Here is a 65,017-nt window from a genome sequence, read left to right as displayed (position 1 = left end):
GTGTAGGCTACATGTAAGGCACACAATGCCCTGGTTTGGATCAGTATGAATTAGAAAGGGAAAGCAATATCTTCATTGGTTACTACAGGAAATTGCAACTCAATTGGCGTGTTAGCAAATTCGCACCAGTGGAAGCAGGGAAAGAGTAAAGTTGTATTACTTTAGCCATCATGTGTATTGTTTCATTGGATAGTTACTAATATAAAGTAGAGGGTGCAATAGTCATCAGGAAAAGTACTTTTTATATAGTCTTTAAACCCAGCAAACTAGCAAGCCTGTGAGTCCCGAGAAATGATGAATGAGAGCAATGCCGGCGCCTGTACACTCAGGAAATTCCTGGCTAAACTACGTTTCCCAGAATGCCGCGCTTTCCAGCGCTTCCGCCTGGGTTGTGTAGCGTTTAGGCCTTAGCAGTAGACGCAGCAACAGTAGTAGGAAGATGGATGCGGATAGTGACTGGCGAAGCGCGCCCTTCAGGCAGAAGCTGGTCAGCCAGATGTAAGTAAGGGGTGCGGGGTGGCTGCGACATACCGGGGTGCCAAGCCGTGTAGTGATCTCTACAGGCGTCCCTGCTTTGTTAGTAACTCAGCTCTCAAGGCTATTCCCAAGTTGCGCATCATTTTCCCGGAAGGAGGTCTCACATGTGATGGGCTTTTCTTTGGTTTCGGGGATCGCTGTAGCTTGGGCACCATCGCAGCAACTTAAAGTGAAAGTACAGCTCCCCAGCTTATGTTGTGTTACAATGAGAGCTTTTTTGTGGTTGCCGCTGTATTATATTTATGAGTTTGCTAGATGAGCGGACACACACATTGTCTGTCATGGTATTTTCCTAAACTGATGTTGCTGAGTGCAGGTGACTGAATCTTATCAGCTCTCATATCCGCATTCTGCCATCCCTTGGGGGTTGGAGTTCTATTCTGCCATTATCCATCCCTTGTGGGTAGGAGTTCTATTCTGCCATTATCCATCCCTTGTGGGTAGGAGTTCATGCTGGGCTGGAGGCCGGTACTTGCTTTGAGCAGGTAAAATACCTCAGCCTCCCAGTGTCACATGGCCCTATTTTCATTAAGTGTGTTATGAATGACTAAAGATAAAGTAAAATAAAACGAATGCTGAGTGACATTTTCTGCATTCCTTAGAACCCCAGCTTAGATCGTCATCTGTCTGAATTTAGTGTCTTCACTACACAAACAATTATTTTATTATTTATTTATAAAGCACCAATATATTCCGCAGCGCTGTACAATAAGTGGGTTTCATACATTGGACATACAGAGTAACATATAAAGCAACCAATAACCAATACAAGAGTTGAAGAGAGCTTAATAAAGGGAACTATAATACCAGACAATTGTTTACAGGAGATTATTTTGTAACTAGAATCCTTTGATGTGTGTGCGAGTGCTATATCTTTTCCAGTCACTGATATATTTTCTTGTGTCATGCACTGTAAAACACTGTCTTTGTAAGTTCCTAATGTAAACCTTTGAGGACTTGCAATCATTCTCATGCTGGAAACATCAGAATTTTTATGTAAAAGAAGCTTGGCCATTAAATATTGTAGCCCTGATGCACTTTCATTTTCATTTGGTGTTAGATTAATTTAAAGAGATACAATCATAATCTAAGCATTTTTACCTTGTAAAATTGTACATAGTTTAGCTTCATCTTCTAAAAACCCTATGGGCTAAACTCCACAGGAGATTTTGATCAGATTTTGTGGGTCACATTTTATCTGGTCTTGACATGTAACAACACAACAGCACAAGATTTTGTAGCATCCTACCAAATCTGATCTCCACAGCTGTAATGTAAAGTCAGATGGTGTGTTATGTTCCGGCATCTACATCCAACAGTCTATGTATTTCAATGAGAATAAAAAGTCTGTCAGACACCATCAGTTTTTATCTTGTGTGATGAAGATGCAGCATTCCCTTCCAACAGGCGTGTCAGATATCAGTCCTTTCATGTAGTTACACATCAGATTTTTTTATCAGTCTCATTACATCTGACTTGCGTTCTGTTGACCATCCTACAAAATCTCCTGTTGAATTTACCCCTAAACACTGTCGACTCTGGGAATTAAGCTGGCCATACACGTGGCGATCTGACGATGTTTCGTGCAACCATTGGTCGCACGAAACATCGTCAGATCCGCCACACACAGTCAGGGCTGAAACAGCAGATAAGGAGGTAGAAACAATAGGATTTCTACCTCCTTCTGCCAATTCAGCCCTGACGGCAGATTTTGGTCAGGCGCCCGATCAAAATTTTCTAACCTGGCCGATCGGCGAGTCGTCCGATATCAGCAGCTTCCTGCGATATCGGTCGACTCGCCGACATGCCATACACGCACCGAATATCGTATGAAACGAGGTTTCGGACGATAGTATCGGTGCGTGTATGGCCAGCTTTAGGTTATTCAAGCAATTTCCATCTTATTCAGTGACAGAATGCTTGCAAGTGCTTCCCATTAATTTCTGTGGCAATTGCCTGGACTTGCAGATGACAGTCTGAGCTACTATTACTTTATCCGCAATTCCAGATTAATGGGGTGTAGTTTCGAGCACTTTGCCACATGTCTTCCTAGCTGGACATCATTGTGGGAAAAAAATGTTTGTTCCATGTGCTATTATGGTTTTATGGTCCCTTATTTCATTGTATCTGTAACACTTTGTACATGCATAGTGGGGGAGATTTTAAAAAAAAAAAAATAAAAAAATTATATGTATGTATATTTTTATTTATAAAGCGCTACTTATGTACGCAGCGCTGTACAGTAGAATACATTAATACAAACAGGGGGTATGTTTTGTATATATACAAAATGGAAGGTACCGCACTCACAGGACTTAAAAGGAAAAGATTTATTTTACTTACAAAATAACATCTAACGTTTCGGCTGCCACTGCAGCCTTTCTCGCCCGCGAACAGGGAGTTTAGTCGCGGGCGACTAATCTCCCCCGTGTGCCAGAGCCCTAAAACCCAAGTCCCCTTAGTGATGATGTCTTAAAATCCCAGTTCAGCTGCCAGTATTTAAGATTGGTCACATCTGCACACATGTTGCCTTTCTTAAGCAGGTCAAATGTATTTTTTTTGACAGTTGACAGATTCTAGATGGACATGTTTAGGGAAGATCATTCAGCTTCAGCAGAAAACTTGAAAATACTCCGGTCTTCAGCCTTTATAAATTGGTTTCAATATAAATATCTATCCACTGTGTTAAAGGCCAGAAACACTGGGGGTGCCAATTTATAAAAGATTGTAAGAAAAACGAAAGTGAATGTTCATTTTAGCCTCAATGGTTGTGCATTCCTTTACTCATTGTTACATGTCACGCTAGGCTCTTTTAAGTTTATTGATACATCTGGGGTTTGTCCTAATCACACCTCAAGATGTGCAAATACCTTTCAATTGTATAGCATTGTATCCCTGCCAGTGCTCTGTTGATATTGCTTGCAAATGCTCACTGTTGCTGGAATACAGTAAGTACAATGCTGTGCAATGAAAAGGTATTGAATGTGATTTCACACTGTGAAATGCACTGCCATGTGCATCATTGCCTTTAAAAAGGCTAATGCTGCATTTTCAGGAAGGAACCAGGAAGGAAGGACAGACCCAGGTGATATCTATAGAGGACAATGTAGAATGTTTTGGCTGCTAAGAAGTGCACAAATTAACCCCATGTGACAATGACGTAAGATCTTTGACTTTTTTTTTTATTTTCTCCTCCTATAATTCTCCTCCCAAATTGCCTTTTTGTTTGCTGGTTCCCTTACTAAAATTGAACAAGGAGCATACTCTTGACAGTCAGTGGGCTGGCATGTAGGGTGGGGGTAGCCTAAAACAACCTGTAGTGGAACAGTATAGAACAGCGATCCCCAACCATTGGATCGTGAGCAATATGTTGCTCACCAACACTTTTGGATGTTGCTCCCATTGGCCTCAAAGCGGGTGCTCATTTTTGAATTTCTGGTTAGGAAGCTTCGATTGCATAAAAACCCAGTGTAATTGCCAAACGGAGCCTTCTGTAGCTTCCATTCAACATAGGGGCTATCAATAGTCAATTATATTATAAAAAATCTGCTTTTATTACATTGAGCAAGATCAAATTTATAATGTGTTAGTGTGAACAGAGGTCAGCTCTAATTGCAAAAAAACTGATTGGCTTCAGGTTGTATAACTTTCAGTGCTGATCTCTGTTCGAGGGTTACATGTTAGACCTATTGAGGAACAGAAGTTAGTTAGTTTCCCTGAATCACATTTTTATCATATTGAAATGAACTGAAAACTCATGTGTTTGTGTTTTCCAGAGATGAAGCTATGAGGAAAGCTGGTGTTGCCCACACCAAGTCAAGCAAGGAGATGGAGAGCCACGTGTTCTTGAAAGCAAAGACCCGTGTAAGTCAAAATGTGCTGCATCTCTGTCCTGTCGCTCAGCTTTATCCTGGTTGATTTGGAGTGGTAATTTGATTTCTGTGTTTTTTGTGTAAGCTAATCTGTGTTGCTGTGTAGCTACAGGGGCAGCAATTCAAGCTGAATAGGGCAAAAAGGCACAGATAACTGTGTAGAATACATTGGTTTTAGTTATTACACAGAAAGATAAATGGGGCAGGTAGCATTGATAGCTCTCTACAGGTCTGTAGTTATTTGTAGGTGCTGAATCAACAGATACAAACTTTTAGGAGAAATGAGAGACTGCAATCAAAGTTAATCGTGCAAAAATTAAAGCTATTGGCGTGTGACACAATCCTTTTATAAAAAAGTAAATTGGCCATGTTTTTAAACTTTTAACCTTATATTATATTGTACTATTAGTTGACATTCCTTTTTTTCTGATTTCAGGAGGAATACCTTTCTTTGGTTGCTCGTCTCATCATTCATTTTCGAGACATCCGTGAGTCTTCTCTATATGCATAGCTTTTTTTTATTACAACTCAGAGAATGTATATAAATATTTGAATGCACTTGTATAGATCGTTACAGGGCTGTTATTAGTGCTTAATCCGGCAACTGTACAATAAAAAATGCATATATTACAATGTATCATTTAAGTTTTCTGTTTTCCTCTTTTCTTTTTTTCTGCAGATAACAAGAAAACCCAGCCAGCTGTTAATGGTAGGTATATTAAAGTTACGCAAATAGATTTCTTTGTGGCTCCTTTTCTCAAAGTAAAGGCTTTAGATTCTCACAGTTGTTTGTTTCCACAGATCCAATGAATGCTCTACAGAATTTAACAGGCACTGCTGTAGTTGGTGGGCAAGGATTGGGCTTGGGGGTCCGTCCTCAAGGAGCTCAGATGGGAGGCATGGGTGGCATGGCACAGATGGCACAGCAAATGAACCTGCCTGGCCAGCCACAACCTGGAGCATCAGGGATGGCACCACATGGAATAACTGGTGTAGCTGCAGGGAACCAAGCCAGTAAGTTAGCATTGTAATATTGCTTGTTTGTATACATGCATGTTACATGCATGTGTGTGTTACACAGAATATTATAGAAGGAGCTTTACACACAATTTTATATAGTTTTACACCAAATGATATTTATACATGTATTTGTGTTGGTCTAGTATGTCACACAAGGGACCAAAACAATATAAAATGAAAATGTTTTGGAAGCGAATAATTGCCCAATGAGTACTTGCTTTTTATGTTTTTATTAATAATATGCATTTGCATCCAGGCTATGAGCCTTAATAATGCACCTTCCCTAAAAAATGTCTAAACATATTTATATAAAAGTGCCTGGCGATCCTGTCTTTTTATGACCCTAACAATCAGTAGACCATAGAAAAGCTTTTAACAAGAAGGAAGTCCTTACTTTAATAAATCCCAGTCAGAACAGGGAAAGTGAACTTTCAAATGAAAGCAATTATAAAACAATCAAATTTAAGACAACTGAATATCGTAAAACTGGTAGAGATAAGTGAGCTGTGGCACCTATATACAGTGGCTTGCAAAAGTATTCGGCCCCCTTGAACTTTTCCACATTTTGTCACATTACAGCCACAAACATGAATCAGTTTTATTGGAATTCCAGTGGTGTACACGTGAGTGCAGTCAGTTGCCCATAGACATTGCCTGATGAGTGCTAATGACTAAATAGAGTGCACCTGTGTGTAATCTAATGTCAGTACAAATACAGCTGCTCTGTGACGGCCTCAGAGCTTGTCTAAGAGAATATTGGGAGCAACAACACCATGAAGTCCAAAGAACACACCAGACAGGTCAGGGATAAAGTTATTGAGAAATTTAAAGCAGGCTTAGGCTACAAAAAGATTTCCAAAGCCTTGAACATCCCACGGAGCACTTTTCAAGCGATCATTCAGAAATGGAAGGAGTATGGCACAACTGTAAACCTACCAAGACAAGGCCGTCCACCTAAACTCACAGGCCGAACAAGGAGAGCGCTGATCAGAAATGCAGCCAAGAGGCCCATGGTGACTCTGGACGAGCTGCATAGATCTACAGCTCAGGTGGGGGAATCTGTCCATAGGACAACTATTAGTCGTGCACTGCACAAAGTTGGCCTTTATGGAAGAGTGGCAAGAAGAAAGCCATTGTTAACAGAAAACCATAAGAAGTCCCGTTTGCAGTTTGCCACAAGCCATGTGGGGGACACAGCAAACATGTGGAAGAAGGTGCTCTGGTCAGATGAGACCAAAATGGAACTTTTTGGCCAAAATGCAAAACGCTATGTGTGGCGGAAAACTAACACTGCACATCACTCTGAACACACCATCCCCGCTGTCAAATATGGTGGTGGCAGCATCATGCTCTGGGGGTGCTTCTCTTCAGCAGGGACAGGGAAGCTGGTCAGAGTTGATGGGAAGATGGATGGAGCCAAATACAGGGCAATCTTGGAAGAAAACCTCTTGGAGTCTGCAAAAGACTTGAGACTGGGGCGGAGGTTCACCTTCCAGCAGGACAACGACCCTAAACATAATGCCAGGGCAACAATGGAATGGTTTAAAACAAAACATATCCATGTGTTAGAATGGCCCAGTCAAAAACCAGATCTAAATCCAATCGAGAATCTGTGGCTGCTGTTCACAAACGCTGTCCATCTAATCTGACTGAGCTGGAGCTGTTTTGCAAAGAAGAATGGGCAAGGATTTCAGTCTGTAGATGTGCAAAGCTGGTAGAGACATACCCTAAAAGACTGGCAGCTGGAATTGCAGCAAAAGGTGGTTCTACAAAGTTTTGACTCAGGGGGCTGAATAATTACACACTTTGCAGTTATTTATTTGTAAAAAATGTTTGGAATCATGTGATTTTCGTTCGACTTCTCACGTGTACACCACTTTGTATTGGTCTTTCACGTGGAATTCCAATAAAATTGATTCATGTTTGTGGCTGTAATGTGACAAAATGTGGAAAAGTTCAAGGGGGCCGAATACTTTTGCAAGCCACTGTAATTGTCCTCTAACATCTATAATGCCTTCATTTCTCTTGAGAAGGGGGTCTCTTGAAATTGCCAGCTTTCTCTAATTTGGTTGATCCTTATATATTTTGCCAAAATCTTTGGGCATAGAAACTTGTTACCAAACCATAGTGCAGTGTCACTATTGTTGGTCCCCAGTTGGTATGTTTAATATGGATATTTCATATATAATTTAACTTGTATTTTATTTAGAGCTAAATTGTAATAGTGTATGTATGTTTTAATGTCACTTGCATTACTTTTTTTTTAGCCCAGTTACAGCTGCAGCAAATTGCACAACACCAGCAGCAGCAGTTTCAGCAACAGCAGCAGCAGCAGCAGCAGGCAGCTCTACAGCATCAACAACAACAGTTCCAAGTGGCACAGCAGCAGCAGCAGCAGTTTCAGGTGGCGGCTGTTGCTGCAGCCCAGCAGCAGCAGCAGCAGCAACAACAACAACAACAACAACAGGTGCAACAGCAACAACAACTCCAGGCAGCAGCGCAGCAGCAACACATACTAAAACTTCAACTACAGCAGCAGCAAAATCAGCAGCAGGTGGGTTACCTCAAGTTTTTTTTCTAAATTGCTAGCTTTAAAGGTTTCAAGGTTCCAGGAGGCCACGGGTATTTCTTGTGTATGAGTTCCAGGGTGGCACATTATGTGTTGCTTATTTTTTTCCAGCAATTACAACAGCAGCAGCAGCAACAGCTCCAGAGAATAGCACATCTACAACAGATGCAACAAATGCAGCAGCAACAGCAGCAGCAGCAACAGCAACCACCGCCACAGCAAGTGATGCAGCTGCAACAAATGCAACAGCAACAGGTGGCTCAAAGTCAACAGCAGCAGCTGCTTTCCACGCAGCCACAGGCGGCATCTCTCGTAGCCCAAGGACAGATTCCTTCTCAAGTTATGCCTGTAACTCTAACACCTCAGCAGCAGCAACAGTTAAAGATATTGCAGGTATTCTGCAGATATATATTTTTTTGCAACATTTCTGGTTGGGTCTGTATGCTATGCACAGCTAGGTGTTTGATCTTTGGGCTTTCTTTGGTTGTGTACCTGCCATTATTTAATAATTCTTTCACCGATATTTAGCAGGTAAGAGCACAGCACCAGGCTCAACAGCAAGCTCAGCAACAGGCACAACAACAGGCGCAGCAGCAGGCACAGCAGCAGGCACAGCAGCAGGCTCAACAAGTGGCTCAGCAGCAAGCTCAGCAAGCGGCTCAGCAGGCACAACAGCAGGCTCAGCAGGCAGCTCAGCAGCAAGCAGCTCAAGCCCACTTAGCAGCAGGGCAGGTAAGAACCTAAGGCAACTGGGAGATGTACTTCCTATGCATGTAGTGATTCTAACCGCATTGAAAACCCAAAACTTTAAAGCAGTAATGCAGGTTTACATCAGTGTTATGAGGCAAATCTACTTGTGGGGCAAACTGTGAAATTTGGGGCTTCCTATGACATATTAGATTTCAGGTACCCAGCAATGATGTTACCACCATTCCTGGTTAAATTTACAATTTTATTAAAGTCTTTTGTATGCAGGGAGATAATAGGTTGTAGTTTATTTATAAGGTTAATTAGGGAGGGGGGAAATGTGAATGTTATTAAATAAAAACAATGAGTATTTTAGTGTTTGTTTTTTGTTTTTTTAGATTTTAGTTTTACCAGTGCTACTTACAGAGAATCTTGCCAACCTTACTCTTACATTGACAAGTAATTTCAAACCTTCTTATTTGGAGTTTTGACTTGCTGAGTCCAGCCAAGTAACTTGCACTACTGCTTTAATGCTTGGTCCTGTGTGGTGGGTAAAATTATATGCCAGCTGGCCTAGCAGAGTCCTTTGTGGTAGTAATTATGGTTAGGAGGCTTTAAATGCCCAGTATCTCTGAATAGGTTCGGGACATGTAAATGCACAACCTTGTGTTTTTTGTTTATGTGAGTTTTACTTTTAATAAATTGAATAATTAGCCTTTTATGTCAGGTTAAAGTGGAAAATGGAAAAGCAGGGCATTAATACACAGTATGATATTACTGTGTGTTGAGATCACACCGAACTTTGATTTTTGGTCAACTAAAAATATGCACAACTTAACTTTAGGCATTATGATTTATGTTATACTGTTTGTCACTGTGTTGTATTTTACATTAAGCTGAATGTATATTTCAGACTGTGCAGAAGCACCCAAACCTCTGTGGGAAAGTGCTCTAGGTGCCATCAGACATTGCTCTTTGCTTTTTTTTTTTTTTTTTTTAGAAAAAAAAAGATCTGAAACTGGGAAGACTAAATTAGACATTACTTGTCTGAACTCTTATAATACTTTTTCTCTTTTCCTTTTTTGTTCTTGGTACTGCTGGTTTGGATGACTTACCAATTGTAGACTTACCATTTATTTAAATCCAAAATGCAGCCAAAAGACCTGTATTTGTTCAAAAGTTTATCTTGCTTATAAACATGCAGAATGAACCTTGTCTGTTGCCATCGCTAATTTTGCTAATTCTTTTTAGTCCTAATGACTGACTTGTTTAAGCGGATTGAGAAGTACAGAAGTGGTGTTTGGAGTACTGGATAAAGATTGTTGTATTATTTATTATGTGTCAGCTGTTTATTCAAATTTGAGAAATTATCAGAAGTTTAGTATAGTAGCTTGTTTCATTTATTTTTAGCATTCATACAGAGCCTTCTTGTTAACTGCTTTTCCTGCTTTGTGTATTTTGCACAGGTTTAAATTACTCCCTGTAGCAGCAAAAAGGGAAACAAAAATCAGTTCATTTCTACTGCTTTTTTTTGTATTTCTAATATAAGCATTGTATGTAGAGGTATGGGATCTGTTATCCAGAATTCTTAGGACCTGAGGTTTTCTGAATAAGGGGTAATTGGATCTCTGTAACTTGGGTCTCCATACTTTGTCTACTAAAATAACATTTAATATTAAATAAACCCAGTAGAATTGTTTTGCCTTCAATAAGAATTAATTTTATCTTGGTTGGGATCAAGTACAAGGTATTGTTTTATTAAAGAGAAAAAGGAAATCATTTTTTAAGTTGTAATTATTTGATTGAAATGGAATGTGGCAGATGGTCATTCAGTAATTCAGAGCTTTCTAAATAACAGGTTTTCAGGGTAACTGATCCCATACCTTTTATTACCATTTATTTTCCTGTGTGTACAGTTTTGAATTCCAATTATATGTGCACACATAGGAACTCTCAATTGTATCATGCTCAGGGCTGATCATTATTTACAAAACAAGGAGGAGAATGGAAACTTCTCTTTCCACTGCTGTAGGGAGTTAAATTGTTATGGTTATGGGCAACCATATATTATTAGCTTTAACTGGAAGGCATACTTAGAGTTAATATGATAAGAAGGGAAATAGGCTAGTGTTAGCTCATAGCACAGATTAGAAAAGTTTCTAATTCTAGACGCTCAAGAGTGAAGTTGCTGACTACCTTATGTGGCCTACAGGTGTATTTATTTCTCCTATACTTTATTGAGAATGGAATTTACGGCACAGGTTGCCTAAGTGTAATGTGTACAACTAAGTACTGTATCCCTCTACTCAAAGATAAGGGGTGTGTCTGAAAAACTAAAGTATTTGTTGTAGTTGGTGTAGGGCCACCTTGTAGTCTGGAACTTAATATAAGAACTTTGTGTAAACTAAAGATACTGCTGTTCTTTCTTCCTGTATTATGCCCATTATTATTACAGCTCAATAAAACATTATTATAATAACATAAATCACTTAATGATGTAAAGAAAATTGTCTGTGTTAACAGTAGTCTTGAGTGTAAACTGATTTAATTGGTTAATCATCACTATTAGTCAGCAGTTAGTTATTTACTCTATTAGAGTTAAGTTGGCCTTTAATTCTTCTAGGTATTGCCTGTAAGAGACTTCCACTATATACTGGATGATTTTAGACTTCTGAACTCTTTACACGTGTTCCAATCTGATTATTATTAGTCCCAGTGTGCAAATCACAAGCTTTGGTGTATTATTTTTTTTCTTGTTGTAAGAATGTAAATAGAGGTGACATAGAAAGTATACACTCATTAGGTAATTCTTAGTGAGGCACAGTTGGCCCTGGCTTTCTCAATGATTGTTTGCTGTGGTCCTTTAGCTTGGGGTGCAGTTCATTCCTGTGTCATTTAGTTTGTAGGGTGCCCTTTATCCTTGCTAATTTGGCCTGCATGCATCCTCTCCTTCCTGCCACTCGCACTGCATTGCTTGATTTACATTTATCCCTCTGTACTCTGAAGATGATCTCCGCACCTATGGCTCGCGGTGGGATGCCAGTAAGACCACGCTTCCCGCCATCCACTGTTCCTGCCAATCCTACAAGCACCGTCCCTTTGGGAGAACAGCAGATCCCACAGGTATTGACTAACTTTTAGGTCCCAGTGTTGGTACTGGTCCTGGTGGCTAGCCACCGTTTTCCCGATCCTAAGTGCATACAAAATTCTCTGTGGGGGTAGTCGGTTACTCCCCTGTGACCCTCTAGGAATGTATTGTCTGAATTGTATTAACACCTTCATTTCTGACGGTCTTTTAGTAATTAACAAAAGTGTGTACTGTAGAGTGTCATGCAACAAGTCTGGGTTTAGCTTCTCTGCTTTGTGCTTTGCATTATCTTATTTATCTGAATAACATCTCTGTGCTACTAGATTTTACTTGCTTGAGATCTTTTTTTTTTCTCTGGGCTCTGTTTAAAGTGAGTTTGCTACAATCTAAGCAAGATTAGTACCTCAATCACAGAGGAAACTGTAAGGGAAAATGGACATGATGTTCTCTATGTTACTCTGTCCAGCAATAACAGGGGGTCTGTTGTACAGCTGAGAATCTTCTACATTAAAGGTACAGTAACATCAAAAAATTTAAGTAATTAAAATATAATGTGCTGTTGCTCTGCAAAAACTGGTGTTTTTGCTACAGAAAAGCTACTATATAAATAAGCTGCTGTGTAGCCATGGGGGCAGCCATTTAAGCTGGAAAAAAGGAGAAAAGGCACAGGTTACATAGCAGATAACTAGTAGATAAGCCCCATATAATGGGGATTTATCTGTTATCTGCTAAGTAACCTGTGCCTTTTCTCCTTTGAATGGCTGCCCCCATGGCTACACAGCAGCTAACTTATATAAACTATAGCAGTCTTTCAGAGGCAAACACACCAGTTGTAGCAATGCAGGGCAACAGTACATTATATTGTAATTACTTTTATACACGTTCATTTTTTGGTGTTACTGTTTCTTTTAAGACCCTCTTTGTGGGGCCCCTGTATTTCTCTTCTCACTGCTTATCACACTAGTCTTTTTTGAAGATACTTTTTCATCTACTGCTAGATCTGCTATTCGGGGCCAAACACAGTGGGGTGTTTTCTACTCACAGGTCCTGCATAATATTTTCAGATAACTTATATACAAAGCTAAGGTTTTAATTTGTTTCTAGTACTGACATTTTCATGTTTGACTAACAAAATACTTTTGCTTTTCCTAGAAATCCAAGCTGTAAAAGAGAAATGATTTATTGCACAAATGATGTAACTGTTGTGCTTGTGCAAATGGATTATCACTTTGTTTCTCTTGTGTAGCTGCTTCACAGAAGAGGACACTAACACCCACTAACAATTCTTTAGCAGGTTTCATGTGTTTTTAAGACCAGGTTTCCCAGCTCTGATATTTGATCTTGCGGAGTCTAGTATCTCCTTGTAGAAGTATTTTTTTTCCATACACAGTTGTCTTCCCATACGCACATGTCTTCTCACTTACCAACTTCAGTGTTTATTTTAGGTCTCTCAGAACAGCATCCCTGTAATGTCCTCACCATCCCCTGTGCAGCAGGTGCAAACTCCACAGTCTATGCCTCCTCCTCCACAACCATCCCCTCAACCATCACAACCAATGTCCCAACCCAACTCTAATGTCAGGTCAGTCACTTTGGTCTACTTAACTGCTTCCTTTTAACAAAAATGATTCTTCTTTGAGATGTAAATCCTCATATTTATTTATATTTTGCAGTTCTGGCCCAGCTCCATCACCCAGCAGCTTCATGCCCAGTCCATCTCCTCAGCCTTCCCAGAGTCCAGCATCAGCACGCACTCCTCAGAACTTTAGTGTTCCCTCACCAGGACCCCTTAATACTCCAGGTAGAAAAAAAAAGGCTGCCAGTTACAGGATTCTAGGGGCTGGTGATTTCAGTTTTTAAAGCTACTTTTATGCCTCTCTCCTTAAATAATAACAATAATGTTTTTAGGAAACCCAAATTCTGTTATGAGTCCTGCAAGCACCAACCAATCAGAAGAACAACAGTATCTGGATAAACTGAAGCAGCTTTCAAAGTACATAGAGCCACTGAGACGAATGATCAATAAGATTGACAAAAATGAAGGTGAGTTCCTTAAAACTGCAGATAACTGGGAGTTTCTGTGTTAACGTATTATGGCTTAGCTTTTTTTTTTTTTTTTACTTTTATGTCAGAGAGAAAGAAAGATTTAAGCAAGATGAAGAGTCTCCTGGATATACTGACGGATCCAAACAAGAGGTAAGTGGTATACTGTGCATGACTGAATTCTCCCTGACACATTATTCCTTTCTCCTTTTAGATGGTAAGCTCTATAGAGAAGGCCCCCCCTTTACCACCTCAACTGATTGGTTTTAGAATGTAATGTTTGTATATAACCTTCTGTTGCACAGCACTACAAAATATGTTGGCACTTTATAAATATGTGTTGTCAATAATTCCTCTACTAATGTTTTGATTATCTTGCCTAAGACTTTTCGGTGCTCACTTTTCATAGGTGCCCCCTGAAAACCTTGCAGAAATGCGAGATAGCCCTGGAGAAGCTTAAAAATGACATGGCTGTGGTAAGAATATACATGCCTTTTATATATGTTGATAATACATTAAAGTATTAATTAGTATGGAAAAGCTTGAGAAAATGATTCTCACCATGCACACGTTTCCAAAAGGCATCTGTTGGAATAATCTATATTGCATAAAGTGGGATTATTTCACTGTTTCACTGCAATTTACCAAGCTGTGCTGATCTCCTGAAGGGTATTTATAGGTATATTTATTGTGAACAACCAAGATTTTAGCAGCCAACATATATTATGGTCCATTTGGTATATTAAGCATACCCAGTGTTAACATCGGGCATATGTTTACTTTCATAGATTACTGGATATCAAATCAGATTATTTCTAGACAGACCTGATATATATAATTGTCCAAAGCAGTGTACACTCACACCCTTTAATTACAATAAAGTCACATTGCTGGCTGCAGTTGACTATATGTAGATCCGTAGCTAGATAATAGCTTGGTTAATCTGAAGCTGATTTTAATGATGGTAAATATATGTATGTGGCATAAAGGCTAATTCAGACTTCTAAGGGGTTAACAACAGAGGAACAGGGGTGCAAAGTGCAAATAACACAGGCACAAGCTACTTATTTTCTAGTTTGCAAAGCTTTTTAGAGTTGCTCCTACCCTATTAGTTTGACTTAAAAAAATATTTCTGAATAGTGCTGATTAACTGGAGGCACTGGGACATATGCCACCCTCCAAATATTTTATTTTTAGCCTTATTTGTACTTTATTTCCTTTTAATGTAGGCTTGTATGGAACAAGTTGGCAGCTCTGTATCAAAGAATACAACCTATGTGTTAATTGGAAAATAGATAAATATATTATACCTGAGGGAAAAAAAATAATCACCTTCCTTTCAAGGGGGTTAAATGACATCTACTTACATGAAGTGCTGTTTAATATTTACTCACTATCTTCTCCACAGCCAACACCTCCCCCACCAACAGTCCCATCTACAAAACAACAGTACCTGTGCCAACCACTGCTGGATGCTGTCTTGGCAAACATCCGCTCGCCTGTTTTCAACCACTCTCTGTACCGAACCTTTATGCCAGCTATGACTGCTATTCATGGGCAGCCTATTACGTAAGTTATCAATGCACCATCTGTTAATTGGGCAGTCGTGAACATCTTCGTTGTAAAGAATTAAAGGAAAACTATACTCCTTAACAAATATTGCATAAAAAAATCCCGCTTCATCTCATAACTCAAACTATTTTCATAAAAATATACTTTTTTTTGTAGTATGTGCCATTGGGTAATTTGAAATAGAACATTTTAAGTTCAATGGGCTGCCCCCTGAGATCATATGATTCATGATGCACACATACATGTTATGTCACCTCAGCCAATTACTGGGGAAAGTTCTGTCTTTTACTCCCACATTTCTTCCTGTTACAGTTTGAGCAGTATTATTTCCTGTCAGGTGATCTCTAAAGGAAGCACATGGACCATCACTAAATGGTGGCTCAATGTAAAAGGGCAGTATTTACTGATATAATTTCCAGTTTGGTACGATTCTTTAACAGGTCACTTAATATGATACAAACTATATGCTGATTAAGTATTCATTCTGGGGTATCATTTTCCTTTGACCTATGGTGACAAAATTGTGACTCTCTGAGGCCATTGTCATGAAAAATAGTACAACAGATTTTAATCTAAATGAAATGTGCATTAAAGGGGAATATATGAAAGAAAACCATCCATGGCATTTGTGTGGCTACGCTTTGCTGTATTCCATCAGGTCTCAGTTGGTAGTGCCACGGAAGAGAAAGTTTGAAGAAGATGAGAGGCAGAGTATTCCCAATGTGCTTCAGGGTGAAGTTGCCAAACTGCACTCAAAGTTCCTGGTGAATCTGGACCCATCTCAATGCAGTAATAATGGCACCGTTTACCTTATATGCAAACTAGGTGAGTCGCAATGACCTGAGGTTCTAATAACTGCCCTAATTCTGTAATGTAATTATGTAAGTAATACTCAGCCATGTCCTCCTCATGTAAATGTACTCAGGAGAATTAATATTGTGCATATCTATTGTTCATGTAGCGTTAGCAGTCATTTGAGAAACAAGGAACATTTGTAATAAATGCAAGTTGCTTAACTGTAACAAATACACTTTGGTTAAATACAGTCATAGCAGCCCTTTTAGCTACATTTTCTAGACGTATCCCCAGTTTTTCATGTAATGCAATATTTAACCAATTACATGCCACAAAATCTACATTCTGTGGATAGTGGGACTAAAATGGCCCCTGGGGCTACTATAGCAGTTATATGGAAATCATGCTATGGATTGCTATTTTGTGCCCATAAGATATTGGCCATTGATCTCACTGTGTGATTGTTTATTCATTGCTTTGATTCTTTTTTTCAAAGGTGTTTATGCATTTATAACATAAAACAACATAAAACATTGACATTGGTTCTGCAGACGCGTTCTTTTCATGCCAGGATACAAACATTACATTAGGTTAAATAATCAATAAGTAGTACTCAAATTCCTATTTCAGGAGGGAAGGGTTTGGGATTACCGGTGGGGGTTCAAGTTCCCAAGGGTGACCATGTGACTTTATTCCATGGTTTCAGCCCATGTTCCCCATACCTTGTCATACTTTTGAGGGCATCCTCTTGCTATATAGGTGAGTTGTATCAGCGGTAGGAGGGCTTTAAGTAAATTGAGCCAGCTGGCAATTGTTGGGGGAGAGTGTGCCATCCATTGAGAGAGGATGGTTTTCCTGGCGTAAAACAGTAGTGTTCTGTAGAGGATGCGCGATGCTAAAGTGGGAATAGTGTCATCCACAATGCCAAGTAGGCAAACCTTGGGATTGATTATTTTAGGTAGGGCTGTTGTGTTTTGGATGTGTTCTAGGACCTGGTTCCAAAAGTGATGTACTTGTGGGCATGACCACATTAAGTGAAAGTAGTTGGCCTCAGGGGCACCACATTTGGGGCACTGGGACGAGTCACGGATTCCCATTCGATATAGTCGTAACAGGGTCAGATGGAGTTTATGTATGATTTTGAACTGTCTCTTGTGGAGATCAGATAGTCATAGGCCCTGTCTGTCGCTTCCTCCCAATCTTCACTGTTCAGGTCCGGTATGTCTTGGTGCCAAGCATTTTGGGCTGTAAGGAAGGGAGATTGGAGGGTAGAGAGGAGCAGGGAGTATAGTGTGGTGATCAGCTTTTTGGAAGAGGGGGTTTCGGAGGGTAGTTTCAAGCTTAGTGAGCACGAAGGGGACTATAGTTCTTTGGAATTGGTGTCAGAAGGCTTGTTAGAATTGTAAATATGAGAACCAGGGTAGCAGCTCTCCTGTATCTGCATGTCTGATCTGGTTCCTAGGTAACAGGGCCCCAGCATTGGTCACATCTCCCAGTGTGCGTATGCCCCAGTGGGGCCACACTCGCTATGGGGCAATTTGTTGGAAATTGGGCAAGTAGGAGTTTCCCCATAATGGCAGGCCCGGGGATAGGATTGGAGGCTTCAGGTTCATTGCTTTGATTCTTACTGTTTTTTTGTGTTTTTAATTCTGCATTGTTGTCGATGAATTGTTTTGTCCATAAATGTGTGCAGTATTTTAATTTTGGTATATCCACATAATCCTGTGCACAATGGGCATCAAATTGTTCAGTAGACCAGTGGAACTCACATTTATTAAATTTTCCTGTTCTGCCTAAGGACATCTGGGAGATAAGATGCTGTAAAGTGTGAGTTGATTTTCAGAAATGTCATGATCGCTGTCTTAAAGGACATGTAAAGCCTACATTAACCTACAATGTATCAGTTGGGCAAGTCTCCCCCACCCAAATGGCATCATTTGTACTGCATATATCCCCTCCACTTGCCAGCACCATCACATTTTCCTAAACCAAATAGCAGCTTTCACCCGGTGGCAATTTTTCCTCTGATACATAATCGGATACATTTAAATCTGCAAACAGCATATACACACACAAACCCTTATTCAGCATACATTTCAGCAAGAATACAGGCTTACACAGGCACAACTGTCTCTGATAAAAGTTCTGCTTTGTTTGAGCTGAGCTCAGGAGAGGAGGTGAAAAAAACTGAAGCAGACAGCTAGAGCTGAGTTTCTATGGGAACCAGCAATGCCATCTCTTCACTGGCTGCTAGACTGGGGGCGTGTTTATTAATCTGAGCTTAGAACAACTGAACAGAAGTCAAAGCAAATTCCCGAGGGAGGGGGCCGAGTGGGTTACAGGAGGAGAAGGAAATCTAAGTGATTAAGAGGATGTTGCAGCCTTACTATTAATCTCAGGACAACCAGAGTGGCAGGTATTGAAAGATTTCAAAGAGGCTGTTCACTGATGAAATTTTTGTGTGTGGGGTTTACATGTCCTTTAAGCAGTAATTTGTAGTCTGATATAAAAGGCTGTTTTTCTAATTGTGTGTAAGAATATAAACATTTTATGACAATATAGGGGCTTTTATAACACACAGGCAGTCTGTTGTTTTTGTAGTAGCTGAAGTGTCAGTGTTTGGTGCGCTCTGGAGACACGGCTTCCTAAATCTAAATCACATGTAGAAATCTTTACATTGTCCAGAAAAATAGTTATCTTAGATAAACTAACTATATCTTCCGAAGAGATTCTCCTAAAATAAAAGCACAGTCTTAAGAAAAAAAAATGATGCCCATCCATACGTACCTATGGCTGACTCTTCATGTGCAGGCACAAAGTTCAACATTCATGCTGGATTTGGGGAAAGGTGTAAAGCTCTCATAGGCTGAACTACAGATGTGAATAAATATTATGGCCTGTCAGAGCTTTGCTTTTCCCCCATTCCAGGATGAATGGAGATCTGTCATCACATACACAGGACCGGTTAGAGGTGCATTTGTATATTTGGTAAATGATGAAAAGCCTTAAGTAACAGTGGGGCCCTGTATGCTCACAGGGCGATGCCACTGGTCCACCCCACACCACCCTGTGGATAGAAAGCCCCACTTTTGTAGCAGTCTTTTTCCTCCAGAGAAACATTGCAAACTGTCTTTTTGCCCTTTGATAAAAATGCCCCAGAGATTAGTAGCTTAAGCCAAACTAATTAGGGTTGGGTACTCCTAACCCCGTACTTGCCTCATGGGTAGGGTTGATGTTTGCTGCTTTGGTTGCATCCCTCAAGAAATGACACATTCAGGGCAACTGTAATTCTGACTGGCTTACATGGCTGTTTTTGGAGTAAGGAAATACATTTTACCAACCAAAAGATCATAGCATAAGCAAAGCATAGCTAATAGCATGTTTTGGAACATTATTTTATTGCCAAAATGTATCATTTAACCCTAGAATGGAAGCCATATTGCCTTTTCACAGTGCTGGGAAGAATGACTGTAGAGCTTGCCAGTGCCTATGGATTTTCTCAGATGGCTACATTTGCTTACACACAGGACAATTACAGTATTATAATTAAAAGACCAAATCCCAAAAAAATAATGACTGTTCAAATGTGTAGTGTTTCAAAATGATAACCTGCATTAAATACTGTATTTCCAGATGATAAGAACCTCCCGAGTGTACCCCCTTTGCAACTGAGCGTTCCTGCTGATTATCCAGATCAGAGCCCTCTGTGGATGGACAACCCACGACAATATGGTAACTATTAAGCACATAGTGCGACACTGACATTTCAGCTGCTTGCTATGATCTTTGATATCTTACTTTTTCCTTAGGGCTCTGGCACACGGGGTGATTAGTCGCCCGTGACAAATCTCCCTGTTCGTGGGCGACTAATCTCCCCGAAATGGCATCCCACCGGTGAAAATGTATATCGCCGGTGGGATGGCATACGCGGCGGCGGGATTTCAGTGAAATTGCGGAAATTTCCTCTCAAGGCAACTTCCGCCATTTCACTGAAATCCCACCGCCGCGTATGCCATTCCACCGGCGATTTACATGTTCGCCGGTGGGATGCCATTTCAGGGGGGATTTGTCGCGGGCGACTAATCTCCCCGTGTGCCAGAGCCCTTAAAGACTAGTTTTTATAACTGCCTCGGCTAATGTTAGATAGTATTGTGTATTGCTTATCAGTCGTATGTTCTGCTAAATGTTTATATTTGCTTTTGTCCAGAAGCAAATCCTTTCTTGCAATCTGTATATCGCTACATGACATCCAAACTCCTGCAACTTCCAGACAAGCACTCACTCACAGCACTGCTGAACACTTGGGCCCAGAGCATCAGGCAGGCCTGCCTCTCTGCTGCATAGTCCAGTTAATCTGCTACTCTATGGACACTGCATTTGTTTCCTATTTATCGAGGAACCTGACGCTAAGTTAATGGCTTCTCCAGCAGGAAAATTTGCTGAATATGCATAGTAACTTGCACAGCATTCTATACCATGCTGCCAAGTTGGAACGAATGGTTTAACATTGTATAATGCTCTATATTTCTGTATGCAACAGTATGCCTCTGAGCCATGAGCTTTTCCAGTGGCATGCCATTGGCATGGACTTGCATGTGCCCTGTTAATAAGTTAACTTGTATTGTTATCAAACAGATTTTGTATATGGATTTCCGTTGTTTTTGGTTGTTATAATAAAAGAATGTTTTCCTGGGAAGTCTCTGAATCCTCCTGTTTTGGATGGAAGTTGACATGTTGCAAGGAACTGGCAGAGCAGAATGTTGTATATCCTCTACATGAGGATATACATCTAAGTCACTCCAGCCCTTTAAAGCCACACAGCATTAATGCAGAACTCTGCGAAGACGACGACTCTGAACAGCTTGAACTTTCTTCTGTCTGTTGGCCAAATTGCTCACCAGAGTCTGTCTGAGTGGAGGGAATATAACACTATCTGAATATTGCTTTGCAGGAGGCACCCTGTGAGGAAGATGGAGGTAAATAGAGTTAATTTACATTCAACAAGTGCCAAGTAACTCTCATCATGCTGTGAGCATTAACACTGACAACTATAAAGTTATATTTTCTGTGTAAATAATAGAGAGTTAAGGGGAGAGCAGGAGACATGGGTATAGGTGCAAATCTTTATTTTTCTGCACATGTCAATCTGCACAGACCATCAGTCTGTCTACTCTAGGGCCAAATGATCAAATTTAAATGGCGGGCATAGGCGCCGTAGGACTGAGAACCGATCCCATCCGTCAGGAAAATCAAAACCTGTCTGATCAAGATCTGGCCAATTTTAAGCCACATGTCGGTTGGGTAGGCCTGATCGGGGCAGATAAGTTGTGAATCAGTCTGAAGGACCTGAATTGGCAGCGGAAATCTGCCCATGTATGGCCAACTTAAAGAGATACTGACACCAAAAATGAACCCCTTTTTACATCTATCCAAACTGATGCCTTTGCATGCTATTTATAATTTTCCTTAAAAGTATTTGCCCAATGCTTTAACAGTGTTTAACATCTGATCCCCATTGTTCCTCTATGAGGGGGCGGCCATATTTGTGCAGCAGTAAGCTGTTAGCATTAAAAGCTATAACTGACAGGCTGGGAAGGGGCAGCCAGGTTGGCGAACTTCAGTAACAATTACTTACAAAAGCAGCCCTATCAGCAAAAAATGATCAACATGACCTATAGGGAACTTTTAATGTACTAATATTTTGAAAAGTGTTTTTTTTAGTGTCAGTATCACTTTAAGGAACGTTAAGAAATGGTATCATAGATTCCTCTGGGAGTATTTATGCACCTTTTCTACATTCGCCCAACTGATTTGTCCACAATGGTTTCATTTTAGTTTCTTGGAGGCCATTGCTTTATGATGTATTTAAATAGAATATTAGGTATCTGTAAATACAATTGCAATTAAAAACAGTATTTATTTGTTGCTTGTTTTTCTCTAGTTCTAAGGGCAAGGTCACACTGGGAAGATTGTCAGCCTGCGGATAAGCACAGGCTGACAATCCACCCATACGCTTAAATTCTTTCTTCTTGTACCTGCACCCGGAAGCATTGGAACCCACCCAGATGCAGGCACGTGCAGCAGATATTCATGATTTGTCAAGTCTCTGTGCTTCGGGGTGCAGTGTGACCTAACTCATGAAACAATGTAGCAGAATCTGTTCTCAGTGTCTGTTAATCAGCTGGCTTCTGCTACATTGTTTCAGGAGCCAGGAATGCAAAGAATAGAAACAGCCAGACAAATACTGCTTCCAATAGTAATAATAGTTGCAAATAACTTTACAACCATAAAAAATGCTTTTTATCTGCATTTGTATTTTAGAATTGCATTTTATTTCATGATGCTAAAAATAGTTTGGATTGACATCGTCATTAACATTCATCCTATGTCTAATATTAAAAATCTGGCCCTACATGGGCAGGTTTAAGCTGCTGATTCAGCCCCTTCACACTGAGCCATGTATGTGGCCCGTCGACTGGCCTGCCTGACTGATATCTGTCTGAAAATTCAGATAAAATTGGGTAGTTTCAATATACACTGGCTGAGGGGCACATTGATGCAGTCTTTGTCTTCATAGGCCCCAGTGGATGATTTGACCTAAGCAGCCTGATCTGGCCCAGCATGTTGGTGGTTTTATAGGGCCTATATACACTCATTTGGCGGATCTGGCCAGCCATATATGGCTTTGCTTTCAATTGCTTAAAAAACAGGTTAAGAAGCACTGTTTTACATGGTTTGGGCTCACCTTATGGCGTCTTTGAGGAAAGCTCTGGCCAGGGTTTGGCTTTCTTTGTTCCACTCAGTCCGGATAACATTGCTCAGAAATGCTTTAATCTGCAGCAGCTGCAAGAGAATGGGGCATGTTGGATCATCACCAGTATTACTTGGCCAAATTACAAAGGCAAATGACGTGTCACTTTTTCTCTGCCTCTGTAAAAACAGATTCAGCCCCCTTCCCTCACATATGGGCTCAATCACAGGACTGGAATCAATAAATCACTGCTGACACGGGCCAGATCCCAGCCCTGGCAATAAACACACACTGTGTGAATGGGGGTTGAATCTGTTTTTTCTGTTGGTATTATTACGGTGGCAGAAAAGCACAATATGCCATTAGCCTGTTACCCTCTTCTTTACCTCTTGTGTCACTTGCTGGTTTGTTGTACAAAGCTGTCGAATGATTTTCTCATGTTCCATCATAGTTGGTGACCTCAGAGTATGTGGTAAGTACTTCTGGACAAAAAGAGGCTTTAGAGATACGATGGGCGTAGGGTCAGCCAGCACTGTCTGATGGATGTTTAGGCTGCTGCTACCTGCAGAGTCCCATGAAGCTAGCTTGCTAGGAAGAAATAACATAGGTTATCTGCAGCAGTGCCTGAACAAAATATCACAACCAAAAGTGCCTGAATTGTATCCATGCAAAGCCTTAATGTGCAGAAATTGCTAAGACCTTAAATCTACTTCGCAGAAAAAAGAATTTACAAAAAAAAAAAGATCCCAGTGTGTGTGGTGCTGCCTAAGGCCCCATGGAGCTAGTTAGTTGCCCACAATAGATTGATACCACAGGCTACTAACCGCTCCAAATGCCTTTCCACCAGCAACAATAGGAAATGCCAGTGGACTAGCCTTTCCACTGCAAACTCCTATTGTTGTAACCAGGGCCACCATCAGAAATGACAGGGCCCCTCACAACAAAATTTTCTGGGCCCCCCTTCACCAGGTGCCCTTAAAATGATTGGCCAGGACAGAACCCTAGCATATAATGTCACACACTGAGCCCTGAAGTTGCACAGTACCCCCTCCCCCCAACATGTCAAAACTAATAGTCCCCACTCCCAGCATGAAATGGCATAATGCCCCATCTCCCCCAGCATGCCATGGAGCAGTAACCCCAACAGTGACAAAGTACCTACAACATATCATGTCACACAGTAACCCCACCAGTGGCACAAAACCCCCAGCATATCATGTCAAAGTACAAATCCCCACTACTGATAGTGCCACTAATGACACGGATTAGGGGCATCATGATCTAGCGTCCCACATGCTGCCACCTGCATGTACCCATTAGCCACAGCTGGGCCCGTGTTTGATCAAAGGCGGCTCCAGCTAATCAGAAAACTATTGCATGGCTGGGCCCCCCTTAAAACTGGAAATCCTCCGGGCCCAGGACGTTTGTCCCCCCCCCCCACGTGCCCCCCTCATGGCTGCCCTGGTTGTAACGGGAACTGTAAGGCCTACGCATTGCTTCGGCTTTCCGAAGTTGCGTGATTGTGAAGTTTCCTCCTCCAGGAAGCTTGGCACAACCTCGGAAAGCTAAAGCAATCTATCGTGGGCGACTAACTCGCTCCGTGGACCCTTAGCCTAAAGCCTGTTTGTATCATGTTACAATTACATGAAAGTACTGTTTAAAGTTACTTCTCTGATGCTCCCTGCATAATAAATTATATATAGCCTTGGGATCTATTACCCAGAATGCCTGGGACCTGAAGTATTCCAGATAAGGGATTTTTCTGTAATTTGGATCTCTGTACTTTTTTTGCTCAAAGTCATTTAAACATTAATTATATCTTAGATAGAGCAAGTACAAGGTACTGTTTAATTATTAGAAAGAAAAAAGGAAATATACCTGTGGGATCCCTTATCTGGAAACCCATTATCCAGAAAGTTCAGAATTACAGATTACAGAAGGCCATCTCCCATAGATTCCATTATAAGCAAATAATTCTTATTTTTAAAACTGATTTCCTTTTTCTTTGTAATAATAAAACAGTCCCTTGTACTTGATCCCAACTAAGATATCATTAATCCTTATTGGGGGCAGAACAGTCCTATTGGGTTTATTTAATATTTAAATGATTTTTAGTAGACTTAAGTTATGGAGATCCAAATTACGGAAAGATCCCTTATCCGGAAGACCCCAGGTCCCGATCATTCTGGATAAGAGGTCCCATACCTGTACTTTAAAAACATAAAATGATTAGCTTAAAATGTTTTTGGGGAATGGTTTTCCTGTAAATCAGAGTTTTCTGGATAGCAGATTTCCCCTTTAGAAAAGGACCATGCTTGATGGGGACCCTAGAGGCCTCACATTTTAAGGAATTCGGTGTGTAGAGAGTACATTTGGGAAATATCAATTTGACTAACTGTTTTTTAGGGTTAGAATTCCCTTTTGTCATACAAGTTATATTAATTGCATTGCCTGGTTTGCCTACCGTTCGCTTATGGGTTCCTACACCCACACACCCCAGATACGCCTGCGGTTAAGCAGCTTGGCGGTTGTGCCAGTGTTTCATGTATCTGTACTGATGGGATAAGCCAAGGGAGCGCTACATATGATGCTTATTGCAAGCATTCGCTGCTGAGTAGTTCTCTTTAACCTTTCCGTGGATTGATTTGCATGTGCAAATTTGAATTGTTTGGTTTACAGCTGAATCTTTCACAAAGGATTTGGGGTTCGGCCGGATCCCAAAATAGTGAATTTGGTACATCCCAAGCAAGATCCCTTTGCAACTTTTGTTCAGGGCCTTCTCCAATAGTTCCAAGAATATCTAGGGACAGCAAATATGTTTTCATCCCAAATCTGAAGCTTTTGAGTGTGTCTGAAAGAGCAAATTCTCCCTAAATCTCACCAGAGCGGGCCTTCAGGCTCCCAGCAACTTCTCCAAATCCCTTGGATTCCAGCCAAAATAATTATAATGATTGTATATTTTTTTTTTTTCTTGGAGTAGTAAATATATTTACATTATATTCAGTCCTTACACCTCACACCTACCTAGGCTGCCAATACCTCTTTGTAACCTCCATGTGTGTGCTGGCTGTGTACGCGGGACGGAATTCTTCATCTGTGCACATTTGCCTCATTTTTCGCCTGCCGCTATTTTCTTGGTGTTTCCTTAAAACAGGCACCCGGCCTTCTGCTCCATGCAGGGACTCGCCGGTGTTACTGCCATTTGCTGGAGAGCTGTGCACTGAAACAGATTCAGAAAATACAACCAACTTTTATACATGTCAGCTGATTTGCCAATGATCTTGTGAGCTTAATGCAGGAGCAATTAAAGTAGAATAGAAACTAGAGCTTCTAAAATAAAAAAAAATATTTGTAATGTTAGGGGGGAGGCACATGGGACATACCGTATTTTTCGCCGTATAAGACGCACTTTTTCTTCCCCAAAAGTGGGGGGGAAAAGTTGGTGCGTCTTATACGACGAACTGCGTCTTCCTCTATGTGCCGCGGCTCTCTGCCGCATCCTCGCTTTTATAAGGTTGCGCCCGTGCGTACTGACGTCACACGCACAGGGCGCAACCTTATAAAAGCACAGAAGCAGCTGGGAGCCGCGGCACAGAGAGGAAAACATCACGGGAGCTGGAGGCCGTTGGGGGGAGGTTAGGGGGGAAATGGAAGGTGCTTGGGGGCCCTGGGGGAAGCTGAAGAATGCTGGGGGTGCCGTGGGGGAGCTGGAGGATGCTTGGAGGCCCTGGGGGACGCTTAAGGATACTTGGGGGGGGGCCCTGGGGGAAGCTGAAGGATACTTGGGGGGGCCCTGGGGGAAGCTGAAGGATACTTGGGGGGGGGGGGGGCTGGGGGAAGCTGAAGGATACTTGGGGGGGCCCTGGGGGAAGCTGAAGGATGCTTGGGGGGACCCTGGGGGAAGCCTCATGTGCGAGCCCAGAGACAATTAACTTATACAGTTGATATAAAATATTTTACTACAGTATTTGGTTCAGAATCTTTTTTTTCTAGATTTTCCTCCTTTAAAATTGGGTGCGTCTTATATTCCGGAGCGTCTTATAGGGCGAAAAATACGGTAACTGTTCAGTTAGTTTGTGAGCACACTGGTCAAATTTAATAGCAAACTAACTGGTACTTATCTCTATAACCTGTTCCTTCAAAAAGTATGAATAAATACCATTTTATTTGCTGAAATCCAGCTGCAAAACAGTTCATCTCTTTCTGCACCATTTGAAATCCTGACAGGGGTGGGGGAACTAAAACATTGATGTTACAAATTGGAACAACTTCTCCAGAGCTTACAGACAGCATGCAGGAACTACATAACAAAATGCATTGCCCTAAGAAGTTCCTTTCCTTATTGACATCACATATGCAGGGAATTGTGGAATTTGAATGATGAAGGCTAAAGGCAGGCTGAGGACAGTCAACTACTATTACATTTTATTTGAGACTCAAAGTAGTCAGCCAGATCAGCAAGAAACAAACACCAGCCTGGGAGTGGGGGGGGGGGGGGGGGTGCGTAACATATTTTCGTCCTGACTTACCTGCATTATTGTTCTTTTCTTGCATTGTCAGCTTATATTTTAGATCTGCAAAAGAAAAATGTTTATTTTGTTGCATTCAATTGCTAGGCTCTCAGAGCTGTGCCTGTCCGCAGTTGCCCCTAGGATGCACCATGTTGGCGCAATCCTGCACCACCCACCTGAGTTCTGCATGTTCAGGCAGTGGATCTCCTGGTGGAGGCTGTGCAGGGTGTCGGCGTGCTCCCGTTGCAAAAAGACGATTCTTTTCTCTAGTACAGACACCGTATTTGCCAGACTAGAGGTGGGTTCAACTTCAGGTGGCCTTTCTGCTGGAGAAGGAAGCCTTGGGGGTGTCTGGGATCTGGGATCAGCATGTGACTTAGCGGAGACCGGGAGAAGCGAGTTGATAGACATGGAGGAGTTGCTCATCTTGAGGAAACTGCTATTTGCCAGCCAAGGCAGAGGTGCAGGCAGTGCCTGTCCCACGTAATTATAAGGCTACCCGTGCTGCAGTACTACATACACCAAAGGGAGGACAGGCATTTATTAACTATCAGTGACTTCAGCCAGGAACTGCAGCTTTGTATCAGTAACCATGGTAATGCACGTCATATCCTCCCATGCCGGCTCCCTGTCACTCACTGTGCTCCTCGGGTTACACAGTGCAAATAAGAGTGTGTGTGGGGTGTGGGGGGGGCACGTACAGTTCCAATAAACACACACAGTCTATTCTTTGTGACACATATAATTAAGGCCAGCTTTAGGGTAGAGCAGGGAGCACATTTGCACTAGGAAGGCTCTGCCATTAGTTAAATACAGCCTACCTTAATTTTTCCACAACTTGGAAGGAGTTGGACAATGTGTAAGGGTGAAGACACGCAGAGCTACTTAGTAGTGTAACCCTCTCTTGGCACACTCACTTATTTTTGGGAGAATTTGTTCTCTTTGACTTTAAAGATACTGGGAACTGGGATTCAGTGCAGTGCCTCCACCTAGTGGACAATGAGGAACACACCTCCAGGGACTTTCCACTAAGAATAATCACACAGTTTTGCAGCAATATCAAACTTTATATAACTGTTGAAAATGGAAGTAAAACAACTTTATGGATAACGGATTATCCTGCTCTGAGGAACCTGTGCAGTCTATCCACTGCTGGCACAGTCAGTCTCTATAGGTGCCCTTGTCCCAACTTGGATCTGGATAGACCACAACCCTTTTAGTTAGTTCAGTCCCTTCCCCAAGAGCTCTTAAGTCCCCCCAGGTAGCGCTACCTGCCCCAGAGTACCTTCCCCTATGGAAAGGTGGCTGCTCCCACATAGCAGGCAAACGAACAATACCTGTTCTCACCAGGGGACACACACAGAGATTCCACAGAGGACTTTGTACTCCATGGCAGCCGTGCAGACTCTTATCCTTTCAATCTGAATGCACACTTTGTACTGGTTGCTCACTCTGGATCTCTCTTCCAACACTGGCAAACAACTGCTGGGCCCGCCCCTAGATTTTTGGCTCCAAACCTTAAGCACACCTCTTCCCAGACGTGCACTGGGGTATCCAGCCAATCGGGTTCCTCCCCAGTCTGTAGCTAGGCTGGATGTTGTCACAGACTGAGAAACAGGGGACAGAGGTCTCTGATCCCCTACATACTCCCCTTGGACAAACCGGCAACAGCCTCGCTTGCCGTACCCCCTTACACTCAGAAACAGTACAACACTCAATAGGGTTCTCCACAGTGGTCTTCCTTTGACTCAACCCCTCATCTCCTTCAGGGGAGTCACTTTCAGATATGGAAGTCCATAGTAGGACTTCTGTGCTGTTAAGCCTTTGTAAGTCTTACAGTTCCGGGCCTGATGACCCATCACATGGCACTTGTAACATTTCCCTTGGAATTTCTTACACTGCCGGCGTACTTTACACAGTGCAGACTGGGCCTCACCCTCATCAGGATCAGGACAGTGTTGCTGTATGTGGCCTATTCTACCACACCGGTAACACAAGGTTTCCTCGTCTCAGTTGGGGTTTTGGCTCTCTCAGACATTTGAGCTTTTAACTCTTCCAACTCTTTGCGAAGTTTCTTATTTTCCTCCAGCAGTTTTGCATCAGCAGGGGACTTCTCTGCATGCCCTTGGGTGGAACTCCTCTTCACCCTCACATAGGCATCAGCCTCCTCCCGCCGAACTCTCTCCATCAGAGCAACATAGCCAGGGGTTAGTGTATCCTGGTAGTAAGCTCTAATTGTCACGGCAAAAGGGTCACTATTCAAAGTCCCTATCCTCATTTGGCGAATTCTCAGGGAATCCATTTCAGAGCTTTGGATTACCCCACGACTCGCCAGCAGTCTCAGGCCTTGCTCCAACTGCACCAGATAGGCAGACAGGTCTTCCTTCTCTTTCTGGAAGGTAGAGTGGAAGTTGTGGAGCATCTCTGTTGTACTCGCTACAGGGCCAAACGGCACCTCTAGGACTTCAATCAGGTCGCCTGAAGTAGCATCAGGGTGACTAACTAGGTAGGATTTCACCACATCCACGGCAGGACAGCGAAGGCTCTCAAGGATCTTCCTCCTCATAGTTGCCTCAGGGCCCGGTCCAATCTCTCACGGGCACCACAGTGGAGTCTCTCTAACTCTCAAAGGACTCCTCACCCGAAGGTACAGGATCTGCGCCTGAAAACACTAAGTCTTTTAAAACTACCGTTCCAGGTCAGCTGAGTCATTTGGTCAGTCAGTTGTCCCAGTGCACTCACAATATCAGGGGTGTCCAGCCGGCCTCCTGAGCTATACCAACTCCCCTTGGAGGCCATGCTCTCACAGGATGGACATTGCTTTACTTGACTCTGTTCAGCTGGCAAATCAAACAGTCTCTTATTGGGCAGCACACCTCCCAGTGCTGTAACTGCAAACTGGGGAACAAGGGTGTCATCATGGGTAGTTAAATTATCTGCGTCATCAGACAGATCTGGCAGAACAACCCTCCATGACCCTTGATCTCCCGCCTCAATATCAGGGGGAACCCTCTCACGGTCTCTCTCTGGGGCTCTCTATAAGAACATTCAGCAGAACCCCGGCAGAATCTCGCCGTAACGCAGCCACTCTTGGGCAGTAAAATATTTGTTCCCCATCAAGGATTTCATAAATAAAATCTTCTTTCACTCTTGGAATCATGGGCCCCACAACAGCAACCTTCCGGGGGTTCAGTCCCAAAGCATTACATCACTGGCAAACAGTTTGTGGGGTTTCATGTGCAGCCATGCTTTCATCCAACATTCCCAGCTTCCCAATAGAATCTCAGCAGTGCCTCCAAAATGTAACCCTTTCTTGGCACACTCACTTATTTTTGGGCTGTAACAGGAGGATTTGTTCTCTTTGAGATACTGGGAACTGGGATTTAGCGCAGTGCCTCCACCTAGGGGACACTGAGGAACACACCTCCAGGGACTTTCCACTAGGAATAATCACACAGTTTTGCAGCAATATCAAACTTTATATAACTGTTGAAAATGGAAGTAAAATAACTTTACGGATAACTGATTATCCTGCCTTGAGGAACCTGTGCAGTCTATCCACTGCTGGCACAGTCAGTCTCTATAGGTGCCCTTGTCCCAACTTGGATCCGGATAGACCACAACCCTTTTAGTCAGTTCAGTCCCTTCCACAGGTTGCGCTACCTGCAGGGCCGCCATCAGGGGGGAAAATCGTCCCGGGCCCGGACGTTTTTAGTTTTAAAGGGGGCCCGGCCGTGCTAAAGTTTTCTTAGTTCGGGCCCCCTTTAATCAAGTCCGGGCCCTCACTTCCTCCGGCTCTGGCGGCGTCCTCCGCTATGTGCCGCTACTTCTCCACTTTTATAAGGTTGCGCCGGTGCGTGCTGACGTCACACGCAAGGGGCGCAACCTTATAAAAGCGCAGAAGTAGCTGGGAGCCGCGGCACATACCGGAGGACACCCCGGCAGCAGGCAGGCCCTGGGGGAAGCTAGAGAATGCTTTGTGGGGGGGGGGGCCCTGGGGGAAGCTGGAGAATGCTTTGTGGGGGGGGGGGCCCTGGGGGAAGCTGGAGAATGCTTTGTGGGGGGGGGGGCCCTGGGGGAAGCTGGAGAATGCTTTGTGGGGGGGGGGGCCCTGGGGGAAGTTGGAGAATGCTTTGTGGGGGGGGGGCCCTGGGGGAAGTTGGAGAATGCTTTGTGGGGGGGGGGGCCCTGGGGGAAGCTGGAGAAAGCTTTGTGGGGGGCCCTGGGGGAAGCTGGAGAAAGCTTTGTGGGGGGCCCTGGGGGAAGCTGGAGAAAGCTTTGTGGGGGGCCCTGGGGGAAGCTGGAGGATGCTTTGGGGGGGCCTGTTTAGGGGGGCACTGGCTACCAAAGTTTTAGGGGGCCCTGGGCTGGCTAGCAATGATTTAGGGGGTACCTGCCCTGGCACCAATGCAAAATGTAACTCCTGGACACCAATGTTTTAGGGGGCCCTGGCTACCAAAGTTTTATGTCCTTTGTATTGATGGGAGGGGTCACTGGGGGAGGGGCCATTGGGGGTGTGGGAGGAGGGGGGCCAGAAAACATTATTGTGAGGGGCCCCGTGATTTCTGATGGCGGCCCTGGCTACCTGCCCCAGAGTACCTTCCCCTATGGAAAGGTAGCTGCTCCCACATAGCAGGCAAACAAATAATACCTGTTCTCACCAGGGGACACACACAGAGATTCCACAGAGGACTTTGTACTCCATAGCAGCCAAGCAGACTCTTATCCTTTCAATCTGAATGCACAGCACTTTGTACAGGCTGCTCACTCTGGATCTCTCTTCCAACACTGGCAAGCAACAGCAGGGGCTCCCTTTATCAACTGCTGCACCCGCCCCTAGATTTTTGGCTCCAAACCTTAAGCACACCTCTCCCAGACGTGCACTGGGGTATCCAGCCAATTGGGTCCCTCCCCAGTCTGTAGCTAGGCTGGATGATGTCACAGACTGAGAAATAGGGGACAGAGTTCTCTGATCCCCTACAGTAGCTACTTTTTCACAGCTACTAAACCCCAGAAAATACTCTGCCATAGACAATACTGAGAATTGCCTCTGCTAAAACACGTAATGACAATTATCAGTATATGATCAGGATTGTCTGTTTTAGTAGCCATTACTAGTAGCTCCATGTGTCTTTACCCTTAAAGGAACAGTAGCATCAAAAAATAGAAATGTTTTAAAGTAATTAAATTATACAGTTGCCCTGCACTGGTAACACTGGTGTGTTTGCTACAGAAAAACTACTATAGTGTGTATATATACAGGTCCTTTTCAAAAAATTAGCATATTGTGATAAAGTTCATTATTTTCTGTAATGTACTGATAAACATTAGACTTTCATATATTTTAGATTCATTACACACAACTGAAGTAGTTCAAGCCTTTTCTTGTTTTAATATTGATGATTGTGGCATACAGCTCATGAAAACCCAAAATTCCTATCTCAAAAAATTAGCATATTTCATCCGACCAATAAAAGAAAAGTGTTTTTAATACAAAAAAAAGTCAACCTTCAAATAATTATGTTCAGTTATGCACTCAATACTTGGTCGGGAATCCTTTTGCAGAAATGACTGCTTCAATGTGGCGTGGCATGGAGGCAATCAGCCTGTGGCACTGCTCAGGTGTTATGGAGGCCCAGGATGCTTCAATAGCGGCCTTAAGCTCATCCAGAGTGTTGGGTCTTGTGTCTCTCAACTTTCTCTTCACAATATCCCACAGATTCTCTATGGGGTTCAGGTCAGGAGAGTTGGCAGGCCAATTGAGCACAGTAATACCATGGTCAGTAAACCATTTACCAGTGGTTTTGGCACTGTGAGCAGGTGCCAGGTTGTGCTGAAAAATGAAATCTTCATCTCCATAAAGCTTTTCAGCAGATGGAAGCATGAAGTGCTCCAAAATCTCCTGATAGCTAGCTGCATTGACCCTGCCCTTGATAAAACACAGTGGACCAACACCAGCAGCTGACATGGCACCCCAGACCATCACTGACTGTGGGTACTTGACACTGGACTTCAGGAATTTTGGTATTTCCCTCTCCCCAGTCTTCCTCCAGACTCTGGCACCTTGATTTCCGAATGACATACTTTGGACCACTGAGCAACAGTCCAGTGCTGCTTCTCTGTAGCCCAGGTCAGGCGCTTCTGCCGCTGTTTCTGGTTCAAAAGTGGCTTGACCTGGGGAATGCGGCACCTGTAGCCCATTTCCTGCACACGCCTGTTCATGGTGGCTCTGGATGTTTCTACTCCAGACTCAGTCCACTGCTTCCGCAGGTCCCCCAAGGTCAGGAATCGGTCCTTCTCCACAATCTTCCTCAGGGCCCGGTCACCTCTTCTTGTTGTGCAGCATTTTCTGCCACACTTTTTCCTTCCCACAGACTTCCCACTGAGGTGCCTTGATACAGCACTCTGGGAACAGCCTATTCGTTCAGAAATTTCGTTCTGTGTCTTACCCTCTTGCTTGAGGGTGTCAATGATGGCCTTCTGGACAGCAGTCAGGTTGGCAGTCTTACCCATGATTGCGGTTTTGAGTAATGAACCAGGCTGGGAGTTTCTAAAAGCCTCAGGAATCTTTTTAAGGTTTTTAGAGTTAATTAGTTGATTCAGATGATTAGGTTAATAGCTCATTTAGAGAACCTTTTCATGATATGCTAATTTTTTGAGATAGGAATTTTGGGTTTTCATGAGCTGTATGCCACAATCATCAATATTAAAACAAGAAAAGGCTTGAACTACTTCAGTTGTGTGTAATGAATCTAAAATATATGAAAGTCTAATGTTTATCAGTACATTACAGAAAATAATGAACTTTATCACAATATGCTAATTTTTTGAAAAGGACCTATATATATATATATATCTTTGACGCAGTCGGCCAGCTTGAAGTATATTGCAATATATGGACAAACAATCCCTGTTTTGCTTAAAGGGAAGGGCATTTCTTAGTAGCTTAAAGGAACAGTAACACCAAAAAATTAAAGAGCTTTAAAGTAATAAAAATATAATGCACTGTTGCCCTGCACTGGTAAAACTGGTGTGTTTGCTACAGTAACACTACTATAATTTATATAATAAGCTGCTGTGTAGCCATGGGGGCAGCCATTCAAGCTGGAAAAAAGGAGAAAAGGCACAGGTTACATAGCAGATAACAGATAAGCTCTGTAGAATACAATAGTGTTTTATCTGTTATCTGCTATGTGCCTGTGCCTTTTCTCCTTTGAATGGCTGCCCCCATGGCTACATAGCAGCTTAGTTATATAAATTATAGTAGACTTTCTGAAGTAAACACACAACTTTTACCAGTACAGGGCAGCAGCACATTATATTTTAGTTACTTTTATACACTTTCATTTTTTGGTGTTACTGTTCCTTTAAATGCACCGAATGTCTTAATGTTCTATACATTGATAATGGGTGAGTGCAGAGGATCTCTTGTTGTTGTTTCTATATAAATAAAAATAAGCTGCTGTGTAGCCAGGGGGGGAAGCCATTTAAGCTGGAGAAAAGGCATAGGTTACATAGCAGATAACAGATAAGCTCTGTAGAATATAATGGGGTTTTATCTGCTAAATAACTTGTGCATTTTCTCCTTTGACTGGCTGCCCTATGGCTACACAGCAGCTTTGATTATATAAACTATAGTAATCTTTCTGAGGCAAACACACCAGTTGTACCAGTGCAGGGCAACACTACACTATATTGTAATTACTTTTTATACACTTTCATTTGTTGGTGTTACTGTTCCTTTAAACCTGGGGGGGGGGTGCCCCTTTGTCTGGTGTGCAACATTACATCACAAGTCTCCCTAAGTAGCCACCAGTAAGTTTGATTAACCCCAATCAGGTAATTAACCTTCAGAATGCTGTGGTTCAGCAACATCTTTAATACTAACATCATGAGTCACTTACTGTATATCTCCATTATTGAAGTCAGATTCTTATAGTTCTGCACTATTATATATGGAATGCAATTCAGCTTAGTAAACAGTTCACACTTATTATCAGCAATAACATAATTAGTAAGCACAAACAATCTGCACTCACAGGACTTGTAAGAAGCAAAAAAAAGAGTGTTTAATTCAATGTTTGAGCTTAGACTCAAGCAGTCTTCAGGACACAGTGTCTCCTGGTTTCAAACTATTAACTTGTCTGGATTTGTGCTTGCCTATATGTGCAATCCTGATAAATAAAAGCAAGTCCCTGTTTTTCAGAACAATTTACCTTTTAGGTGCTAGTTTGCTAAATCTATAGACGATATCTTATACATAGAGGTATCTCAGCAACCAGTTTCCAAGTAGACACATTTAGCCCAATTTTTGTGTGGGCAGCTGTGATCTCATGTGTGTTCTTTATGTTGCACTGGGCTCTGCTTGTTTCATTATTGCTTGAATGAGCTGTGTAAGAGCACAGAGCAATGCAGAGGATACAGACAGACAGCAGATGATAGCACAGACAGTGTACATGCTAAACCTCTTTACTCTCATACTCTTTACAGCTCAGACTATATGATTGTTCTGCATAATCTGCTGTATAGTTACACCACTCAAATCTGTCTACGTTCTGCTTTATGGTGTGTCTGCACCCAGAGACACCACACTGGCCTAGGTGCAGACACATGGAGAGGATTTTAGTGAAAAAATGTATACTTACCTGTTTCAGTGCCTACATCACTCTGTGTCTGCACTCGCCAACGCAGAGACTCTGGATGCAGACACACTAAAAAGCAGATCAGAGTGCAGGGAAGGATTCTCAGCCTGTGTTCATTCACCCATAAAACAAAACACCATATTTTTCTTGAAAACATTTAATTCAGAACATTTATGGTTAGGAAACATTCCCCATTAAAATAATTAACAGTATCCAAAGTCTTAAAAAAAACAAAAACAAAACAATTCATTCATCGTCAATCATTGTGTGGCTTCCGCTCTTCAGAAAGCAGCGTTTGGACAGTAGCGTAAAACATGCAGCCAATCAAGAGGAGAAATGTGCAGCTCAAAGGCCCCAGAGACAGCAAGGGACCCAGAATGTAAAACATGAACAATAAGGTCAGCGTGCGATAGCTGGCGAGGAACCTTAGGCGGATGCGTGGAGTTGTTGGCTCAGAAGGACAGATTGAGGTTATAGGACTCTTTTTGCCTTTCCGGGAACAGCTGGTCAGGTGACATCGGCAAACCTTGCCAAGAAAATCCTCCCGAGCACACAAGGTACCCATGCTTTCTGCAAACTGAATAGGGGGGGGAAATTATTTTTTATTATATAAAATTTATTTTCAATAAAATTAGTCTTTTCTGCCCACATCACATCTAACAATTTTATACTAAATGGGGTTATGAGTGACATTTATATAAGAATTCCTCTTACCCTTTCATTAAGTACACTTGAAAGTCGAAAGAGGTACCGTACAAGCATGGCATTCTCGTAGCTTCGGATGGGCTGGAGCTCAGGGTCTCCTCGGTACTCTACTTCAAACTTGCGCAATCCATTTATTATCTGGAGTGAGTAGACATACCAATTAAGAGAGGCAGTGCCAGTCATGGTTCAGGGAACTATACATTTTGATGACATTTTAAGAAGAATTGTGTAAAAAAACAAAAATGTGCCAGTGCATTATTCTCTTTAATATAGAAAGAATGTGCTTAAAGTTGTGTTTTGGACTGATTTATTTAAAATTTCTCTAAAAACCCTACTAGTCCCACTTATTTGTTCCACTTCCTGCTGCCTCCTTTCCTGGGCTGTGCAGGGGGCCAGAAGCATTGAGCATACTGCACTGCAGGATAGAAACCAATTAGCAGCTTGGTGGACCGGATAGGAAACTGATAGACTTCCTTTGCTTCTGTGAATGCTGGGCTGTGATTGGCTATCTCCCTCTTACTGTGCTTCTGGAAGGGACTGTCCAGCATTATATATTATTCATTACTGCCTACAAGATTTAGGGGGCTTTCAGTTATGCTATATTTCTCCTTTAACTGCTGGGTTAAAAATGGAGAAAGGCCACATACAAGAGCCAGTAACCTGACAGCTTGACCTGGCGGGGCCGATGAGCTTTTAATTGTCCATTTTTAGACCCTCAGAGTTTGTAAATGAACCTCTGTGAAGAATGTAATGCTGCAAGATTACTTGTACCTCTACTGTTATAACTGGTTTAGGATTTACAGATATAAAGACATGTTTGTAAAACTATACCCATCAGATATGATTTAGCTTTATATGAAAATTCTGTTTCAACCAAGTGTGCAATTACTCAGTTTTTCCTCGGACAATGGACAGCTGAGATTAACTAGGTTCTGTATGAACATTGCAATAGTTTATCACTATTACTATTACTAACAGGCTGGTGGCTGGTTGAATCAACTTGCTTTCAATTCAACAAAAAAGTATTCTTTATTAACTTTTATCAAAACCATTGTGTTTTTTAACTGTTGGGTTTAATTTTTTTTTTCCAAAGTAATTGTTGTTTTTGGTGCTAATTTACAAAGTTTGTGTGATCTATAGGCTTACAGCAGGTTTGCCAGAAGTTACATTCCTTTGTAATTACCCTCAGGTTTGAGGTGGGTGGGGTTTGATTAGTTGACCTTTACAGACTGCATAAATAGAACCACTGGCACTCCAGTGGAGCTTGCTCTGGTGGTGGGGGCTCTGTAAGTGGGGGCTCTGTAAGTGGGGGCTCTGTAAGTGGAGTTATAAACTCTAAACTCGGGAGTTAGTGGGGGCTCTGTAAGTGGAGTTATAAACTCAGGAGTTAGTGGGGGCTCTGTAAGTGGAGTTATAAACTCAGGAGTTAGTGGGGGCTCTGTAAGTGGAGTTATAAACTCAGGAGTTAGTGGGGGCTCTGTAAGTGGAGTTATAAACTCAGGAGTTAGTGGGGGCTCTGTAAGTGGAGTTATAAACTCAGGAGTTAGTGGGGGCTCTGTAAGTGGAGTTATAAACTCAGGAGTTAAACACTAAGGGAGTTAAAAACAAGGTATTTACTACAAGCCCTTTCACCTATTTTTGTTTAACTGTTCTTGTAACTGGGAGAATGAGTGGTAGCAACATTGAAGGTCTGACACAGTGCACAGCCTGCCACATGTATGCAGTTGTGGAACAACAGTTCCAAAGTGCATACCTCTGTTGTGGATGTGAGCGAATTGCCACTTTAGAGGCTCACGTTAGAGCACTAGAGGAACAAGTTGCAACACTGCGTTCAATCAACAATCTTGAGAGAAGTCTCTTGCTTACTGAACAAGAGCTAGCGGGGCCAGATAATATGGGGGGAGGGGAGCAGCAAAAGGATGATAGGGCAGTAAGCTGGGTGACAGTTAGAAAATCTAGTGTGGGTAAAAGGAAAAGGGAGGCTGCTCCAGGGTTTGCGCATCCCAACAGATTTGCCAGATTGTGTGAAGATGATGGGAGTGTGAACTCTGGACTGGCGGTTCTAGATGAGGCTGATCTCTCTAACAGCCGGGAGACCAGTTTCTCTAGTAGTGGTGGGGAGGAGAGCAGAGCTAGGCCTAAACAGATGGTGGTTATAGGGGATTCAATCATTAGGAAAGTGAACAGGGTAATCTGTCAAGCGGATTGCTTCAACCGGACAGTTTGCTGTCTTCCTGGTGCCAGGGTTCGGCATGTGGTTGATCGGGTTGACACATTATTGGGAGGGGCTGGGCATGACCCGGCTGTCTTGGTACATATCGGTACTAACGACAAAATGAACTGTAGGTGGGGGACCTTAAAGAGTGAGTTCAGGGATCTAGGCTCTAAGATTAAGCAAAGGTCCTCCAATGTCATTTTTTCGGAAATTTTGCCGGTGCCAAGTGCAAGTTTAGGGAGACAATGGGAGCTTAGGGAGCTAAATGCGTGGCTAAAGTCTTGGTGTAGGAAGGAAGGGTTTGGGTTCCTAGAGCACTGGGCTGACTTTTCCTTAGGGTACAATCTATACAGCCGTGACGGATTGCACCTCAATGGAAGGGGGTCTGCTGTGCTAGGGGAGAGAATGGTTAAGAGGTTGGAGGAGTGTTTAAACTAGACAAGGGGGGGGGGGTGAGCTAGAGTTCTATAGGAAAATTAGTGTAGACGGGCAGGGGGACTAGCAAAGGGTTGTGGGGGAGGAGTGAGGGGGGCATATAGTTTATCAGATAAGGAGCTTCCGTTACAAGGAAAACAGTCTAATATTTGCCTTAGCTCTAACTCTCCGTTAGCTAATGTAAATATCAGAGGGAGAAGTAGTAATCTCCGCTGCATGCTGGCTAATGTGCAAAGCTTATCGGGTAAATTAGGGGAGCTGCAAGCTATTGCATGTATTGAAAATTATGATTTAATTGGTATCACTGAGACCTGGTGGGATGATAAATGCGATTGGGCTGTGAATTTAAATGGTTATACACTTTTTAGGAGGGACAGAGGGATTAAAAAAGGGTGGAGGGGTTTGTCTTTATGTAAAGTCAGATTTAAAGCCATGTAATAAAGACATTACCAATGAAAACGTTGAATCTCTTTGGGTAGAAATTTCAGTAGGGCTGAAGGTCACAAAGAAAATGATCATTGGTGTATGCTATAAACCACCCCGTATAGATGAGGGGGATGAGGCCCAGCTATTGTTGCAAATGGAGGAGGCTTCAAAACTGGGTCAAGTTGTTATTATGGGGGACTTTAATTATCCGGACATTGACTGGAGTAATGGGGTGGCTAAGTCAGAAAAAGCAAGTAGGTTTGTAAATATGCTAAATGACAACTTTTTATTTCAGGCGGTTCAAGAACCTACTAGGAATGACTATTTTGGACCTGGTGATATCTAATAATACTGAACTCATCTCTAACATTTGTGTGGGTGAGCATTTGGGGAACGGTGTAGCATTATCTCAAAGGAGACCATGTTGTGATCAGAGACAGCTCTATAAGGGAGTAACTAAAACACTCAATTTTAGACGTGCAGACTTTGCCAGTTTAAGGGCATCTCTGCAATGTGTCAACTGGGAAAGGCTTTCCATTGGGGTTAGACACAGAAGGAAAATGGAACATCTTTAAAACATTGCTTTGCAGGTATACACAACAGTATATCCCCCTTGTAAGCAAGGAGAGGCATTGCAAAGCAAAACCTTTATGGCTGAATAAAAGTGTTAGTGTCGAGGTTGGTAAGAAAAAACGTGCTTTTAAAGCATTCAAGTTAGCTGGGACAGCAGAAACTTTCATTAGGTACAAGTGGCCAAATAAAGCATGCAAAAAAGCTATCAAGCAAGCTAAAATAGAGATGGAAAGGGATATTGCAGCTAGGAGTAAAAAGAATCCAAAATTATTTTTTAATTATGTGAATAGTAAAAAAATGAAGCAAGAAGGGGTGGGAACCTTATTATCACGGGGGGGTAAGTTGGTTGATGAGAACGGGGAAAAAGCAGAAATTTTGAACTCTTATTTTTCATCTGTCTATACATCTGAGGAGCCAGCTAATGAAGGCTTCCCTTTTAATATGCCCAGTTCTAGTAATTTAGCTACTGACGCGTGGGTCACTCGGGAGGGAATTCAAAAGAGACTTGAACATGTAAAGGTAAACAAAGGTCCAGGGCCGGATGGGATTCATCCCAGGGTATTAAATGAGCTGAGTGCTGTGATTGCCAAACCTCTTCACTTAATTTTTCAGAATTCGTTAAGGTCTGGCATGGTGCAGAGAGACTGGCGGATTGCTAATGTGGTGCCGTTATTTAAAAAGGGATCCCATTCTCAGCCTGAAAACTATAGGCCTGTTAGTCTGACATCAGTAGTAGGAAAACTTTTGGAAGGGGTAATAAGGGATAGGGTACTTGAATACATTGCAGTTCACAATACTATTAGTTTGTACCAGCATGGTTTTATGCGTAACAGATCTTGCCAGACTAATTTAGTCGCCTTTTATGAGGAGGTGAGTAGGAACCTCGATGCTGGAATGGCAGTTGATGTCATCTACTTGGACTTTGCTAAAGCGTTTGATACAGTACCTCACAGAAGGTTAATGATCAAATTAAGGAATATTGGCCTAGAACATAATATTTGTAATTGGATAGAGAACTGGCTGAAGGATAGATTACAAAGAGTGGTGGTAAATGGAACATTTTCTAATTGGACCAGTGTGGCTAGTGGAGTACCGCAGGGGTCAGTCCTTGGTCCTTTGCTTTTTAACTTGTTTATTAATGACCTGGAGGTGGGCATAGACAGTACTGTTTCTGTTTTTGCTGATGACACAAAATTGTGCAAAACTATAAGTTCCATGCAGGATGCTTGCGCTTTGCAGAGAGATTTGACAAAATTGGAAAACTGGGTAGCAAACTGGAAAATGAGGTTCAATGTTGATAAGTGCAAAGTTATGCATTTTGGTAGAAATAATATAAACATGAACTATCTACTGAATGGTAGTGTGTTGGGGGTTTCCTTAATGGAGAAGGATCTAGGGGTTTTTGTAGATAACAAGTTGTCTAATTCCAGGCAGTGTCATTCTGTGGCTATTAAAGCAAATACAGTGCTGTCTTGTATAAAAAAGGGCATTGACTCAAGGGATCAAAACATAATTTTGCCCCTTTATAGGTCTCTGGTAAGGCAACACCTTGAGTATGCAGTGCAGTTTTGGGCTCCAGTCCTTAAGAAGGATATTAATGAGCTGGAGAGAGTGCAGAGACGTGCAACTAAACTGGTAAAGGGGATGGAAGATTTAAACTATGAGGTTAGACTATCAAGGTTGAGGTTGTTTTCTCTGGAAAAGAGGCGCTTGCGAGGGGACATGGTTACTCTGTACAAGTACATTAGAGGGGATTATAGGCAGTTGGGGGATGTTCAACGCACCAGAGGCCACCCCTTTAGATTAGAGGAACGGAGCTTTCATTTGAAGCAGCGTAGGTGGTTTTTCACGGTGAGGGCAGTGAGGTTGTGGAATGCCCTTCCTAGAGATGTGGTAATGGCAGATTCTGTTAATGCCTTTAAGAGGGGCCTGGATGAGTTCTTGAACAATCAGAATATCCAAGGCTATTGTGATACTAATATCTACAGTTAGTACTAGTGGTTGTATTTATAGTTTATGTATGTGAGTGTATAGATTGGTAGGTGTGGGTTGTGTGTGCTGGGTTTACTTGGATGGGTTGAACTTGATGGACACTGGTCTTTTTTCAACCCTATGTAACTATGTAACTATGGCTGGAGCATCTCTTACCTGGTACCTGCCTAAGGAGGTGAGGACCAAGCCATCTTCACTTTGTATACAGTCAGGAAGTTTATTCTTTCCATTTTCATCCTGCGAGCTGTCACAATTTGCTGTAAGTTGTCCGAGTTGAGTGGGGTTCAGCTGAGTACAGACATTTATTATCAGTACCCTCACATTTGGATCATACTGAATTATTACAAATAACAGTAAATATGTGATTGCAAATAAGAGTAAAAATGTAATGTGATTGCAGAATAACTAAAGGGAAAAGTGTGCTCACCCTAAATATCTGACAAATGTAGTCCAGTGCTTTTTCCAAATGCTCATCTGTTTTCCTAATAGTATCATAACCAGCTTCATCCAAATCACCCCCATTGTAGGAGCCATTAAAATCTGGGGAACCCAATCCAAACCAAGACAAGAAAGACTGATTTGCAGAGGAATCTGGGGAATGATTAGAGATTGATTTGGCAGTTTGCTTTGCTTGGGAGATCATCTGTGCAAGTCGAAGAACCTTTGAACCAGAAGCATAAACAGTCTTGTGTTTGTAGAAAACAGCCAGGACATAAATGCTTTGATCTTTCTATACTAACCAGGTTCCGTGCCTCGGTGCCAAACATCTGCATGTAATGGCAGTCTTGTCCCTCCAGACTAAATACATGACTCTTCACTTTCAAGGAGGTATCTGTGATTGGAGGCTGCCAGGATGACAAAAAGCTGCCACCAAGGTTTGGTGTCAGAAGGAGACGGTGTTGCCGGTGAGGAATGACATGTTCTGGTTTTAGAAAAAGCTGCTCACCTGGCATTGAAAAGGGGAACAGGTTATCAGCAGCAGTGTTAATAGACACCTAGCTTCCAGTCTGCATAAAACAGTCAGTGAATAAACTGCTGAAAGCTTAGTGTGCTTTTTATTTAGGTGTAATGATTCAATATCACTGTATTTACAGAGCCAAAACACACACACACTTTTTTAAGACTAACCTCCATTAGGTACATCTCTATCCCTAACTGACAATAAAACACCAATGTTAGAATGTAAACCAGTCTGAAAAATGCCTCAAAGTACAGTATGTACAGCCTCTCTGCATGAGAACATTGGAGGCACAATCTTGCATTGACAGTGTTGTTCTTTTACATTTATTTACATTTTTGCTGTTTTTAGCTAGAAATATCCTTTAAAATATCACACTCTTCCTCACTACCTGACACCATTACACTGGAATGCAAGTTTGTCCCTCTGAGCTTCCTGTGCAGAGAAGCTGAATGCCAAAGGAAAGCATTGCTGAGGGTTCTTTTGAGCAGACAGCGGATGAGATAAAAGATGTGTGCTCTGAAAACATTTTTATTTAGATTGGGGCTGTGCACTGCCATTATCAATACAGTACTTACACAATAAAGATTTATTTTATACTGTTTGCTTTACATGGACATTTTGCACTGGTTTCCATTACAACCTGTACTGTTGTGGATTTAACAGCTATTTATAACTAACAAGTCTATCAGATATAGCCAAGAAACAGATTATCATGCTCATCTTCTTTGTTATAGCTGCTTCCCATGTACTTTTTTTATGCTGTTCTTACCATTCTGTATCATCTCGGGTAGATTTTGCTGAGAGAACACTTTTGCCGCCCTGAAGACCATGAGAGCATTCTTAGGGTTGACAAGGTCAGAGCGAAGGGCACGGTTGAGGAAACGAAGAAAGAGCTTTGTATAGAATAGTAGATTTTCTTGCACAAATGTGGACCTGTTTATTAAAAGAATGGTTATAACATGACCCATAATACAATATCATATGACTGCAGACAAAGTTAACTGTATGCTTCAGCTCCTGCCAAGCCTGCTTCAGGTTCAGTAGGCCAGGGAAGCCGTTTTCTATCAATTGTTTAACTGTGTGCATTATATCACCCACACTCTATTTCAACAAAGCAATTAATTGAAATTTAGGGGAATGTTTAGCTTATGAGAGTTCACTTCTATAAAGCAGTTTAGCTATAAGAACTTGCCAGTTAGAATATACTACGTTGCCATGTATTCAATGGATTTTAGAGAATATCAATGTTCCCAGTAAGTTCTATGTATTCCCACTGTATACTACATTGTGTAATAAATCTTCAAGATATCTGTACTGTAACTGCTCACATTATGAAACGCAAGTGTTTACAACAAAGCTGTTGCCAAGCACAGCTTCCCTATGTCACAGTAAGCTGGACCAGCAGTTAAGTTTATGCATCTCTATGATGTATCAACTATATGATAGGTAAACCAGTCAGACAGACCAGGACTGGACTGATAAAATGTGGGTTTGGCAAATGCCAGAGGGGCTCCTGTAAGATGCCATAGACAGTCACTATTTATTGGGCTGGTTGGGGCTGTTTGGGCCTCTGTGTACTTGAAATGCCAGGGCCTATTTTAAATCCCAGTCCAGGCCTGAGCCAGACTAACTACTGGATTACTGTGGTGAGAACAAAGCCTTAGAAAAATCTCTTCTGTACTGTTGGGTACCCAAGCATTCCCTTGGCTCACCATTTTTCTGGTACATTGCGATTCTGCATTTCACCACTAACGGGACTAGACCTTTCCAGGACATATCGCCAAGGCTGCACATAGCTTAGCCACATCTCCAGTACCTTGGATAAGAATAAAGAACATTTACAAGTAGATATTTCAAAAAGACACTAAACCCTTCCTGTATAATTGTGTTAAGAAGTGGAAAATAAACTATGTTGGAATGGCTTCTCTCAAATAAGCAAACTCTGGATTTGGCAACCTCTCCTTTTTTATATTTAGCTAACTACATTTCCAAACACCCCTATGGTCATTACTGGAATACAATGCAAGGCGATTAGGAAGACTTGAAAAAAACAATAGCCTTTTGTAAGGCAGAAGTGAGGATACAAATACCTTAAAAGAAGTCTGGGAAAAGTACAATAAAAAAATACACAAGGAGAATAAAAAATTGTTTAACTGTAAAAATATATTTTTAACATAGCAAGGTATCAGAGAAATGGTCAGTCATACCGCTCTGAAGGAAGCATCAAGAGGCCAATGCCCAAAGCAGTGCTGCAGGAAAATATACAGCTTTTGTTGAATGAATCTTGGGACAACCACCCTATTGGGAGAAGAAGTGACAAGACTTTAATACTAAAGAATAAAATTTTCAGGCTACAATAAAAATGAACATGTTCATACTACTGCACAAAATGTTGTAATGAAGTGTTTAATAAATGTGTTTCACCAATAGGTGTTAATATTTGCTTTTAATTCTTGACATGCTAAATGGTGCATTTTATTTAAAGCAAACATCAGCCTTAAGGTCCCTATACACAGGCCGCTTCTTGCTGCAATATCGGTCCCTTAGACCGATTCAGCATATAATCGGCCCAAGTATGGGCACTACCGACAGGACTGCCCGACCGATATCTGGCCTGAAATCGGCCAGATTTAAAAATCCAGTCGGATCGGGAACCACATCGGCTCGTTGATATGTTGTGGAATCACTTTAAGAAATGCGGAAATTTTTTTATCTACTCATGTTTTAGTGTCAGCACCATAGATTCTACAATCTGTGACATACTAATGGTTAACCAGATGAACACTAGTTTAGCTAGTTACATTTGTAAACAAGGCATTTGAACTGAAGCTTGACCATACACAGAACAATCAGCTTGTTAGTTGAAGTCACCATATGAATGAATTTTTGCCAATTTGGACAATCTGTTTTTTCATGCAAGGACTGGTAATCAGTTCATAATAGCAGAAAAGGATCACATTAAGGGCTCTGTGCAGACCTTGCCAGATAGTATTTTCAGTCTTCTCCATTATATATCTTGCTGACACCTGGCTACATATCAGTCAAGCAGGCCATCATATTGCCACCATATTTGGGCACGTAAGATGCCAGCTTGTTCTGGAGTAGCAGTTCCAGTATGTGTAACTGTCTCACATATAATTACATATTTACATCACCTTTTTAGTTCCTCCAGGGGGCTGGCAGTATGAGAGTGAGTGGAGGGAGACACTTGCTCTGGCCTGAGGCTGTTACTGAATGTATGCAGGTGTTTTACTAGAAGCCGGACCACTAGAACATGCTCTTCTGTGGGCTGGAATAACTCCTACAACAAAAGAGGTACAAATGAGTGGCAATGAAAGAGTTTTTACAAAAATGCATACTAAGATTTCTGGTCCCAAAAAGCACAGATCAAAATTGCTTGTTGCAGTACAAACAAGTGCAGACAGGGGATTTTCAGCAGATGGTCAGATCATGTGGGAGGAAGAAAATAAAAATGATCAGAGGTCTTTAGACTGCATTCACACTCTAAATGCAGAATTAGGATGCAAGCTGGTCAGACTGGAGCAGAAACTCTGTCATTGATTTTTAAGCATTTTTGAATATTCCTTTACAACAAACATGCAGTTCATTTTAAACAAATGCTATAATTTATTTTATAAAATAAATTGTAAGAGAAACAGAATGGTTGACATGGAGGTCTCAATGTTATTAGGGTGAATGCATCTTTTCAACCAAAAGGATTATATACATTAGCACAGTTCAGCCAAAGCAGTTTAACGCAATCATCCAACAACTCAGCCAATAACACAGCCAGCAGAGAGGTATGTGAGCGCTCTAAAACCTAACAAATAGTAGCATGGGCTGCCACTAGAGGAGCTAGAGAATTAGCAATATATGCACACTTCAGTCATAGGAAGCATATTGAAGCGAGGTTGCTTAAGACGCCAAGGCTTTGGAGATTACAAGCGAGGAGCACCAATGTTTAAACAGAATTTTTTCCTCCTCCCTCTACATGACATCCCAACCCTTTAATCATGATTCACAACACACACGTGTGTGTGGCAAAGAGCTGGAAGTACTTGGTATGAATGAAGGGAGCCGGGCAGCGCAGGATAAACGTGCGTAGCGCTCGACACACTGAGCCTGTTGTGCAGAGCTTCCAGCTGAGATACAAACAGGAGTTGATGGGGAAGAACATAAACAGAGAAATAACAAAACACAAAACATGGAGTGAGAGAAATTATACAAATCCAGAGAAAGCGGACAATATGAATATATAATTGTAAGCTCTGAAAAATAAGCATTTTAACCAACAAAATGTTCACTGATCTGCACCAACATTCTCCTGAAATGAAAGGTTTCCAGTGCGGGGGGGGGAAGAGCCCTTGGTATCTGTTGCCATCTCAATATGATCACAGCCTTTTGCATTTATGCAACAATGTAAGCTGCACGAGACAGAGAATTCTTCCTCCTGTGTCTCTTAGCACAATCTTTGTAATTGTCCTTTTATTGCAGCATTTATGCTGCCTGTCTGAACTGTTACTGTACAGCATTGGGTATAGTAGTAGCACTATATATAATAAAAAATAAATGCTCAATATAGTACGTGTGCTTTTTTTTTAATACTATTTGTGCACACACACAATCATGAAAAAATGTGAAGGTTTATTCACCAGGCCACCATTAGGAACTCAATCAAATTGGCTGCTCTATGTGTGTCAGACTTTTTCCTCTGCCGACATCCATATTTACACTACACATGGCTGCCTCCCTGACAGCTATTTTAAATAAAAATTGGGTTCATAATTTTTTCATTTGTGTCAAAAAGCACAGGCAAAATGCTCAAAAATACCCTGCCACAGGTGGCACGCAATGCTAATGATGCCCGGGCATCACTACCCAAACATTTTCAAACCCAGGCAGTCCATCAGTACTGGCACATTACACCTTACTTTCACCCCCCTTTACCCTACAAGTTTTTTGGAGGAACCTGTGTAATAACCATTTTAGTACATCAGATATAAACATTGATATAGTAAAAACAAAAATGTCCACAAAGCAAACACATGGAAATTTACTGGCACATCACAAAACTGCATTAAAAAGGAAAGGCTAATATATAGGTTGTATATTGGATATTAGTGCTATCGAATTCACAAACGATACAAGTGAAGAGAAATGTTAGGTGCAAGTGTATGCAAAAGAAGAGACAAGACAGAGAAACACAGGAGAAGCAACATCAACCAAAATGTGCAAAGCAAAGAACATCTAGACCAGGAGAGGCACATAACTTCAATCTACAGACTTAAGTAGTTCTTGCCAGACAAGCTCTAGCAGCCCCTGAAATGTCCATTTAAGTAAATATAGTACTGTGATGATCTTGCAAAACCTGAAGGAAGCTGAAGTTGTACAACAGCTGCATGGCTGAAGTATGCACAAATACTAAAACAAGTGGTGGCACAGACTAGCACAACTTCTGATGTGTAAGATCTATAAATAAAGATCTCATTCCTATGAAATGGTTATACAGGTTATACATGGGATCTACTATCTGGAATGTTTGGGACCTGGGGCTTTCTGGAAGCCATAACCATCATACTTAAAAAAACTATTAAATATTAAAGAAATCCAATAGGATAGTTTTGCTCTCAGTATAGTCTTATACAGCAAAGTTACCATGAAGTATTCAGATTCACATTACATGACAGATCTAAAACCAGGGCATTTGCATCAGAATTGAATAATTAGCCCTGTAGCATCAGTTTATATGACAGACAACCCTCATTATCTGCTTGATAATTTGCAACGACCCCTAAGCTTAGCTTCTCAACAGCTGCTCAGATCACACTGAGCATGTGCACTGTCCAGGACACTTCCAGGGGCAAGGAACAAAATCCAAGATGGGGAGCTCCTGTGACAACTGTAACGACCTATATTATTACTACTATAGAGATGCTGAAACTCAGTGTAGTCAGTTTATAATATAAAATCTGGTTTTTCTAGCCATATTCACTTTTAGGGTTTAGTTCTCCTTTAATGCGATCCTCACCCTGACAGCCTGCACTCGTCACTGTGAACCAATCGTTTGGCACTCGCATATTTCCCATCCCCAGGGGACCAAACGACTAGATCTTTTAGTGTATGGCAAACGTCAGTCTTCCTCTATAAGAAAGGCAACTTACTGTGTACCACTTGCTGTGGTATAGCAAGATGTGCTTCCCAATAGCTGCAGTTCCCACAACCAACAGTATAGAATGTATCATTAATCATAAGCAAGAAACGGTACCTTTGCATTTGGTGACTGCATCTTTTGATACATTTCAAGAGAGTAGTGATGAAGCCATATCTCCACAAATACCTGGGGAAAAATACAATCATTAAAACACCATAAATCAAGATAAGCACTAAAACCTATACTGTCACAACAGCAACTCACTTGCAGTAAGGTCTCTGTCCGCCATATTTCCTGTGCTGCAGGGTCTGCATTCACAAGGTGTTGATGAGAAATGTGTCTCTTTAAAAGACTTGGGTGAGAACCATAAGAGGCGAATGAGATTGATGGGGATCTGAACACACAAGAATAAATGGTTTAGAAAGCAGGCCACCTGGACTTTAAAATAGGACCCCACAGTTTAGCATAAATAAAAGCTTAAAAATGTAAAACCCATCAAGCTTTGCAATCTAAAACTTCAACAAGTATATGATTTACCTGGGGGCTGGTAAGGGTACAGTCCCTCCTGTGTTGGGTGAGTGGGGAGGTGGGACATTCCCTTCAGCAGGTAGAAACCATTTCAGGTATTTGTCCACCAAAATGTAATATGCACTGTCTGCAGTGCTAAAATAATGACCTTGGGGAAAACTCTGCAATAAGTGAAACATACATATCAAAATAGAACATTGCAGTAGATTTGTAATTATTAATTACATCTATATTAAGTCAAACCTATTTGCCCTGCCCATATCAAGTCTAACATTACATTTTTCTTTGGCAATCTTACTGGCATGTGAAAGGATCTGGCATTTGGTACATTATGAGTAGCGGTGCTGGGAGCCAAAAAATAAACAGGTTCATCCTCAGCCCCCACTGCTATCTTTGGTAGCTGGTGCTACTAACCGTTAACTCTTTTATTTTCTATTTTACTTGTTTTTGTACCAAGACATAGAAGGAGTCAAAAAGCCAGTGACCCTGTCTATGCACTTTCTGGGCACAAAAAAAAAGGGAAAAAGGAATAGAACACTTGGCACAAACAAAATGGAAATGGAATAGGAGAAGAGAAAAAAATTCACCAGAAGGGAAGAAGAATTACAGGCAAAAAGGAAAGCAGAGGACCAAGGAAAACAAAAGACAAGGAGGTAAAAATTGGAAAGTAAAAACAGAAAAATAAAGTAAGACAAAGCACAGAAGAAAGCATGTAGGGTTTTAAGATGGTGCTTATAACTGCTTAACTTCAGAAACAATCAAGGGGTACATTATATTTTATTTCCAAGGGTTGCATTTTCTAGTTTCAAGAAACACAATGGGGCAGCAGATGATAATAATAAGGTAATATATTCAGTTACATTTCAACTTACCCTTTGTTTAAGGAGGCAGAAGGCAAAGTGGAACATGAAATATTCAAAGGAGTCTGTACACCAATAATTAAGTAAACAAACACTAACGCAATAAAATTTGTAATTTCTTTTACAGCAACATACAGTTTTTGTTTTGTTTTTTAAATTAATGCCGCTTGTGTCTGCAAAGGATACTCAAAGCAAGATTAAAGCTGATCCCTCCTGAGGCTGGGAACTGGATCTTGTTATGATACAAAGGGCATTCAGGGAGCACTCGCTCTTGTATTGATGCTCTGACTGGGCTCTTGAAAGAAAAAAAAAATACATATTGAAACACAAGGATGAAATTTGTTTTTCCTGAAATTAAATGCTAATGGCACAGGTAGAGTTTCTGTGCAAGAGTATTTTAGCTGGAGGAGGAATGCCCACTACCTCTCCTCATGCTTCCTTGCTAAATGGAAACCACTAATATCAGGTAAAATTCAGCCCAAAATTGCACATTTTACAACCACGTGTGCCATTAACTTTAGAGGCAAGAGGAAAAAATAACCTACTGGAAGGAAGGACACTGGAAAATCATATTTGTATTCTTCAGCCTGCAGCTTATAAACCAACTTCATCATCGCTCCACTAGAATAGGAAAAGATTATGATAGCAGTTAAACAATAAAATTATTCTGAGCAGATACAAGTGCTGTGCTGCCTCATTTAATTAATCCATCTATCCTGTGGCTCATCACTATCTTTTCTGTGTTCTATGAAACTCAGCATTTTATGTAGAATGTCCCTACATAGTGGTGACAGCACACTGTATATCTTGTTGGCTCTGCTAAATATCCTCCAGCACGTGCAACATTTGAAATTACCTTTGTATTTTATTCATTCTAAATCTCTGGTGGTAAAACTTCTGGATCGCAAAACAAAGCAGCCTCAAAAAATGGTTACGGGTGGGGGGAGTTTACTGGTAATCTATTTTCTAATTCTTTAATACATGCCAGCAAATCTTCAAAACAGTATATATTATATATTGAACTGTGTGTTCCACCATTTGCACAGTGCTGCATATACAAATAGTTTTATATAAATATATACATATTATCTTACCTTGGATCCAAAAATTCCAAGGCAGTATGAAATTCCAGTGGATTGATACGCTCGTGTAAGCCACGGAGGTTCCAACCCAGTATACTTCCATCCAGACTGCCGAAAACAGTCTCTATTAACCATGGGAAAATAGCATGAAGCTCCTACAAACAGAAGGGAAGAATGCAAGTAACACATCTGTGTGTCAGCATTAATTCAATAGGTAAACTGTTCTACCTGTTTTAATTTAAGAATGAATTGCTTAAAAGTACACAATACAAGTAATTTAAAAATGGCTGACTTTTTAATGTTCCCTTTCCAGCATTTTAGCATTTATAAAAATTACACCGGGATCTCCACAGCCACCGGTGCATGTAGTTCCTAGCCCTTAGCTGCATTGTTGGAATCAGTTGCATAACCAGTGGTGGCAAGGCTGTGATCCAATAATCACTATGCTTTTATTAACAGAGATCACACACAAGTAGTAAAAAAATAAAGATGGATCCAAATGTAGGTCTGTGTCCTACCTATAGCTTAGGGAGTGTAGACCTTTTTAAAACAAACAAAACAAGGCATTTAGCACTACATCATGGAAAAGAAAATTCATCCAACATCCAGCCTGGCTGGGACACTGAGCAATAAAGATTTTCTTTATTTCATCCCTCAGTCTTTAGTTACTGAAGCCAGTGCTGCATGCCTGTCAGTTCTGAATTGTGCTGTAACACATTATAGCTAAGCACTGCCATGTTCTAGAAACTGATAGTCAGTTGCCTCCGTATATGGCACAACAACTATTAATGGCACAAAGGAATCTGAGGAACCAGAGGGATCATTTGGTAAAGGTTGTAAACCCTAGTCCTGAAAACCAGGTTGCTTGGGTTAATGAGACAGTGGAGATGCTGTGGATAATGCATGAACTGCAGCGCACTTATAAAAACAAAGACAGGGGTACATTTTATTACAGGAATAAATAAGACACATGGCTTTTTGAATTCTAAAACTGAATTTATTGATATTTTATTAAAGTACCCTCTTGGGCAATCCAAGAGGGGAAGATCAGATTGATAGCCTGATATCAGATACATGAGCTAAAGTTCCAGGCAATAAAAAAAGGCAAACAATTCCAGTGATAGGGAACAGATGGGGAATAGCTCCGATAAACAAGCAACTAAAATTAATATATGAATTTGATGCTATGCACCCGAAGGGGATAAATAAAGATGAGAAAATGTCAGTGCTTATTATAGCTTGGTTAGGTTGGGAACAAAAGAGTAAACATGATTATATTAGTTTTGAATATTAGGTTTGATAGGTCTGAAAATACCTATACCTATATCGTGGAGCACAAAGCAATTTTTATTGTATTGAGCAAAAGAATTCACTGCATGTCAAGTAAAAATGACTGCGGGTATGTCCCTTTAAACATGGGACTATGCCAGCAGATTAGGATAAACTGCCAACCATTGACCAATGCTCGATTCCACTTACCTTAGCAGGAAAATCCTCTATAACTCTAACTAGGTCCTGACACCTCTGCAAAAATGGCTTGGTTACGCAATCAGCCTTAAGCGACCCCTGCAAAGAAAATCAGTAACAAATTTGAAAGTTTGCTTTCTGATCTATAGTTTTTGCTCTAGAGAGATTACAGGGCATATACAGACCACATTTGCATTAACCAATCAGAATTTAACTTTCAGCAGTCTCAATGGTACATTTCTGGCTGTTTGATCTGACAGATTGCAATAAGCAGAATAACTGGTACCACAGATAACTCAGTCAGATTAGTGGGAATCAGATTTGGCAATTGCACCTTTATACAAATATATATTTATACATAGACAGCATCAGAATGAGGATATGTAAATACTCATTTTGAAGCCTACACACAGACTAATGATAACCAACAAGCTGTATAATAAAGCCACAAAACACTATTAAATTTTTAACAAATCCAAAAGCGCTATGTCCAAGGCCCAAAATTGTGGTGATGGCACTTTGCTTTGTCAAAACATATGCCAAACATATGAACCCAGCTCTTCACATTGCATCATAAATTGGGTTGCTCCCATAATGAGCAGAACCCCAACATTCAGTTTTTCTTTAGGAGCTGGATGTGTATTTTCACATTAAAAAAAATAAATAAATAATAATTACAACAAAAATGCCATACCAAGGAAACCTGGACCTGGGGTTAGTGTACCTTAGGTACACAAAATAATAAGGGTACCTTTCTGTGTAGTTCTGCTGTGTCCCGATAAATTATTCTTTTTATCGAGCTTGCATTTTTTCCTTATTACATATGAAATTGTAGTACTTATTTATATACTGCGGTTAAAGGTACAGGTCCCAGTGTAGCAACCCAACATTACCAATCAGACATTTTTTCCCTCATTTTAACAGCACATATGGATCAAAGCCAACTGTTGATTGATGGCAATTGGTTACTTCAGGGGGTCAAATCTGCTCTGCCTAAACAACTGGAACATATGGTGCAGCTTGAGGCAGACTCTGGGCTCAGAGTACACCTGAGGAAGTTAAGGGGTTTGTTCATGTACCATGGATGGAAGAGTAAATTAGAGTTAACTGTGTGTGAACATGAAGGAAGGAGTAGTACTGGGCACTTTACGTATATACAGGGTTGACACCTGCCTGGAATAAAAATAATGACTGATGCAAAAAAAACATAATAAAGGAAGGCCTGTATTTTTTCCTGAAAAAAATGGCAACTTAAGGAATATACTATGGGATGTAATCCCTTGCCCGGGTATTATCCAAGAAATTCCAAATTACAGGACGGCCATCTACCACAGAGCCCATTACAATTATTTTAAAATACTTTCTTTTTCTCTGTAACAATAAAACAGTACCTTCAACTTGATCGTAACTAAGCTGCATAAATCAATATTGGTGACAAAACAATCCTATTGGGTTTCTTTAATGTCTAAATGACTAAAGGTCTGGTGATTTAAATTTAAGATCCCTTATACAGAAAACCACAGGTCCCAAGCATTCTAGATAAGAAGAGAAAGTGTCAGTCCTCCCCTACATGTATAAAACCTACCCATGACATAGGTTGTTGGAGGGCATAAAACATGTGCATCTCAGGGTTTTATCACTTTGTGCCCTTAAAGGGTAACAGAACACATTGATATTAATAGTATTTTAGTTACCCTTTAAGGTAACACTGTCATGGGAAAACATGTTTCTTTCAAAATGCATCAGTTAATAGAGCAGCAGAATCCTGCATTGAAATCTGTTTTTCAAAAGCACGATCAGATTTTTTTAATATTTAATTTTGCATGGGGCTAGCCATATCCTTTATTTCCCAGGGTGACACAGCCATGTGACCTGTGCTCTGATAAACTTCAATCACACTTTACTGCTGCGCTGCAAGTTGGAGCGATTTCAACTGGGAGGGGCCCAGCAGCCAATCAGCAGAACAATAGGAAGGCAGCAAGATAGCAGCTCCCATCAGATATCAGAATAGCACTCAATAGTAAGAAATCCAAGTCCAGCTTGGGACTCCTCCAGTTACATGGGAGTAGGAGAAACAATAGGTTACCTGAAAGCAGTTCTAATGTGTAGCGCTGGCTCCTTCTGACAGCTCAGACTCAGGCACAATGCACTGAGATACACACCAATATTACAAGTAAAAAATGTGTTGGTTGTAGAATAAAATTTTAATTGTAGAGTGTATTATTTGCTTTCTAACAGTGCAATTTGGAAATAAAAAGTACACCATAAAACTCATGACAGTATGCCTTAAACTTGTGCGCTATGTAGATCGATAGATATAGAAGCATAGCACATATGTATGCAATCCAGCCAGCTCACAGGATTCACGTATTTTATCGCCTCATTCGGGTACAAACTGGGATAACACAGTCAGTTCGATGCCCGCACCCTGCCATTGTACAGAGCTGCAGAATATATTGGCGCTTCCCAAATACTTGTTGATAATTCCGTTAGATGCATGATACACACTACTTGCTGACAGATCTATTGCAATCTCTGTACATCAGTAGCATTTAGAAATGATTAGCCTGCCAAAGCCTTGCTGCGCTCATAGTGCGGCTAAATCCATGCGCGCAGTGCATATGACAGGAGTACAGATATGCAGGCTCTGTGTATGAAGCGAGCAAAGAAAGGTTACAAAGACAACTCCTTTACCAGCAGGAAACTGGGCTGCGGACTCCCGCCGGCAACAATCATCGTCTCGTTCCGGTTTCTCTCTGTCACCGGTTCGAGCGTCGCGCCACAAACGGAGAAAACTTTCCGCGTCCCAGTGACGTCATCTCCCTGTTCCGGACGGCGCCGCTTGTTCCCCTCGCCAAAGAGCTGTGTGGCGCACAGAGTGACGTTTCCTGCACCCAATAGCGCTTCGTAGCACTCTAATTGGAGAAGTTGTAGCTTGAATTTCCCTGTAGTATCTCCAAGTTTCTAAATTTATAAACGATGGCTCGTTGTTTACATCGCTTACCAGATCTGAGGAACAGGCAGGTCGGAAGAAATTTTCCATATTAAAACAGGAAAAACACAAAACATTACGAGTCTCTCTGAATGAAAATGCATCTTCGTAGTATGGGGGGGAGATACGCAGGCGCACGATTTGATTAAAGGAACAGTAACACCAAAAAATGAAAGTGTATAAAAGTAACTAAAATATAATGTGCTGCTGCCCTGCACAGGTAAAAGTTGTGTGTTTACTTCAGAAAGTCTACTATAATTTATATAAATAAGCTGCTATGTAGCCATGGGGGCAGCCATTCAAAGGAGAAAAGGCACAGGCACATAGCAGATAACAGATAAAACACTATTGTATTCTACAGAACTTATCTGTTATCTGCTATGTAACCTGTGCCTTTTCTCCTTTTTTCCAGCTTGAATGGCTGCCCCCGTGGCTACACAGCAGCTTATTATATAAATTATAGTAGTGTTACTGTAGCAAACACACCAATTTTACCAGTGCAGGGCAACAGTGCATTATATTTTTATTACTTAAAAGCTCTTTTATTTTTTGGTGTTACTGTTCCTTTAAGTAACTGTTATTTAGATGTTTTCCAAACCTGTGGCTGAAGCAGCTAGCGAGTCTTAATTTCTGGAGTAAGTCAAATACTGGAATAGCAGGAAATCAGGGTTCTACTATTTCTCTGTGTACAGTGTACACAGTCTGTATTTCATTCAACTGCCTGATCTGAATACACTCAGTGGAAGTAGGTTTCTCAGTGATTTCATGCATTTTTTTCTTCACATAATTGTCCATGCTTTCTGCTACTGCTAGTGTCAAGCTGACCCCCAATTAGGGTTGCGCAAAAGAGATACTGTCACCTGTAATTGAAATATATCATAACATTGTATTTACATGAACTTTAGATGCCATATTTGTGCAGCAGTAGCACATTAGCATTAGAAGCTATAACTGACAGGCTGAGAAGGGACAGTCGGGTTGGCAAAACAGTCAGGTTTAGGAACTTCAGTAACAACTAGAAAGGTAAGTTTGAGAACAAACTTCATGTTGGGTTGAAAAACGTGAAGTCACTGAATGAAATCTGATCTGGGCTCTGCCCACTTTTTCTAACCTTTGACCACAGTTATATAGTAAAAACCCCTGTGCAAAGTTTGGGGACCCTGGTTTTAATAGTGTCTGAATGGCAGCAATTTAAATTTCCCCACTGAAAGTCAACGAGTGAAATCTGATTGGTGGTTGGTGGCTCCAACCAGTAAAAGTCAATAGGTAAATTGTGATTGGTGGTTGGTGACTCCGCCCACTTTTTCTAACCTTGAGTTGAAGTCACCCAGTGATAAAAAGTGGGCACCCTGGCATAAATAGTGTGAGAATGAGAGCATTTTAAATTTAAACCAATAAAATTCAATGGATGAAATCTGATTGGCTGTTAGTGGCCCAACCCACTTTTCCTATTTTTGAACTGAAGTCCCCCAGTGACTGACTTTGCAAAGTTTGGGAACTCAGACATGAAAATTGTGAGACTGACAGCATTTTACACTTCACCATTGAGAGTAAATAAGTGAAATGTGATTGGCTGTTGGTAGCCCCACCCACTTTTTTCTAACTTTGAACGGCAAATACCCAGTGAGTAACTCTGGAAAGTTTAACAACCCTGGAATTAATACTTAAATAATGGCATCAGTTTAAATATAAACCAATGAAATTTAATGGGTGGATATGGATTGGCTGTTGGTGGCTCCGCCCACTTGTTCTAACCCTGAATATGTAGTCAGCCAGTGACTGACTGTGCAAAGTTTGGGAACCCTGACATAAATAGTATGAGAAAGGCAGCATTTTAAATTTAAACAAAAAAAATCAATAGGTGAAGTTTGATTGGCTGTTGGTGGCTCCACCCAGTTTTTAAAACCTAAAAGTCTAGTCCCCTAGTGGCCCTGGTGTTAATACTGTGACAATGGCAGCAGGTTGAATTTCCCCATTGAAAATTAATAGTTAAAATCCGATTGGCTGTTGCCGGCTCCACCCCCAACTAAAACTGCAGTCCCCTAGTGACCAACTGTGAAAAGTTTGGGGACCCTGGTGTTAATACTGCGAGAATGGCAGCAGGTTGGATTTCCCCATTGAAAGTCAATTAGTAAAATCTGATTTGCTGTTGGTGGCTCCGCCCACTTTTTCTAACCTTGAACCACAGTTACCTGGTGTCTAACTCTGCAAAGTTTGGGGACCCCGGTGCTATTACTGTGAGAAATGGCAGCAGGTTGAATTTCCGCCAAGTCAATAAGTAAAATCTGATTGGCTGTTCACAGCTCCGCCCACTTTTGGGCATCCAACAATCATCATATTTTCATTCAGGCTGACCCCATGACTTTGTGATTCAAGTTTGGGGAGTGTAGCCTCAAAGCTGTAAGATTGGCAGCAGTTTCCCCATAAAAGTCAATGGGTGAAATTTGATTGGCTGTTGTTGCCCCCTCCCACTTTGGGATCATCCAACAAATGCCGCTGTTTCATTAGGGATGACCCCATGACTATGTGATTCAAGTTTGGGGGGTGTAGCTTCAAAGCTGTAAGAGTGGCAGCAGTTTGAAAATCTTCCCTGTCAAAGTCAATGGGAAAATTGGGGGGTTCAGAGCAGCACCACAAAAAGACAGGGGGCGGGATCGCTTAGAAAAACACAAGCAACCTGCTCTGCTATAGGGTGAAGAAGTGTGGAGAGTTTGGGTATTGTACCCCTAAAACTGTAGGAGGAGTAGTGTTTAGAAAATGGGGGGCGCTAAGAAGAAGAAGAAGCAGAAGAATAAGCTAAAGTCGAAGAACAGTCTGTGGGGTTTTCAACCCAACATAATTACTTACAAAAGCAGCCCTATCAGTGAAAAATTATTAACATGACCTATAAGGAACTTTTAATGTACATTCATATTTTGAAAAGTAGTTTTTTCATGTCAGTATCACTGATGTGCAAATTGGTCTGCCTTAGCATGCTGCTTTATGCTGCTTATAACAAACAGCTATCACATCCTGTATATACTTTGCTATTCTGACTCAGTCCGCTGAATTTCAAGCAATTCAAATTTGCAGCAAAACTCAAAAGTGGCTGGGATAAAAGAACCCGGACTAGGGGTTGGCAAAATAGGTACTTGCCTAGTTGCCTTATATGCCTACCCCTAGTTCCAGCCCTGCAAGAGAAGTTGTGAATGGGCATAACGAGAAGTCAGGAGACTTCGGAGACAGTTACAGGATGGAGAGAGTTAAGGCAGGCAGAAGTAGCATTAGAAAGGAGGAGATTGTGTAAGTAGAGGTGGGAATCTGATTACAAATGGACATGTTTCTGTTAATGACGGATGCAAAAGGGTATAGTAAATAGTTTTGTTCATGAGAGTACTGTAGTTCTATTGCTTGGCCTTTGACAGGGCAGAATTGAGGCATGACAGTAGAAATTTATAAAGGATGAAGTCTGCTTGTATATGGGATTTCCTACACAAAATCCCATTTGTGAATTCAGCCAGGGTGCTGGTATTTAGCACAATTATGCGTAGACTGTAAAGGTGCAAATGAGCCAGTGGTGGAGGACAGAATGTGGTTATACTCACTAACCAGGATATCAGTATGAGATGTAACCGTAAGAGTACTGGCACATGGAAAGATTAGCCATCGTGATAAATTTGAAAAATGAAGCTCCGCTCATGTTTTTCCACTGGTAAATCACATTATTACAGTGGTTAAGCATTTCAGGGAAATTAGTCATCTGTTTATTGAAGATGTATCGTGTGCAACTAATCTCCCTGTGTGCCAGTACCCTAAAGAAGGAGAGACCTGAGAGAGTGAGCTGTTAAATATTAGGAAAGCATTTGGTTGGGAGCAGAGGTTGAGGCCCACCTTGAATAAAGTCCTTTATGGCCTGTTGAGTGACCAGGACTAGTGGCTTAGGCATTTGGGTTATGGACTTCCCATGAAAAACCACAAAATGTGTTGTATTGATGGCAGCAGCTGTATGGCTCATATTACATACAGAATCTGCATCTGCTTTCTGACATCTTTAAACTAAAGTTTTTGTCCATGTGTCATGGGCCTACATGATTATTCTGACATATTTGTATGTTTTTCAAGGCAATGCTCTATGTATTAAAAGCACAAGAAAACAATAAAAGTTGCCTATTAATCAAGCATCATCATTGGTTAAAGTTTGCATAGTTTGAGCAATATTATGACTACATTTGTGTATTCGGAAAGTTTTTTTTTTCATGTTATTTCATTATCATACTACAACTTGAACTTCCAGCATTTTTGGCTTTTCTCAGAAATCTTTTCCAAACAAGCATTGCCTACATTAATGTATATTTGAGCAGTGCATCAAATAACTGTAACTACGTCAACATTTTATAAATAGGCCAGTTAATTACTACCAGAAATACTTACTTCCTTCAAGACTCTAATACACACAGAATTTTTTTTTAACCTAGTGAGAACAGAACCGATCTGTATAACCCTAAAAGGGTAGTACAGCCAGAAAATGATGCTATTGCTAAGGAATGAAGATGGTTGTTATTGTTAAGGAAATCTAAACAGACACAAAGTCCTGATTATTATCCACAACTTACAGTTGTTTAGGTCATGACAGTGTATCTATTTATGTTTATTTTTTTAATTTAGTAGTTTCTACAAAAAGTGTTTAACCCTTTCCATGCCAAATCACCTGAAAAAACCATGCCTTAGCAATTAGATTGCTGTACAACTTGCAAAACTTTGTACTTTGTCTTTGTGCTCTCTCATAAACAGGGTCCCATAATATTCCAAGAATGTCTAAAATACATGTAAGCTTTATGGTTAAAGTACCACTCATCAAAGTGATAACTAAATATATTTTGGTGTATAATGCAATTACAAAATATAAGCAATGGAACAGACAAGACAGACATATACATATATACCTGAGTATATTCCTTAACATAAATACTCACTTCATGCAGTCTACTACAGGATACACTTTGGGGCCACCAAATAATGTTGGTAATTTTACTTACCAGAACATTAATATACTGTAGAACAAGACTTTAAGAGACAGAATAACTGTTGTTTTATTTTCACTAACAAAAACAAGAGCCTAAAGCTGGCCACACCCGTGGCGATTTTCAATCTTTTGTGTGAAAGATGATTTCAATCCTCCACTGACATTCAGGGCTGAATTGTCAGATATGGAAGTAGAAACAATAAGATTTCTACCTCCTTCTGCCGATTGAGCCCTGAAGGTAGATTTTGCTCAGGCGCCTTCAATGTCGCCCGATCAAAATCTTTTAACCCTTCCGATCAGCCGTTTTGCCATACACGCACTGAATACCAGCCTTTCATAGAGGGTGACATATCTTCTTAGAAATGGCCCCCATTTTTAAACCTTCCTATGTGCTCTCTGGTTAGTGCTGTGCAAACAGCAAAGGGTATATGGGGGTCACCACTGTTGTGTCTGGCTCCTGTGGATTTGTAAGATGCTTTACTGACTTTTGTATATTACTTGTATATAACTCCTTCTTTACCTGCCTTAGGTTGTTTTTATAGGGGACACATTGGGGGATTTCAGGGTGTGCTTTAATGGAGAACTTACCCATCATAAGTGAGTGTGTCCTTCAATGTAAATAGTCAGTTAAATATAATAAAGCAGATTTAGCATAAAAGGTATGATTACTGTACACGAATGGGTAAAATGTTCAGTAGTGTATGACATGTGTGTGAGTATGGGTGTGTATATGCCTGCCTTCAGTAGCCTACGTTTCACCCACCTTCATGTATTAGTTTAAGACAACAGCATATGTTAAAGAAGTTATTCCATTATTCCAAAATTACTTGTGTAAATGATCAAGACAGATGTGCATACAGTATGTGACAAAAACAAATTAACTCTTAATGTGCTGTCAGTTCCCTATTAAGGTGGCCATACACGCACCGATATTATCGTACGGAACCTCGTTTCGTACGATAATCGGTGCGTGTATGGCATGTCAGCGAGCCGACCGATATCGCAGGAAGCTGCTGAAATCGGTCGGCTCGCCGATCGGCCAAGTTAGAAAATTTTGATCGGGCGCCATAGAAGGCGCCTGACCAAAATTCTCCCTTCAGAGCTGAATCGGCAGAAGGAGGTAGAAATCCTATTGTTTCTACCTCCTTACCTGCCGATTCAGCCCTGAATGGTGTGTGGCGGATCTGACGATGTTTCGTGTGACCGATGGTCGTACGAAACATCGTCGGATCGCCACGTGTATGGCCAGCTTTAAAAGATTTTACAGAATGCATGCTGCACATATAGTGGAGGAACTGCAGGAAAGTCTGTGAAAGTAATGCTTCTAATAATGCCTTATTGAATGAGCCACTTCATGTGGCTTTTCTTCCAAGAAAATTAGTGTTTGTGTAGATGACAATCTTGGAGACCAAGGAGTAATAGATTGCAGTAGTCTTGTCTGGAAAGATTAAAGGGGTCAAATTATTATTGTGTATGTCAAGCAAAATAAACTTCACCTACACTATTTAAATAATACAAGTCTTGGAGTTACACAGTCACGGCAAGCAGGAAGGCAGGCACCATTTGTGGACACTGTTATAAAGGCAACCTTTATATCTTGTTTATGTGCCAGAATGGGGGACCTGATGCACAATCCCTTGCACTGGCTACACAATTAGATGGTGAAGAGGGAGGGGGGGAACTGAGTGCTAATTTGAAAAGTGAAAGTAATTGTCTGCCCGCCTCTATGCCAGCATAAAGGCAAGAAAGACAATGTATAATTGACAGCTGGGATTTTTAAATGACTTTATAATGGGTATGGATATGTTAAAAAAAAAATAATTTTGGGTTTCATATTTAATTTGAAAAGGACTTTTATTGTACAGGTATAGGACCCGTTATCCAGAATGCTTGGGACCAAGGGTGTTCCGGATAAGGGGTCTTTCCGTAATTTGGATCTTCATGCCTTAAGTCTACTAAAAAATTTGTAAATCATTAATTAAATCCCATAGGATTGTTTTGCTTCCAATAAGGATTAATTATATCTTAGTTGGGATCATATATAAGGTACAGTTTTATTATTACAGAGAGAAAGCCAAATTTTTTGTTTAAAATGGAGTCTATTGGAGACAGGCTTTCCGTAATTCGGAGCTTTCTGGATAATGGGTTTCCAGATAACGGATCCCATACCTATACAGCATTTGATGTCTGAGTGACAGGTCATCCTGATACTTTTTTGTGATGTTTGTAAGAAAGCAGTTGCATATTTAATCCAGGATTCAGTGTCTGCCCAGTAGGTAGGGGACAAGTATATCATGACTCCAAGAACCTGACTTGAGAGACCAGACGTGTTGTAAGCAAGCATTTGTTCATTTGCATTTAAACATTCAGATTGCATATCTTTGGCTGAATATCAGGGAAAAATCAGGACAAGATAGAAGAATCTATGTAATCAGAAAATGCGGTGAGGTCACCAAGAGAAGAGTACATGAAATTAGAATAAAAAAGTAAAGACATTATGTGGAAGTGGAACTTGAGCACCCCTGCTGTTCAGTCTGGGTGTGGGCTAGGCAGAACAGCAAAATTGTTTTAAATATACAATGCAAGAGTATCTTAAAAGGAAATATACACTACCAATGTAAAATTGCTCTTCTGAGCACTTTTGCAATTTTCAGTCCTTAATTTTTCTTAGATTTAATATTATATTAGCAGTTTTTACACTACTAATACCATGAAAGTGGAATCTAAAATCATACCTCCCAACTGTCCCGATTTTTGTGGCAGCAGTCCCAGGCATTCTTGAAATGTCCCGCATTTCTCTTTGATCTCCTGCACTGACGCCACAAAAAGATACAAAGTTAATTAGTTAATTAGATAAGGAGGCTTTTGGCAGAGAGCCCATAATACTTAACCTGCACTTAGATACAATTGTAACTAATAAAATAAGCAGGTTTCTTGGGGGAACTGAAACTTGTATCTTAAGGGTAATAACCCACAGAGCAAGTTACTCAACCGAAATAGATCTCTGCTATTGTGGACGAGTAACTGCTCCGAAAAGGGTTTCCACTGGCAACACATAGGGGGAGCTTTATTAAGACACAAATGCTCCGAGCGTTTTTCTGCCGCCAAAAATTCGGAAAGGTTTCTGCCGCTGTTTACAATCGTTCTGTACGAAAATTCCATGACTTTTGGATCGCCAATACGATATTATCACGACTAATACGATTTTTTCGTAATCATTTTCGTGATATTTGCGATCTTCAGAAATTATCGTATCCAATCCTAATTTTTCCCATTCGGGATTCGAACTTGTGTTTTAATGAATTGGCCCCATAGTATTTTGTGTGAAAACACATAATTTTGTAATGTGCACACTAGTATTTTAAAGTGCGCACATTGTTTTTAAAAGTGTGCACAAAAGAAATGTTTTGTTCGCACAGCCAAAAAGAAATTAGAGGGAACATTGCCCCTGAACCCCAGAAATGTGTTCAAGTGCCAAATTTTGTAAAATGGGAGGGTATTCTACCTGTGGTAAAAGAATAACACAAAGAACTGAGAAAAC

At 41.2% G+C, this 65,017-nt stretch overlaps 3 protein-coding genes across 7 annotated transcripts; 1 reads left to right on the top strand and 2 right to left on the bottom strand.

The window, feature by feature from the left end:
* The first annotated feature begins 337 nt into the window (after positions 1–337).
* Positions 338–20,879, top strand: med15 (mediator complex subunit 15). 4 transcript variants are annotated; one of them, XM_012969599.3, is made up of 18 exons: positions 338–498; positions 4,314–4,401; positions 4,846–4,897; positions 5,089–5,118; positions 5,211–5,423; positions 7,697–7,983; positions 8,110–8,391; positions 8,530–8,730; positions 11,692–11,808; positions 13,219–13,355; positions 13,447–13,574; positions 13,682–13,816; positions 13,906–13,969; positions 14,226–14,292; positions 15,225–15,385; positions 16,047–16,213; positions 19,817–19,915; positions 20,391–20,879. In XM_012969599.3, the coding sequence occupies exons 1-18, from the start codon at positions 440–442 to the stop codon at positions 20,525–20,527; spliced, it is 2,424 nt and encodes an 807-aa protein (XP_012825053.2). In that variant the 5' UTR covers positions 338–439; the 3' UTR covers positions 20,528–20,879. The 4 variants fall into 4 exon arrangements, with proteins under 4 accessions (XP_012825053.2, XP_012825056.2, XP_004910644.2 ...); XM_012969602.3 differs by having other exon boundaries at positions 8,527–8,730; positions 20,394–20,879; XM_004910587.4 differs by having other exon boundaries at positions 339–498; positions 8,527–8,730.
* Positions 20,880–20,978: 99 nt separating this feature from the next.
* Positions 20,979–28,317, bottom strand: ccdc74b (coiled-coil domain containing 74B). Its single transcript, XM_004910585.4, has 6 exons — positions 27,622–28,317; positions 27,464–27,508; positions 25,959–26,154; positions 23,321–23,522; positions 22,929–23,026; positions 20,979–21,142 (listed from the first exon to the last, which is right to left on the bottom strand). The coding sequence occupies exons 1-6, from the start codon at positions 27,869–27,871 to the stop codon at positions 21,007–21,009; spliced, it is 927 nt and encodes a 308-aa protein (XP_004910642.2). The 5' UTR covers positions 27,872–28,317; the 3' UTR covers positions 20,979–21,006.
* A 7,911-nt stretch (positions 28,318–36,228) lies between these two features.
* On the bottom strand, positions 36,229–56,511 carry smpd4 (sphingomyelin phosphodiesterase 4). Of its 2 annotated transcripts, XM_031906835.1 has the most exons (19): positions 56,177–56,511; positions 53,495–53,581; positions 52,028–52,170; positions 51,479–51,554; positions 51,120–51,228; positions 50,946–50,998; positions 50,083–50,234; positions 49,810–49,939; positions 49,660–49,731; positions 47,453–47,536; positions 46,550–46,695; positions 45,602–45,692; positions 45,107–45,210; positions 44,164–44,327; positions 43,174–43,379; positions 42,861–43,094; positions 42,590–42,721; positions 36,802–36,930; positions 36,229–36,664 (listed from the first exon to the last, which is right to left on the bottom strand). In XM_031906835.1, the coding sequence occupies exons 1-19, from the start codon at positions 56,216–56,218 to the stop codon at positions 36,344–36,346; spliced, it is 2,475 nt and encodes an 824-aa protein (XP_031762695.1). In that variant the 5' UTR covers positions 56,219–56,511; the 3' UTR covers positions 36,229–36,343.
* Positions 56,512–65,017: the final 8,506 nt, after the last annotated feature.

This window comes from Xenopus tropicalis, chromosome 1, assembly GCF_000004195.4.
Source record: "Xenopus tropicalis strain Nigerian chromosome 1, UCB_Xtro_10.0, whole genome shotgun sequence".
NCBI classification, from domain to species: Eukaryota; Metazoa; Chordata; class Amphibia; order Anura; family Pipidae; genus Xenopus; species Xenopus tropicalis.
Note: the sequence above shows the minus strand (reverse complement) of the source record. Positions and strands in the feature narration are given on the sequence as shown.

Excerpts from the sequence above, each read along its gene's own strand:
- smpd4 (XM_031906835.1), bottom strand. The coding sequence starts at position 56,218 with ATGATTGTTGCCGGCGGGAGTCCGCAGCCCAGTTTCCTGCTG. Across the intron at positions 45,693-46,549 it reads CCCCTGGAGGAACTAAAAAG|GGTGGTTGTCCCAAGATTCA; the intron begins GTGATGTAAATA and ends TTCTCCCAATAG. Across the intron at positions 43,095-43,173 it reads GCACCGAGGCACGGAACCTG|GTTCTTCGACTTGCACAGAT; the intron begins GTTAGTATAGAA and ends TCTGGTTCAAAG.
- med15 (XM_004910587.4), top strand. The coding sequence starts at position 440 with ATGGATGCGGATAGTGACTGGCGAAGCGCGCCCTTCAGGCAGAAGCTG. Across the intron at positions 4,402-4,845 it reads TCTTGAAAGCAAAGACCCGT|GAGGAATACCTTTCTTTGGT; the intron begins GTAAGTCAAAAT and ends TTCTGATTTCAG. Across the intron at positions 8,392-8,526 it reads AACAGTTAAAGATATTGCAG|CAGGTAAGAGCACAGCACCA; the intron begins GTATTCTGCAGA and ends ACCGATATTTAG.
- ccdc74b (XM_004910585.4), bottom strand. The coding sequence starts at position 27,871 with ATGAGCAACTCCTCCATGTCTATCAACTCGCTTCTCCCGGTCTCCGCT. Across the intron at positions 26,155-27,463 it reads AGAAAAGAACAATAATGCAG|TGCACAGCTCTCCAGCAAAT; the intron begins GTAAGTCAGGAC and ends AATCTGTTTCAG. Across the intron at positions 23,523-25,958 it reads AAGAGGTATTGGCAGCCTAG|CAAGCTAGCTTCATGGGACT; the intron begins GTAGGTGTGAGG and ends ATTTCTTCCTAG.